Source organism: Phaseolus vulgaris, chromosome 7 (assembly GCF_000499845.2).
Source record: "Phaseolus vulgaris cultivar G19833 chromosome 7, P. vulgaris v2.0, whole genome shotgun sequence".
Lineage (NCBI taxonomy): Eukaryota > Viridiplantae > Streptophyta > Magnoliopsida > Fabales > Fabaceae > Phaseolus > Phaseolus vulgaris.
Window position 1 is genome coordinate 11,699,687 of NC_023753.2, and position 72,089 is coordinate 11,771,775.

General features: G+C 31.1%; 3 protein-coding genes, 1 long non-coding RNA gene and 1 other non-coding gene across 5 annotated transcripts; 2 read left to right on the forward strand and 3 right to left on the reverse strand.

Moving 5' to 3' along the window:
* Nucleotides 1–307: 307 nt before the first annotated feature.
* Nucleotides 308–959, reverse strand: LOC137828700 (small polypeptide DEVIL 4-like). The gene has a single exon (XM_068635381.1). The coding sequence runs from the start codon at nt 717–719 to the stop codon at nt 579–581; it is 141 nt and encodes a 46-aa protein (XP_068491482.1). The 5' UTR covers nt 720–959; the 3' UTR covers nt 308–578.
* A 13,632-nt stretch (nt 960–14,591) lies between these two features.
* On the reverse strand, nt 14,592–14,663 carry TRNAD-GUC (transfer RNA aspartic acid (anticodon GUC)). The gene has a single exon. It is a non-coding gene; the product is annotated as a tRNA-Asp (tRNA).
* Nucleotides 14,664–17,235: 2,572 nt separating this feature from the next.
* Nucleotides 17,236–19,125, reverse strand: LOC137830230 (uncharacterized). The gene is made up of 5 exons (XM_068637425.1): nt 18,985–19,125; nt 18,730–18,881; nt 18,360–18,405; nt 17,644–17,798; nt 17,236–17,563 (listed from the first exon to the last, which is right to left on the reverse strand). Exons 2-5 carry the CDS (start codon nt 18,860–18,862, stop codon nt 17,520–17,522), a joined length of 378 nt encoding a protein of 125 aa, XP_068493526.1. The 5' UTR covers nt 18,863–18,881; nt 18,985–19,125; the 3' UTR covers nt 17,236–17,519.
* Nucleotides 19,126–31,578: 12,453 nt separating this feature from the next.
* Nucleotides 31,579–36,331, forward strand: LOC137828608 (receptor-like protein 4). The gene is made up of 9 exons (XM_068635250.1): nt 31,579–31,852; nt 31,940–32,995; nt 33,090–33,240; nt 33,330–33,401; nt 33,758–33,826; nt 33,921–33,989; nt 34,206–34,283; nt 34,678–34,883; nt 35,646–36,331. The coding sequence occupies exons 1-9, from the start codon at nt 31,720–31,722 to the stop codon at nt 35,750–35,752; spliced, it is 1,941 nt and encodes a 646-aa protein (XP_068491351.1). The 5' UTR covers nt 31,579–31,719; the 3' UTR covers nt 35,753–36,331.
* Nucleotides 36,332–40,116: 3,785 nt separating this feature from the next.
* Nucleotides 40,117–41,336, forward strand: LOC137828610 (uncharacterized). The gene is made up of 3 exons (XR_011083917.1): nt 40,117–40,199; nt 40,346–40,408; nt 40,992–41,336. It is a non-coding gene; the product is annotated as an uncharacterized lncRNA (long non-coding RNA).
* Nucleotides 41,337–72,089: the final 30,753 nt, after the last annotated feature.

Consider the following 72,089-nt stretch of genomic DNA (forward strand, 5'->3'; position numbering starts at 1 on the left):
TAGAACCACTCTTCAAAATTGCCATGTCAGAGTGTACTCATAAAAGATCAACATGCCGTACCTATGCTTAAGATACAAATTTTGTTCTAGATTCTGAAAATGCACAAGCTGTTAACTAACTGTTTATATGCTTGATCTTCTTAAAATATATTTCCCCCAAGGAACTGACCAATATGGAGAGAGGAAGAGAACAAAAGAGGTGAAGAACAGTATGAGAAACATTAAATGAATTACCCTGGAGGATATGAGCATGATCCAAGTGAATCAGTGCATCAAAGAAAAGATAATACAAAATGAACTCAACGTATATGATAAAATTGAAGTTGTTATAAATAATTCTCTGTTATTGTGATGTACATAAAGGCAAGCCATATGTATTTATAAGGCCAGCAAGCCATACAAAAAATTGTTAACACTCTTCCACAATAACCAGCCGTCAGCTATATATACACTCCAGCATATGAATGAAAAGAAGAAGAAGAAGAAAAGAATGAAAAGAAGAGAAAGAAGCAATCTTGTTTTCCACAGTGATGGAATCAAGGTTGGATTTGAAGATTTGAAGACCTGAAGTAGGAGTACTAGTCATGCCAGCAGAGGAGCATGACCACACACCTTCTAATTATGTATAGCCTTGCCCTTTGCTCCCTGAGGGCTCCTCCAAGGCCTCTGCTTGAGAGCCTTCTCTTTGAACCTCCCATGCTAGGACTAGCAATCTTCATTTTGTAGAGTTAATTATTGTTCTCTTATCCTTTGTTTTAAGCTGTGTTGGACTTAAAGCTTGAAGCTTTGAAGCTTTGAGGTTGTGTTGTGAGTGAGTTGGATTAGTGAGGGATGAGGGGTTCTTATAGAAGTGGGGAAGGTTGAAGTTGTATCTCAGACTGGTCTAGTAAAGAGGCAGCGATGGGGCATGAAAGGGCGTGCAGTGCCTCCAAACCCACCAGACAAACAGCAATTGGGCCCCACCTCACCCTTTGGGAATCCTTACCCCAATAGCCGGGAATTGATAAAAACAAGCCAAGCAATTCAGCCAGCCCTCTCTTTCTTCCATTGCCATGTCACACTCTATAATCCTATGTCTAGCCACCACCCACCAACATAATGGGTCTCCAATTTTTCAACTATGTGGTTGCCCTTTTATTTTAGTTTATAACCTTACCTTAATCTTGTGCATGATGGAGGAGTTTATGGTTGCCCATCAGGACAAAACTCAAAAAGCCTTCTCCTTTTTCTTCTTCTTTTTCTAGTGCCTTTTATTTTATTCTTTCTTTCTATCTTTCCCTCGATCCACATTATCAGGGAAGTGACTGATGGATGAGTAAAGCTTTGTTCAATCCTACATATCAGTTCGTAACAACAACCATTACAAAGGTTTTAGATCATAATGGACTAACTTATTACTACCTTGACTTGATCTTAAAAAGGTGCACATAATTAGGGCCCCAGCTTTCAACATCAAACTTTGCATTCCCATGGCTAAAAAACATGCTTATCCAATGCCACAAAATCTATAAATTATTGAACCCCTTGGGTGATCACAGAATGTCATGAACCTAACCTCATCCTAACCAATAGTATACTAGATTTGGCTTCATTTTTCTAAAAATCAATTCAGATTTTCTATGATGAAAACCAGTGGCATTCAAAATTCTGGACTAAACAGTATAGCTGTACACTTTTTTATATTCATATTCAAAATTCTGTCACTTAATTATGAGATTAATTGCACATAATTGACAGTGCAGCTACCCACCTTCAAATGCTCTAAGTCCGCCACTGGTGGAAACAAACCAGCACAAAATTTTTCCAGTTTTTCTTGGTTGCATGACTTTCAGTAGTGACTGTGGCAATAAAATATATCTTAGACTCTATTCTCATTTCAATCAATGTCTACAAAATGACGATCTTTATCCTTACATTAAAAAAAATCAATTTCACTGACTAAAACAAAAGGCTCAATAACTATGATAATTACAGATGAAGACATGCTCCTATACATTGGTTTGGAACAAAAATGCAAGAATTACTAGTCAGAAGATTTAAAAATTTGGCCTTCATTTATATCACATACTCTAATCTAATTATTTGGCATCTCTTAGGAACTATTAGATAGGGGATTTGTTGAGTTTAGTTTAAAATGTGTAGGCAAAAGCTGCATGATGGATATCCAAGCCAACTGAATATCAGAATATGTTACAGGACTCTGACAGCTTTGGAGGAGACAGCAAGAATATAGAAACAGTAATGATATATTTGCATGAGCAAAGGATTTGTATCACAAGATTCGTACACATGATGATAGGCCAGAATTTTCTGCCCCTTCACACTGTATTTTTGTTTCACCTTACAGAAGAAATCCAAATAATACTTGTTGGTATCTCTTTCCCCCAGAAAGGATATAAAAATAAGCTAAAGTAACTTTTGCACAGGCCTGAAAGTATTGTTGCTAATGAGATGAAACAAAAGGGAGAAAGTTTTTTTTTTCTTTCTTGTGCAGCATCGTAGATGCCCAATAAAAGTAGGGAAGGACGTAGGTTTCAAGTTTTTGACTAAGATTCCATAAGAAGGGGCATAAATTTTTATTGAAGTAAGCCAGTTAAGTGAGTAACTAAATTAGTCATAGATTGCAAAGGATGATCATCCCACTTGCTCTACTACCTCGTGCTCTTCCCAAAAGCTAACCCTTTTCCAACTACTTGTTCACATAGTAATCTCTGCTACTATTTTATTCCTTCTTTTCTTTGCTCTTCATGCAATTTTAAGCATTTTATATTGAATCATAATGACCTTGTCAGCAATTTGTTGCTTCTACCAACTTCTTCTCACCTCAGTTTTCGATCCAGCAAATGAGTTTAGATTAATCGGTTCAATTTCACACATTTTATCTATGTGTGAAAACTTAATTGAATTTAATATAATTTTTATTTTATTTAATTAGATTAAATTGACATTTATAATTTGTTTAATAATCAACCAGATTATAATTCAATTAAGTTAGGTCAAGTTATCAAATTCAGTAATTTTAATTATAAAAAATTTATTCCTTCAAAATAAAATTTAATGTTCTTTAGTATTGGCAACATGTTAAGAATACTTATGATATACAAATAATTAATATTAATATGATAAAACATAAAAAAAAATTGTAAAAGTATTAGATGTTGTGAATTAGGTTAACTAAAAAATTTAATACAACTCGCTCAATCTAATCTAAAAAAAAGTGTTTTTGAATTGAGCTCAACCATACTATTATACCTTATGTTACACTCCTATATTTTTTTTATCTGCATTCATTTACTATATTTCTTTTTATTTTAGTTCTTTCTACTTTTCATATATTTCTTTATATTTTCTCTCAAATACATTATAAGAAATTAATTATTTGAGCGAATTTTAAACTATTTATCAGGCCTCGAAACTATTTATTTTATTGAGTTGTTAAAGTTTTAAAAACCGTCATAAATTTTCATTTTATAACGTTTTGTGAATCTTAAACTAATCCAAATACTTACTTTTTTTAGTTTGAAAAAATATTTTAGAAACTTACTTTTAAAAAATTAAGAAGTTTAGGAATAAATTGATTCATTTTCATATTTGTTATTCATAATTGAACCTTTATTTTCTTTTTTATATTCCTTGTTCATAGAAATGAATGTATTATATTCCTACTGCTATATATTGTCACAACACATTGAATAGAAATTATCTATTAAATTAAACTTGTTAGGGAGAGAAACACTGTTTTTTTTTAAGTAAAATCTGATGTTTCTTCCTCTCACGCGTTTTGAGCAATAACTACAGAGTTTTCTTATCAATTTTCCCCTAATAAATTACTATTGTATTCCCGCCTTATCACTTTACCGTAAAATTTGCACAAATCTCCATCAAAATTTTGCAAAAACTTTATCTGATCTGTCTCAAAGGTTGGTAGATCTTCTCTCAATTATCATCGTCTATTCTCTCAATTTATTTGAATCAATCAGTTCTCGTATTTCAACTCATCCCTAAATTCCTAACATTTTTTTAAATTGTACTTCTCCTAACATATTTTATCTTTTTTTTCGTATTTTTAATTTGTTTCTTTATGTTTTTAATTTTTATAAATTTAGATAATATAATTAAATATTTATTTATATGATAATTCAATATATTTTGAATAATTTAAAATATTAATGTAATCAAATATATTTAAGTGATTTTTTTAAGAAAATAGTTAAAGATTTAGTTAATGAAATTATTTATACTAATTGAATGCAATTTTGAAATTTAAAAGCAATGATACTAAAATATCTTACCATTGAACACTATCAGAAAAAAAAAATATTTATATGTGAGAATCAATGTCATAAAGTGGTTTTCTAAGGTGTCTTATTTACCTTCTATATGCTGGTGAGATGACTGTACAATTGGTGTTTCATATTCATTGTGATTATGTTTCTCTTCATCATCCTCACTTTCATTATCGAATGTTTGTGAAAACATGGTTAGTTGATAATAATTCATAGATGGTATTAGATTGTACCACTACAAGAAAATCATTAAATAAAAACTAATTTTAGAGGCTAAAAATAGTTAATTACTACATTGACTAAATTAGATATTATTTTAGAGACTAAAAAAATTATTAATATCTAAAATAGTTTATATTATTAATAAATAGTTTCTAGATTAGTATCTAATTAGTTACTAAGGTTTTAACTACTAACTTTAGAATCTAAAAGAGTTTGTAGCTAAAACAATGATAGCTAATTATATACAAATTTTGAAACTATTTATTAATAATAGAAACTATTTATTAATAATATAAACTATTTTAGATACCAATAAATTTTTTTGTATCTAAAATAATATCTAATTTAGTTAATATAGTAACTAATTATTTGTTGTCTCTAAAATTAATTTATATTGAATGATTTTCTTGTAGTGTACTCAAAGAGCGGGGTGGTTGAAGAAGTTAGAAATATATTATTTGATGAAGTTGACAAAAAATTTGATTGAGTCTAAAAGATCTTATTTGTGGAAGGAATTTGATGTTGAGATGATAATTTATCAGGCATGGTGTGAATGTTATACCCATGTATCGAAAATTAGAGGTGGTTGAAAATTAAAATCAACAACATATTGTGATTGAAATTGTTGAGTAGTAGAAAAATATCTAAAATGTTGATATTGTTGTTAGGGTTGCGTTAGTTCAGGATTCTCTGACCTGTCATATTATTGGAAAAGTAATAACTAGTTGGGTGTGAATAGAAAATTACATTATGAAATGTAATAGAAGAAGAACTTATTATATTGTCCTCTAACATGAATATTTGTTGAGGTATTATGTATCGGATAGGACGATGGACGTACCATTGCATATATTGTGTAGTGTCATGCAAATGGTCATCTTCGTTGAACTGATTTCCTTTAATCAGACAATTATGTCGATCATTACATATAGCTATCCACTTTTATGATATAATGGTAACATACTTTAATTAATTAACATAAACAATTGAATGATACTTTAAATTTTTTGAAATTGCATTTAATTAACATAAACAATTTTATTAATTAATTAAATTAACTAAATATTTACCTTTTTTTAAAAAATCATTTAAATATATTTCACTATATTAATATTTTAAATTATCCAAAAATACATTCAATTAGCATATAAATAAATAAATACATTATCTAAATTTATAAAAATTAAAAAAATCAAATAAACAAAAAAAAATGTAATTGAAAACACAATTTCAAAAAAATTAATCGTGCTAATAAGCCTGATTTAAAAAAATACAAAAAATACAAAAACATCCAATTTAAGAAAAACAAAAAATAATTTAAAAAGTATGCTTAGTAGCTAGACTTTACAAAAAAAAATAGAAAATATATGTATATGTACAACTTTGGATGAAAAAAAAAGTATTATCTAAATTGAAGTCATGTTTTGCGGCTTATTTCAAAGTCCTATTTTGCAAGTATCATTCACCCAATTGTGTAATTTTTTAAAAACTAACCATTTTTTGTAATTTATGAGAAATATTACATACTTGAGTAAAAAAGCCTAAATTCCTCTATGAAGGTGAACATGCCAAGTTTTTTCTTCTAACCTATAACGCACTCAAGCACCTCTCCCAACACAAGATTATTGAAATTCAAAAGAGCATCACTTTGCTAAGATGTCATCGCTCATAAGAAATCCAAAACCGTGGTCGTTTAATTTGAACAATGAGGTTTTCTAGGTAACTTCATTTTCTTGGAGAAATGGTCATTTGAAAATATTTAAATGTGCTCATTGGACCCAGATATAAAAAAATTATAATTAACTTTCAAATTCTATTTACTATATTGACTTGAGCCATGGGTGCAGTACTTTATAATTGAAAGCAATATAGAAAGGGAAAACAGTGGGAACTTAACAGCATTAGAGACAGAGGTGATAACATTAATGTCTGAAATGTTCTATGATCAAAGTGGTCCAGCCACAACATATGTTGAAGCTAAAAAAAAATTGGTCGATTGTACTGAACAAGGAGGTCAGAGTTACACGTGAAGTTCTCGTGATTCACAATACCATTGCCTGCGGTATAATCAACATATATAGTAATTTAATAGTCACGTCTACTTTCAGTCATTAAGACACTACCCCATTTCTATTCTCTTCTTCATGCTTGTTTCGTACGGAACAAACTCATCACATGTTTCTTCACCACAACACCATCTGTCAAGGATTTTACTTTTTCATGCATTTTCATTTGTTACTGCTTTCCGATAATCACTGTAAAGAGAAAAATAACCCAATAAATAGTGTAAGTAATTCAATAGAATTTATAAAAAAAAAAGTTTAAGATAAGAAGGAAGTGGATTGAAAATGAAGTTGAAGACAAAATAAGTGTATGCTGAATATTTTTCCATCTGTTATGTGAACATCACTCACAGTGTGGTTTACTAGTTAAGTAACAAGTACTGTTTTACTTGTGTACGGATACAATATTACACAACATGGTTCATAGCTGGTGATGTAACAATGACAGGTAAATTGACTCAGTAACCAAGATGCATATGCAACTTTATAATTCAAGCCACAGCTAATTGATGAGGATTCTTACAAACACATTGAGATGAGAGTCATTTTTAGGCATAGATAAATAACTGTTGTTTCTCACATCCAGTGATAAGTGTGTTACCTCAACTACTCATAAAAAAAATGATTCAATTATGGAGGAGGAAGAGTACGAGGAGGTGCAAGACCCTATACTTGATTATTAAAGTGCTAAACTTTGGAAGATCCAAAGTTGGATCATATCTTGAAGTAAAATGGTGATCCATTGAAAAGAAGTTACCTCAAGAACCAATGAAATGAGAAATATAAAGTGAGAGAAGTTAGAAGGTCTTTTCGTGCTCTCTAAAGTCTAAAGGCAACATTGAGTTTTCATTCATGATGGGATAACAGCTGGCCAAAAGGAAATAGAAAAGGTGTCATTCTAAGATGATTTCATGTTAATTATCACCATTTCCATTATTCAACACCTTCTCAACATATCTTAGAAAAAGCAGGTCCACACGTGCGGTCAAAAGATTCCTCTCTCACATCTCCATCACCCTTGGTTTATTTTTTTCTTTTCTCATCAAAAGTTCTTCTATCTCATCAAGATAAATAATTTTGATATCCAAAATATAGACAAAACTTCTCACGTGTCTACCCTAATTATTTATAATCTTCATTCCTCCGTGGGGATCCATCTGCTCCACAAACACTTTTTCTGCATTCATCGAGGGACACGTTTATAATATCATTCAAAAGGTTCTTATATAATCTCTCTGTGAGGTCTATGTGCGTGTTTCGATGACAGTTGAGAGTTCAAAAGTATTTTTATTCTTGTCAGTGTGCAAATGTTAAAATAAAGTCTATATCAGATAAAAATAAACAAATTGAACACATACAAGTAAAAATACTCGCAAATAATGTCTAAAGTTTTTTTTACTCCATATGATGTTAAATTTACTTATGTAATTTAATTTTCATTAATATAAAATATGAATTTTACGACGCTCTATAAAGACGGTTCGTAAAGCACTAGGAGTTGCTTTATCAACCGCCCTCAAACATGTCACCCCCCTTATGCTCGCACAACCAATCCTAAGGTTGTGGTCACCTGCCTCCCTCCTACAACCGCATGCTACCATCGAAGGAGAACGTTGCTGCCAATTTTGTTCCGTCTTACCACCGCTCATCTCATCCGCACAACTTTTTTCCGCAGGTTAGGGTTCTGCCCAGTTAGGGTTTTAATACTCTTTATTGTTTTTAATAAATTTGTGAATACAACGTGTTGGTTGGTTGGTTCTGAGTCCGAGGGTGTTCGACCTTCAACAATTTTGATTTAGATAATATTTGCGTTGATGAATGTAATGTAATAGACACAAAATGGGTCTTGAGATACAAGATGGACGAACAAGGTAAGACAATATTGTAAAATTCATTAAAAATATATAAAAAAAATGATTTTTGATCCAAAATTTTTTGTGGTAACTTGATTCAGTGTATATTTGATGAAGGAGTTCTCATAACTCTGAAAATAATGATAGATTTTGAGTTGCGAAGAATTAGTAGTGGAAAACTTCAAACGGCCATAACTTTTGATAAAGAAGTCGGATGGAGATGCGTAAAAAATGAAAGTTGTTCGAAATGAGGCAACGAGTCTAGCTGCTAATACCCGAAGCAAATTAACCCAACCAAAATTCCAAAAATCCATCATTTACTATCATTTTTTTTTATTTTTTAGTATTACTTGGGTATTTTTTAGGTACTTTAAGGTTTTAGTTCTCATACTTACACTTATCAAAAAATTCTGAAATTTTACATGATGCTTTCTAGTATAAATTAGAGATTTATCAAACCATTATGATTACATTACATTCACAAATTTATTTATTATTCATATATTACATTACATAATCTTATTTGTGTGTTCTAACTTGAAATCTTATTATTCAGTGTTCATTGTGGATATAACATGTTGAGTGGGTTGAGAAAGACAAGTGCAAATGCAAAGAAACTCACTTGGATGTACCTTAAGGTAACCATGTATAACACTTTGGAATTACATCAAATTTTTCCATATATTTATAGAACTTTTTGTACACTTTTATATATTTAAATTATGATATTACATGTATTATTATTCTGGAAATTTGATATTTTATGCAAGATTAGATTAGAGTAAAAATATAATAAAACTTAAAAAAAACACTTATAACGACTGTTCTTCGTTAGAACCGTCTTTAAAAAGCACTTATAACGACAGTTCTAGTGGGGTACCGTCGTTATAAGTGTATTTTTAAAAAAAAAAAAATTGTTATTTGGTAAAACAATGAAGATTCTGAAATCGTCGTTATAAATAGTTGATTTATAACGGCACTTGCAATAACGACGATTCAAGAACCATCTTTATATGACATTTTTAACCGTCGTTAATGTGTTGTTTTGTACTAGTGTTTATTCTCAACTTTTATCCAAATATAATTTAAAAGCTTAATAAAGCATTTCTCTCGACAAGATAAAAGGAAAAGAAATTTCCAACTCAATTATAAATGCTAAACAAAAGTTGGTTTCAGAACAAAGACAATTCCTATACATGCATAAGCATTGCTTTCGATCAGCTTAATAACACTCACATAACATACCTTGCTGATAAAAAAAAACTCACATAACATACCTTTCTCAATCCTGTTGTCTCAGTTCAGCTGGCATGCTGATAAGATACTACTCATTTGCTTGGATTTGAAGATACATTGACAGAGTTTGAGAGGATTATTTGAATTTGAAGATGAATTTGAAGTACTGAATTTGAAAATATTTGAGGTGAAACTGTAGAAATTAAGGTTGTTTGAATTAAGTGAAGATGATGAAAAATGAAGTAAAAGTTTATGAAAAAAATTTAGTGATGAGATAGGTGTTATTGATAAAATATTTTTTTTAAATAGATTAAAATGTAAGATTATAAATTTACTTTTGTCGTTAAAATTAAAATAAAATAAAATATGATTAAATTGTTTTATATATAAAAAATTAAATTTGATGTAAAAATATTTTATAATTTTTTATACATATATTTTACATAAATAAAATTCCTAAATTATTAAAAAAATTAAATAAATATAAATTATAAGTATTTAATGTCATAAAAATATGAAATAAATAAAATTTGTAACATTCCTATATTTATCCATATTTAATAAAATAAAAAATACATGCAATATCTAATTAAAATATAAACATATACACAAATATATCCCTCTTCATAGTTATTTTATAATATATACACAATTTTTTAAGAACAAAATATTCAAAATAAAGACATCTCATCCTCTGACTTCTCACTGAAGAACTTTATCACCTGCAAAATCATATGTTCCTGTGTAAATTAACACAATCATCACAGATTAAAGAAAACAAACACAAAACAAAAACAAAGTACAGGGTAAGCTATTTTTAAGAATTCTAATATAAAGTTAACTTTTAATAATAAACATAATCCGTCAAATTCTCATAGTTTGGACAAAATCATCAAGTGTCTAAGAACATTCATCATCCACATTACTCGAGTCAGATTTCTACTAACTCACTTACTCAGACACTTGGCTTTACTTCTGGAAGACTCATGAATTGAAATTAACATCCAGTGACCTGCACCTGTCATACTACTCGTTGTGAACATCCTTAGACTCTCACCAAATAAATAATTTTATTTATAGGATTTCATTATATTAGTAGAGTCAGAATAGTCTCATTCACAGGATACTCACAAATTAATGCACCATAAACTAATAACAATCTCAACATGGTATTTCCTTTCCTGAAAATACTACATCTTGATCATACTTTCACCTCCTTGCATACTTCATTTAATACATCAATACACAATTCAATCACATTATATTTTAAATTTTCTAAACAATCCAAAAATATCTCAAAATTCACTTAAACGCATAACTAAGTTCCTTTAATCATATTTTTAAATAAAATTTAAAATTTTCTCTAAAAAATAATAAGCAATAATAAACTAGGTTTTCAAAAGAAAAAATAAATATTTTAATTCTTTTTACTTGCTTGAGCGAAGATTTGCTCACTTGAGCGAGAATGAGTCTCGCCCAAGTGAAAATTCTCTTACTTGAGCAAAATTTAACCTGAGAGCATCCAAATTTCATCTCAGGCCTCACCTGAGAGAGATTCCTTCTCGATTGGGTGAAAACGGACCCGTGAGCATCCTATCTTTTCATTCTATTCTCACTCAAGCGAGAATTATCTCGCCTAAGCGAGATATGCACAAAAATCTTCATAATTCTTCCTAATTTCATCATTCAGAGTCAAACAAAAACAATTTCAATAACTCATTCACTTCAAGAGTAACTTACACTATATCAACTATACAAATCAACCAAATTTTCATATTCAAACAAATACATCTACCATAAATCATCCATATCAAAATCAACATATTCACATATTCATGATTTGGAACTAGTGACCACGTCACCCCCGCATCCAGATCTTCTGAACTAGGGTTCTATTTGAAATTAAAACTAGCTTCTCTTACTTTAACTTGGGAAAATGCTCATTAAAAGCTCCAAATCCTATAATTGTTCAAGAGTAGCTTAACCTACACCACAAAGTCCTGATAAAAAAATTTAACTACACCACTAGAATCTTAAGCTAATAGAGACTAATTCTGAAGATAAAAGCATCGCATGCAATCTTAAACTAAAGGCAAACCTAATCAGATCAAAACTAACTCAAAGGAAAATGAGCCAAAATGAACTTACTTTATCTGATATTTGATTGGGCAGTCTTGTAATCTGCACTGCTAGAAGTCTATTGACGAACTCTGATCGTCAAACTGAGGAGCGAGGAGGTCAAAATCTTAGAGAAAGAAAAAGATAAGGAAAAATGAGTTTTTTTTTTTACAGAGATGATGGTTCTTTTAAAATGAAACCTAAATAACTAAATTTCTATTTTTTGTACTCTTTTCACTTTAATAATAAATATTCAGGTATCATTTTAATTGTACCACTTCTACTCTAAGACTAATTTTTTCGATCCTTACAAAATTCCTAAATTATTTAAAATACTAAATAAATACAAATCTTAAATTATTTAATGTCCTATTTAAATAAGAATCTATAATAAAAAATATTATTAAATTATTTAAAATCTTAAATAAATACAAATCTAAACTATTTAATTTTATTTTTTAAAAATCTGAAATGAATAAAATTCCTAAATTATTCAAAATCCTAAAAAATATATAAATCCTAAATTTTTTTAATTTCTTATTTAAATAAAAAAAATGAAATAAAAAAAATTCATAAATTATTCAAAATCCTAAATAAATAAAAATCCTAAATTATTTAATCTCCTATTTAGATAAGATTATGAAATAAATAAAATTTTAGAATTATTCAAAATATTAAATAAATACAAGTCTAAATTATTTAATGTCCTATTTAAAAATCTAAAACAAATAAAATTATTAAATTATTCAAAATATTAAATAAATTCAAACCCTAAACTATTTAATGTTGTATTTAAAAAATATGAAATAAATAAATTTTTTAAATCATTCAAAATCTTAAATAAATACAAATACAAATATAAATTAAATAATTTCGTGTTTAAAAAAACAGTGTCCACATACGATTAAATTTTAAAAGCACATACATATTCTATTATGTGAGCCATATAATCGATTATCCTTGAGTTTTACACACATAATCAATGTTGAGTAAAAGATTATTGATTATCTTAAAAAAAAAAAAATACCGATTATGGACACATGATAATCGATTATCATCTACAAACACATGTGAAATCAATTATGTTTGGTTTCTATGTCTTTCGTTATCGATTATGAACTTGTGTCGGGTAACCAATTAATGAGGTTGAAATTTCAAAACGCATTCATGCATCGTCCACCATGAAAGCTTACCTCAAAATACCAAACGAGTACCACACCCCAACACCCTCCCTCATCAATATCCTCACACAATTACAACTCTCAGACCAAGAACTCACACACATAAATGAAGAAGCAAAAGCATGTTGTCATGCATAGGTAAAGTGAGGGTATTTGGGTATTTTGTCACATGCATACGTGACTCTTGTCGTCTTTCTTTGTAAGTGAGTGAGACTGTGAATAGTAACCTCTCTGCAATTACTCGCTCTCATTTTGGTTCAAATAAGTGGATCCAAACACATGTGTTTCTTGTTTTTCCATCTTCGTAAACAATCCATCAATAAAACCAAACATAACGTATAAGAAAATCATTAAATATCAACTAATTTATAAATAAAAAAATTAATCACTATATAAACTAAGTTACATACTATCAACTAAAAAATTATTGATATCTAAAGTAATTTGTATTATTAATAAAAAATTATAAAATAATTTTAAATTAATATATAATATTATATACCAAAATTTTAGTTACTAATTATTTTAGATTTTAAATTAATCTTTAATCAAATTAATAAATATTTTAGAATGAAAATTAGTTAATAGCTAAAATCTTCGTATCTAATATTATATATCAATTTAAAATTATTTTATTATTTTTTATTAATATAAATTACTTTAAATATTAATATCTTTTAATTTATAAAATAATATTTAATTTAATCAATATAAGAACTAATTTTTGTTATTTCATTTAAATAATTTTATTGTAATAAAAAATTTAGTATATCAACTTCTGCAGGAAAAAGTATAAAAAGTATTAAAAGTTCTCATCCTATTCTTCTATCCTGCATCCAATAGCTCAAGGCCTCTATTGAGCCCCAAAATAATCTTTTAGGTTTCTTAATTAAAGGTTTAACAGGAACTACTAATGGGCCAACCCAGAATTAATCTACCAAAGTATAAAACTATATCCTCAGAAGAATGTTGGATAATACTAAGTAACTCTAGTTACTTAAAGCTAGTTAAGTTTCTCTTTTTTAGTTACCCTTACTTAAGTACCTGTATAGAACTAATTGGAAGTTAGCAGAGAATCCATAGGTTATTCAAGTGATTCTGTTTGATGTGGTCACACATCATAAAATTCAAAGATCAAAAAGAGAAGTTCTATCCCATAGAAGTAATTCATATTAATTGAAAATGATAGAAGCAGCTACAATGATGACGATACTGAATCAGTGCATTGTATATAAAATTTATAACAAGCTAATTACTTCTAACATGCTGACAGATAACAATTTACAAATACAATGAGAATGCGATCATTCCATCACTAAGAAACACATTCACAAATTTTGTAAGGCTAAAACTTTTAAATGCAATCTTCGTGTTGCGAAGGCCTCTATTACACATCTACTTTATGCAATGTTCATATGAAATTCAATTAAGAAAATGACTGATTAGTTTTGAGAAGGAGAATGAAAGGTTATGAATACTGTTTGACAAATGACACTCAGCACTTTAAGAGAGATTATACCAACAACTTCAAAGATATTGAATGTGAGAAAGAATAAACAAGATAATTACAGGATAGTATGAGAAAAGCATGCCTGGGCAATTTTAGTTAATAAAAACTAAGAAGATTAACAACGCCGTTGCCGGGGATCGAACCCGGGTCACCCGCGTGACAGGCGGGAATACTTACCACTATACTACAACGACTTAGTTGTTAATATAGCTCGTTAAAAGTTTAAGACTAAATAAATAATTGACCCCAGAATAAATATAAAATCCACGTGATGGTAACAACTGTGTTTGAACTGAAGAACACAAGGATAGAAAAATAATTAATAAATATCATGTTGATAACACGGATTTTAATGTAACCTTTTTTTTTGAAATTTGTGTGAATGCAACTTTTAATTTAATGAATAATAAAGAAATACATTAAAAAAAGTGAGCAGGAAAATATATTTTAATATTTCCAGCTTCTAAAATCTGGACATAAGGAATGTGCGGGGCTTTTGAATTTTTACGTTCTCTCTAACGAGTCCAGATTTAACAACAAATTGCAATTCTTGTCAAAGATGCTTATTACATGAGAGGAGTTACTACATTTGTGGCTTGTGTTGCCAATTTATACTTAATTTTCTTTAATAAAATATTTTTAAAAAAACTCTAAACAATTAATAATTTTATATTTTTTAATTTAGACTTAATTATAAATTTATGTAAAATACTGTTTACTTGCAGAAACAACTAAAAAAACTAAGTAACTCCAAGTTTCATATCAATGTGCTCCATAAATCTTCATATCAAATGAACAACTTCAATTGTAAGTTTATTTTTTATCTATTTTATTTTAAATCTATTTTTTCTTACACATATTGACTATATTTCATGAATAACTAAGACAGCTCCATATTTTACTACAATAATAAACATTCCAGTTTAGGAAGTCTGGCTATTTTTATACAGAAAATTTACATAAGACACAGAAGAGCCTAACTTATCGACTGCAGCAGGGATTACCACCCGGAATCAATAGTTCTTGTCAGATACTCTCAAGTATGAACTTCAAATTCAATATTATAACAAGGATGGAATTGTACTTGAAGATCACAACTCCACTGCCAGGGGTTCCATACCAACTCACATCCACCTAAACGTTGTTGCATGTTACTTTAGTCCCCTACGATCCAGTTAAAGCTGACTTGGGAGACAACTCACACCAAAAACTAAATCTTACAAAATAAGGTGCCTTGGCTTCTGTTGTTGTGGATGGATGATGGAAGACAGTGTGGTGGTAGTGAAGGGTCATGGAACAAACAAAAGATTACTAGGAAAAGCCAGGTAAACAACACAACAGTAGCATAAAGAGATATACACCACTCACAGCATTTGGAACTCAGCTATTTTCTTCTCCTTTCACCTTCAACCCTCACCCCAATGCCGCATTTGCTCCCTCAAGTACTGTCTAATATTCTTTTTCTTCCTATCTTTCCCACACTAAGAATTAACTACCCCTTTTCCCTGAATTTGGTTGGGGCTACTGCTCAAATAACCTAACCATATCAGCCTGGTGGTCATTACACCATAACATGTTTTAATAAAATGGTTATAATCGGATACACAGACACACAAAACCGGCTTATATAAAGGGATATGAATATATAATTGGCTTTAAAAATATTGGACCAGTTATTCGGTCAAACTCTCCCAACTTTCTCCACTCTTCTCTCAGCTATCAAGAGTAGCAAGATCTATCTCTGCTATTTTCACCTGTCTCAGCTATGAAGAGTGGCAAGAAGATGTTTCTAGCTCTGCTATCCTTATAGTTAGCATATAGTTGCTGAAAAAGATAATTTGATATGAAAGACTGTTTTAATCAACAGATATTTTTTATGACCCTACAAAACATGGACACTGCACAAACAAATCCTAGACTCTAAATGAAAAGAACAAATTGTAGAATCCTGAGTACTTTTACTCAAAATAATCTGATTTAATTTGATTTTGTTTGGGGTCCTAAGATAAAAAAATGCACTCATACATCCTATAAAGTGTGTAAAGAAGACTCCTTTGTCTACATCGAGAGAGTAAGTTCTAGGAAGCGGTGATAAATGAATCTTTATAAAGCATTTCAGTTATAAAGCATAAATTAAACATAAGTTATTACGTTACTAAAGCATATCATACAATTATAGAAAAATAGGTATGAAAAGTGGTTTATGAGTGTAGTTACCCTGGACTTGTTTTACGTATAAACCACTATTCTAAAGATCCAGTAATTACAGACTTTTAGATGAAGCATGACAAGTACATGGATTCAGAACAGGATAAACGCTGCTTCTCAAAACATCTTGCAAACTGAACAAGAACTTTCTAATGGAAAGTCATTATCATCTGAACAAGTACTCATCAAATGCATTGATTTGATTGCCTAAACTGTTCTAAGAATCGACATACAGCACACAATATGTCACTAAATTACTAATTCCAGAAATACATCAGAAAAACCAAAATGACAGTACAGTTCATACAAAGTCAAACAAACAAAAAATAAAGTAAAAATTGCTCAATATTAACCTTGAAGCGTTACTCCTTTCCAAATCTTGTAGGGCAAGAGCTAAGTCTGGTGTGCAGGTGCAGGACAGTGTATGAAACTCGAACTTTGAACAAGGTGATGTTCATTTATAATGAAAAATATTTACATGATCTTCAAATTTTTTGAGGCATAGTTTGTTATTCCTTTTACAACATAGACACAAACACATAACAAAACAGGAAAATATTTCAAAATTAATCTCCAGAATCAATAAGAATTGCAAACGCGCAAGTGTTGACAACAATTTCATAAACGCTTACACGAGCCAAAATCAAATGAACTACTTTTGTTACCGTACTAACATCTTCCAAATACAAAAGTTCCAGAAAACAAAGTAAATCAGTCTCTCAACAGCAAGATAACCTACAAATTATTTCTAGGTGGTATTGAACAGTACAAACAATTGATTGCTTTGGGTAACATGTTCACAGAACCACCCACCTCCTCCAAACCTATGGAGGTGTTGTCTTTCAAACTTGTAGGCCAATAGAAAATATAGCTTCTGGAGATGTACCTGGAATAAATGGTAAAAGAAATGAGAAAGAGATCCAAAAATAGAACAGAAAGAGGTTTATGGAGGAGAGTCCAGTTCACCATTGTCTTTACTGTCATCAACATTGGTTGGTTGCTCTTGGCTAAGAGCAGCAAAAGAGAACTTCTCAAATGGTCCACCCTGACGTCCTAAACCTGCTCGAAACAGAAGATACTCGACAGGCTCTGTAGGCTTAGCTCCAACAGAAAGCCAATACCTATAAAACATAACGGGAATTGATGCTATCAAACAAATAGAGATGGTTGTCATTCATGCAATCAGAAACAATTTATTTTCTTCCTCAAAGACAATTGATATAGGTAATTTAATCCTAATCTTTGAATTATAGAAATATACGAAATGAAACTTCAATATATCTCATTATACTGCCAATGGCCTTCTGCACAATTGCACAAACCCATTACCACCATAAAAACTTCTACCTAGTAATTTAGCAAAAGTATATATATAAAGAAAAAAAAAATATTATAAAGACAATTTTATTGTATTAAGGAAAAGTCAGGAGAGTAGAAAACAAAAAATTGAAAATTTGGATCTACAATTATTTTGGTCGGGGCAACAAAAACTATGTGCCTTGAATTTTAGTATTTCACACGTGTTTCATCTATCTAGAAGCCTACACTCTACGAGAATTAAGATGAACCCGGTAAGGTTCTGCCAAGCAAATAATGAAAGCATGTTCCTGGCAGTAACATTATTTTCCCTCACTGATATATACTGACAACTAGATAACCTAGCATTAGAGAAAGTTACTTACTTCACTCTTTCAAGTTTGAGACGCATTTGTTCTTCATCATCCTTGCCTGCACAAAAGTAATACATCGAAGAAAAATTAGTACCAACTTCAACCATCCTCCCTCATATTTCTAATTCCAAACAGATAAACATTAGACATAACAGTAACAAACACACACTACATTTGCAGCAGGTTTTCGTATTATATAAATGTACAACAATGGCTTAACCTTAATTTTAGTTTCTTTTAGGAAAGAAAATGTTTACCTTGTACTGAAGAGCAAATTGGAATTTTGAATGGTATAACCCTGTAAATGTTTCTTTTGAAAAAGGAAATTTTCAACCTCACTGGACAGAACCATTTTACAATACGTTAAGAATAAGAGAATAACCTGAGAGAGGATTGTAGAAGCCTACAACTTCAAGATGTTTGCCATCTCTTGGTGTTTTGCTGTCAGAAACAACGACGCGATAGAATGGGTGGTTCCTGCAGCCGAGCCTTGCCAATCGAATCTTCACCACCATCTTTGAGCTTGGTTGATTCCTGCAACAGTGTTTGTTTGGAGAAACAATCAAACCAAATATTTGTATCCAACAGTGGAACAAGAATCATCGTGAAGCAATTCAAACATTGAATAAAAAGTTACCAAGAAAAACTAAGACTTTCTCCTGTCAATAAACTGAATGAGTTTGGGTGGTAATTTGTAGAGAAGACTGGGATAAGGATAACGGAAATGGATGAGGTTCAACGCATGCAAACAAAAAAGTGAGATAGAGTGGGTTTTGTCATCCAATAAACCCATCCAACGGTTAAGAAAAGTCCAGTGCTAGTACCACTTCGATTTCACGCCCCGCCCACATGCTTTTTGGGCTCCACAACACACGTATTGGGCTTTTCTTTTCCCACCCCTTTTACTCGTTAGACCTTTCTTCGACTTTTATTACAAAACCATTTGAACTACCTCTATAGGGGATGTAAAAAAAACCTAGATAAGTTGAAAACCTTTTTTTCTATATCCACTTAAAAACTAATAATATTATTATTTTAATAATTTTTTATATCATTTAATTATAAATTTAAATATATATATATATATTTTATTTTTTTATTTTTTTATTTTTTTTGTTAAAAAGACTGTGATAGGTTGACACGGTTGTTTACTTTCTAGACAACTCTATATATTATTATTTTATTGTTATAAAATATTTTATTAAAAGAATCACTTCTTAAATTGATGTATTTAATGAAAATTTTCCTTATTAAAACAATTAGATCAAGAATGATAGTTTAAACATATATTCTTTTGGTAATGGTTACTTGAGTGTGAACATATATTTTTCGTAATGGTTACATATATTTTATTTGAGTAAAATTATTCTTTTTTTCAATCATAAACTACTGAGTTAATTTTTATATATTGATTAAATTTGGAGAATTGTTCAAATTTAGAGTAATGGCTTATAAAAATAAAACCCTAGCCATTAACCATCACTAAATAAACTTAAAGTCATCAAACTTTTTTTTTTCTTTTAAAATTCCACTCATGCATGCCTATTAGAGGAAGAAGTAGAAATTAAAGGAAAGAGATGTTTACTTAATATAAAGCTCCCAAAATGTTCTCTACACTCTTTTGAAATTAGCTAATAATGATGAAAGGAGAAAGGAAATTGAGTTTCTTAGGAGACAAACAAAAGGGGGAGTTTCTTCATGCACCCTTAAAATTTTAGGTATCGTGAATGAGTTGGTTTGGCATTGTTCTTCTTCATTCATCTGAGGTGCTGATGGAGGGTCATTTTAGCTATGTAAAGCAAGGTGGAGGAGTGGGTTGCACTGTCGAAGTATTGGCAGGCTTTTAGAGGTAAGAATTAAGTTTTTTTAAAAGCATAGGTGGTTATGGAGTTTTTGTGGTTACTGGAAATCGGGCTCCAGGATTGTACTACAGATTGATCAATCCGAAAGTGAAAATGTGATTTCTGGATTCACCGCTCTGTAATTAAATTATTTTGTTTTCTGGGTAAGGGGGTGTTCCGAATGAAATTTGTAATAAATTGTTGACTTACGGATTGTTGAATCCGGAAACCTAATTTATGTTATGGATTGATGGATCTGAAAGTTATTTTGACTTACGCATGTTTTGAATTACATATTGGTGGATCCAGAATGATTTATTTGACTTATGGATTGGTGGATCCATAATGAATATTTTGACTTATGGATTGATGGATTCATAATGCAATGGTTTAGTTTTTTTTTTATAATTTGTTTGCATTTGATGGTAAAATGTTAATTTGTAGAAGTATGGGCGATAGCGAAGAATTCGAACAAGAATTACGTGATGGGGTTGATGTGTGGAATAGTCTACATGATGATGATATTGAGAAGTCATTATCCAACAAAGTAATAGACAATAGATCAAAGGGATATGAATGTACAAATGCGTTTACACAAATGAGGTAAATTTGAAGTTTGTAAATTATGTTTAGGTTGTTTGTTGTTTTGTAAATTAAATAATCTGTTATGATAACTTTTGTAGAGATTTCGTACTCGGGATGGGCTCTTGATGTGGGTTAGAAAAGTTACATTTCACTTTGGTTTTATTATTGTGATATTAAGATCAGATACTTCAACTGGCTAACGAGGAAGGAAGACATTTGTATTATTAGTTTGTAAGAGATGAGGTAAATACAAGCGATATAAGAAGGATTTACAGGTTATTAAGAGTGGAAGTAGGAAATGTGATTGTCCTTTTAGATTATGAGGGTATCCGGTAAAGAGTGTTGAAGGATGGATATTGAAATTACTTTATAGGTCTCATAATCATGAGTTGGCAAATATGTTGGTTGGTCATCCATATGCTGGTAGGTTCATATGTAGTGAAAAGTCAATGCTTATGGACATGACAGACAATGCAGTGAAACCCATAAATATTATTCTAACAATGAAAGAGCATAATGAGAAAAATGTGACCACAATAAAACAAGTTTACAATGCACACTATATTTGTACAGAAAATCAGAACGAGGTGATAGAATTGAAATGCAACAATTAATGATGTTACTTGATTGAGATATGTATGTCCATTGGTTTAGGTTTGAGGAAATGACGAATGTTGTGCAAGATTTATTTTGGACACACATTGATTCAGTGAAAGTTATTGAATGCCTTTAACATTGTATTGATGATGGACACTATGTACAAAACTAATAGGTATAAGATGCCCTTAGTTGAAGTTGTTGGTGTTATCTCAACGGGATTGACCTCCAGTACTGCATTTAAGTTACTCGCATCAGAACATCCTCATAAACTTGTATAGGCCCTTGAGAAACTGAGAAGTTGTTTTTTAGAGTTGATTCATACTCAAAGGTTGTGGTCAGTGATAGAGATATTGCTCTAAAGAATGCAATAAATGTTGTGTTTCCCAAAGCTGCTCATTTGTTATGTCGTTTCCACATTGATAAAAATATTAAAGCAAAATGTAACATGATTGTTCATCCAAAAGAGGAATGGGATCAAGTGATGGAATCTTGGGGAGCTATTGTTGATTGTCAAAATGTAGAGTCCTATCAACATCGTGTGGAGACATTTAATGTTGTTTATTCACCATTACCTATATTTACTGAATATGTGATTAATACCTAGTTAAATCCACATAAAGAAAAGTTTGTTAAGGCTTGGACGGATAAAGTTGTGCACTTAGGCAACACGACAAGTAACAAGGTTGAGTCTGCACATTGGCATTTAAAAAGGATCTTTAAGACGACAATGGGGGACTTATGCTTTTGTTGGGATTCCATGAATAAGATGATCATCTTGCAACATAATGCAATTAAATCTTCATTTGAAAAAAAATAGTTTGCATGTGGTGAGTCTTGTCTTTAATGTAACAAGATATAATAAATTGGTTGACTTTGTATCGAAATATGCTTTGCAGTATATTACAGAAGAGAGTTTCGAGTTGAATATGTTGGTTTAGATAAATCTCGTTGTGGTGCACCACTAGATTTGCTCATGGTCTTTCTTTTGCTTGTGAATTGACTTCCTTTGGTGTATGTAGTATACCATTTCAGTCAGTGCATTTTATTTTGACACAATTAAGCTTTTTAGATATTTCAAGCGGTGATACTTCAACAGAGTTGTCCATCCAACAAGAGTGGACATTCATCATAAATTGGTTCAATGAGGTTCACATGATTGGTAAGGTTAACATCAAATCCAAATTACGTGAGATTGTCTATCCAGATGAGACATCTTTGTATCCACAAAATGAGAAATTCAAAACAAAAGGTGCACAAAAAAGACGTCAGAGTAAATTTGATAGATCAACGAAGCGAATTCCTTCTTACTTTGAACATGTTGATGCGATTGTTTCACAACATGATAGTTCTTCTACTTTAAAATGTAGCTAGGGATTCATTTCAGAGACTCTTCTGACCAAATCAAACCCAACGTTAAATCAATTTACTGTGAGAATTCATCCTTACATTGTTGATGTTAAGGTTGACGATCATTGACGACCATTGTCCATCCAACAAGAGTGGACAGTCATCATGAATCGGTTCAATAAGGTTGACATGGCTGGTAAGGTTAACATCAAATCCAAATTACGTGAGATTGCCTATCCAGATGAGACATCTTTGTATCCACAAAATGAGAAAGTCAAAACAAAATGGGCACAAAAAGGATGTTGGAGATAATTTGCTAGATCAATGAAGCAAATTCCTTCTTACATTAAACCTATAAAGCTCACATATAACCAAAAAGGTGTGGTTAGTGTTTTCGATACACCGCCGACACAGACACACGGCGGATGCGTGCACGATGCTGTGTCAGACACTTTTTAATGGGCCAGAAACAACCCTCTTTTTGGACACGCCGAAGGAGACGCGTTCCCCTCCTTGGACACGCTGGAAAAGCCAGAAAAGACGCGATCTAGTGTTTAAAGACCTCTTCCACACTAAATCTCAAACAAAACCAGACAAAATCTCAAACAAAATCTCAAACGAATCATTTAAATAAAAAATTATACAAAAATCTTAAGAAAATCCAGAAAGAAAAGAGGAAATTAGGAATAAATAATATCATTTTCCTTAAAATGATTTATAATATGAAAAATACACTCTATAAATCTGAGTTAGAACGCATAACATAAAATTCTAGTGTGGTGGAGAGCATTGTTGCTGAATGTAGAAGAAGAAGAAAGGAAGAAGAGAAGAAGAAGAAGAAGAAGAAAGGAAGAAAAAGAAGAAAGAAGAGAACCTGCTGGAGAGAGGTAAGTAACGTAAAGTGTTTTTAGGTTTTTAATTTTATTATTACTAGTTTATAATTATCAGTTTCTCTGCCTAATGAATCCCTTTCTGAGTGTTCCAATTCCAATGTTGAAATTATTTTATTTGGCATTAAATTCATACATGTCATAGAGGAAACTTTTTCTTTTGTAATAAATTACTACTTTTTCATTTTGTAGTACTTGCTTACTCTTTCATATAATTTACATACAATACAATGTTAATTTGAATTTAATTTTTTTATTAAATTTTTAATATTTTCAAATAATTTAAATATATTTTATTATATAAATATATAATTGTAATTCTTGATTTTTTTTATATAACAAAATATATATTACATTTTAATTTATACATAGTCATGTCCCGTGTCCTATAATTTTCAATTTAGTTGTATCTCCGTGTCCGTGGTCGTATCTGTGTCTGAGCTTCTTAGCTTTGAACATGTTGATGCGATTGTTTCACAATATGATAGTTCTTCTACTTTGAAATGTAGTTATGGATTCATTTCAGAGATACCTCTGATCAAATCAAACTCAATGCTAAATCAATTTCCTGTGGGAATTCATCCTTACATTGTTGATGTTAAGGTTTACGACCATTGTGGCTATCGTGCGCTTGCTGCATTATTGGGTACGGGAGAGGAGTCTTGGGCTATTGTGTGTATGAATTTGTCAATGACGTCAAGAATATATTTATTTGTTTGGCGGTGATGAACGATATGAATATTTAAAAAATTCACTTTTAGTTGACCACATGGTAATTCTATTCATTTTGAATGATGTTATTTATTGTAAAATAATGTATTGCTTGGATTAACTTGTTACATTTTCTTCTATATGCAAATTAGTATAAATAAGTGGATTAGAATTCCGGATATGGAATATGTTATTACGAATCGATATAATGTGATTTTTGTGTGTTTATCTCTTAAATAATCACTCATTATTTTCCCATTAAGGTCGCAACCAATAGATTTTAATCATCATCGCATCATCTGTATTGGACATGTTTATGGAAATCATTTTGTTTAGGTTTTTGAACTTCATTGTTAATGAATTTTATGAATCATTGGAAAACATAATTAATGACATTACTTATAATTTTTAACAAGTTCAGTTGCAAGAAGGTTGCCCGATTCCACCAACAGATATTTTGTGGTTTACTCATTCTTATCCAATCACCAAAACTTGCTTTTCATATTATAGTAGTCGAATGCAAGTTTTTACACAAATTAAGTCTATTAGATGATATTTTTAGTTATTAGTTGTAATCGCATTGATAAATGAATATGTTAACATTGTGGCTATTATAAATGCGGAAGAAGAAATTGTCTGATTTCATAACCAAAGTGTTCCTTTATAACTAAGTGTTTCTTCATGAATTTATAAAATATAGCAACAACTAAAATGATTATCATCATCGTCTGTCGTCGTCTGCGGACATACACAAACATGTCCTCTATGGCTAATCGGGCTAGCATCAGGATTGTTTGTATCCCTACCCATGCAGGTGTATCCTCAATGACATGACCATCGTCTACAATCAACTCCAAGGTGGATACAATTATTCTACAAAGACCCTACAATGATATAACAAATTATATTAATTACAAATCAGCTTGTATTATTTAAATAAACAAGTAATAAGTTCTTACCACTACGGGATGCTCAGAGATAGTATTGTTCCCGTCCTGATATCGTGCATAAGGGGTAATCACTGGAGGTCGATCATCCTCAGCCATCTGAATATAGACTGAAACCACTCCATATAAGCAAGAACACAGGCTCCAACATCAATTGCTAAGGCGACATCCTGTACGAGATTGTCATTAAAATCTAACTATCGTCGGTCGATCTTCGATGTGGAGGGATCGTCATGATGGACGGTGGTTAGGTGACGAGGGATACAGTGTATATATCCAAAATGTTTGAGTACACATTCAGGAAAATGCATATGCCTGCAAGCCCTCGACCGAATGTACCCTGAAAATAATGCAATCCACTCGAAAGGACGCACCGGTTTGTGCTCTATATAAGGCATCCATCAAACAACACCTCTAGAGATGTTATCTAATTGTATCTGAACAGATGCAAGTGTGGACAACCTACTCTCAACCACATATTTCATGCACCGCGACTCATCCTCAACATAGTCATCCCGAAGTTGTATTTGTCCAACAGTCGAAAAGTTATGGTGTATACACGATGCCATAACGTGGCATACCCAGCTAACTATCATGTATTCACATAGTTACCATCTCCCAACTACTCATACATGTGGGTCAAAGCAGTTGTTGCCCACAAGTATCCCCCCATGTGCCTCAAATCTACAAATAATCCCCAGTATGATACATTAATCGACGTAGCACTCTTATCTGCAAAGATGTTGCAACCTACTAGGTGTAGCAAATATGCTTGTGCAGTCGCGGTCCACTGTCTCTTGGTACATGCGTCCTCATACACCTCTCTCAACTAGCTTAGACATACATGTTCACCCTGATAATGACGAGTCTCAGCAGGTGCTAGTGCCTGATCTACTTGAAGTGAATCAACAAGCAAATCGGTCGTCGCAACTGCATCTAAGCTTAGGTCGGTCGCTGCAACTACATCTAAGTTTGGGTACGTGTAAAATTGTTCGATAACAAGGAGGTACAACAAATTCGACACATCATCTAATGTGATAGTCAAATCACCTACAAGCAGATGAAAAGAATTTGTCTCTGTGTGCCACCTCTCTAAAAAGGAACACAACAATCCTTTGTCTACCATGTATAGCTTGTCCCAACAAGCCTAGCTAAACCTAAATTCATTGCATGTACTAGGATGAGAAACACCCATCTTATTCATTTTTCGGTCATGTGATACCAATTTTAACTCCCCTCAATCCTAATTTAACCAACCAAAATCATATAAAATTAACAGTGAACAAGTATCATATTACAACATATTTACTTACCACTCCATTCCATAATTGCATGGCCACATGGTCTTCATAACCTGTCAACAGTGACCCATCCACTGGACCTTCGGGATAACATTCACCTCCTACTTAAGGTGCGCCTTCATCCTCCACCTCCATTTGGGGTTCGGCTTCTTCCGATTCCACATGTTATGCATCTTCATGTTCAACATGTTCTTCATATTCATTAACATGTCTTTTTCTTCTAACATCTAGACAACTCTTGATGAGCATGTGGTCTACACAAAAGTAGAAGGGATTAGAATGAAAGTACAAACCCATATGTAAACAATCACAACAGGTCATGATTTCAGTGAAGAACTGGGATTTCATACCCGCTAGATAGACGATCACCTTGTGAACCTCCTCTCCTAGTCCTCACCATTTATGTTCAATTACATCATTTAAGTTGAACCAAATTACAAACAATGCAGACAATCTCACCCACCCTAAACTAATGACTTAGTATCACAAACAAGCAGTCATGATCCACATATATTAAACCTCACAACATTGTGCATTTCACACACACACACACACACACACACACACACACACATATATATATATATATATATAAATCTGAATATGCATTACAAATTCTGAAATCTAGATGACTACTACGGATCTGCCAATCTGGAAGCTTATCGGACTCCCTAATCTGAAAGATTTACGAATGCCTCAATCTGTGATTTATACGGATTCAGTATTCCAGAATACTAAAAACAAAGTGTGGATTCTTTGTCTTGTAAACCTAGCAGACTGCACTGTCTGGAACCACAACATATGAATTGTGGAAATGAAAATCCACAAAAAAAAAATGGAACTACAGATCCGAAAACGAAATTTTTTTTACTTATCTTCTTCTCCGAACACAGAACCACCAAGTCATCAAGACACCACCAACTACCACCAACAGAAACCCCTTATTGTGCCAAGAGATGGAGCAACACCGTCGTTAAAAGACAATGGAATCTGTCTGTGTGCAAAGGAAGAAGAAAGAGTAGAGTGTGGATGTTATGTGCATTTTAGGGTTTTTAAAAAATATTAAAGATAAATTTATCTTTGTATAACATTATGGGGGTGGAGGAAGAAAAACGTAGAGGTGTAGGAAGCAACTCCCCACAAAAATGTGGAGAATGAAGTAAAGAATGAAGGAAGAAGATATATTTTTGGTTGAATTAGAAAGGAATCTTCTGATTTTCTAGTTGCACGCCCTTTTACCAAACTCACCCTATCATTTTTCTTTTAGAAAAAAACCCATGCTCAAATTCATATATGCTATGTGTACTGTTCTAATATCTTCTCACCTCACAAATCTGTAAACTCAATTAATACCGTCCATGAAAATATAAATAAACAAATATATTACACACATGAAATACATTATTAATTAAATTAAAGATTAAACGTATAATATCTTTAAATATTACTTTTAAATGATTTCAAACACTTATTTTAAGACTTTAAACAAATTTCTTTCATAATATGAAATATTTTAATTTGTTTATGAATATTTACACTGACTAAAAATAATGATAAGTTGTAAGCTGTGACATAAATTTGTAATAATATTTTAATTTAGAAAAATATTGATAAGACAACACATTTGAAAACATGATTTAACATTTAATATTTGTGACTATTTGTAATAAACTCCTAAATTAATGTATACATATATATCATTTAATGTGTCAAGTGATTATAAAAATCCTTTTCTAATTTGTGGGCTAAATTAATGAAATTTTATTTTTAAATGCAATGTTTAAAATTTTCAATTATTAATTATTGACATTTCATTTTTATGTTTATTAATTAATTAATATATATATATATATATTTACAAAAAAAAAACTTTAATTTTGAGGAAAATATTGTTACCTCTAACTTCTTATCTTCTATAAAATAAGAATTCAAATTGTAATTTTAGGTCTAGTTTAGGCATAAATAAATGGTTTTATGTTATAAACAATTTGTTTTTAACTTTCATAAAGTTTTTATTAGTGTGATGTTATAAAATAAAACATGAAAAGTTAAAATTTAATTTTATTAAAATTATAAGAAAAGTAAATGCCAGAGCTGCATGTGTTGTTGGCGTGCAGGTGGTGGTGGGTTGACTCTAATTAGTGGGTACCACGTTTCTTCCCATAAAAATTAACGTTTGGCATATCCAACCCCACTACTCACCTACTCGCATCTACTACTAATATATTTATTTATTTAAAATGTAAATTTATAAAATTATAACATATTAGATTAAGATTAAAATGAGTCATCAAATCAATATATTATGATTATACTAATTATAATATATAAATAAACTATTCTTAAATTCTTGAGATTTAGTTTCATGTCATCTCAAAAATATTCCCGTGATGGTTGTTTAGTTACTTAAATGGAGGGATATTAAATTTAATCTTGCTCTTACTTATTAATCTAAAATTATCACTTTCTCTTTATTTATTTTTACTCATTTAAAAAAAGTATTTATTTGGTTTTAATATTTTCCGTTAAAAATAAAAGGAACGTGCAAAAGTTTAAGAATCCTTATTTTTTACTTTTTGAGGTCCAATAAAATAAAAGCTTTGACGCATTAATCAATCAATTCACTGATTTGGTAAAAGACAAAACTTTATACATATAGTTTTAAAAATGGCTATACTAATCATTGTTCCGAAGCTTCTTCTAAGATAAAGGAGTTTCCTAAACTTATCTAAGAATAACTTTTTATATATATATATATATATATACTTTATATATATATATATATATATTATTATCCAGTCACAAATAATATGATTTTAAGTAGTTTTCACAAATCAATATATTAACTCATATAGACAGTTTTATATATAATGTAATTTTATCCATAATGTTCACTATAATCATGAAAATTATGTCAATAATTTGTAAACTTAAAAAAAAAACAAAAGGATTAAAATGTTCTCTTTTATGTATTTAAAAATTAGGTATTACATAAATTAATTTTAACGTGCATTGATTAACTATTAAGTAACTCTGGAATTAATCTCGTAATTTGGAAATCCAACCTGGGTGAATAGATTGTTGTTAAACTTGTTTCGTATACTTACTTATAATTTATTGTAACTTTTTTTATTTTTCCATTCGCGGAAATTTAAAATTATTATTAAATATATCAAACAAATTTTTTAATGTATTTTTAAATAATAATTGGAGTATTAACAGATGCAAAAGAACTGTGATACCAACTAATTATAAAACGTTATATCATTTTTAAGGTGATAGACTGTTATAAGACTAAAAAATATTTTTTTTGTAATATTGTTTTGAGATGTCCTATCTAGTGTTATATAATATAATTAATCGATAGTTACTCACAGTTAAATTATTTACAAGTACTGAATAAAGTGATAATTAAAAATATTTTTACCATGAAAAGTTATAGTTTAATTTTTCTTGTTTGGATTAGATGATTTAATTATCAGATATAAAAAATTATTTAAATATCAAATAATTGTTAATAATTTAAAATATTAATGTTATTATTTTTGTAGTCAATTTTAATTAATGTTATCTTTTCAAAGTTTGCTAATATTTTTTTATTTGATATTATTAAAAAATTAATTAAGGTTAATCGTGATTGCTTTTAATTGATATAGATTATAATTATTAAGAATAAAAGCAACTAAAATTTCTAAAAAAAATTATTGATTATAACTAATTATTAATTTTTTTTTTATCGATATTCACTAAGTAAATATTAACAAAAGAAGATATTTTTAAAAAGTGGTTGGTCGGATGGTCCTTTTCGGTATAGTTAACTCAAACAACGAAATCTTAAAACATTTAATTAGTAATATATGTAAAATATGATTAAAATATAATTGAATCCTTTTTAAACCATATGCGGGCCTGTGATATGAAAGACATCCAAATTATACAAATAACTTTTCAACTCCAATATCTTGAAATTGGAACTCGTAAAAATATTTTGTCATAGTCTTGTAAGAACAAGTTTTTTCACTTAAAATAAAAAGGCTCAACAAACTATTTACAAAGAAACAAAGAATAATATTGGTCTTGAAGATAAAAGAATAGTTCACCACAAATTTCAATCAAACGACATTTGTAAAAATATAGTTCTTTCTAGTATTGGAAAAAAATATTTTAACTAATTGAGCAAGAAATAATAATATATAGTAAAAATAAAAATAAATCTTATTAACATCAATAAAAATAAATTTTAATCAATAGTAGTACTTTCAAATATTTTGTTCTTAGTTAATCTAACTGCATTCCAATCAAGGTAAACTTGGAGAAAGAATACAAAGAAAAGATAGGTAAATTTAAAAATATAAAAATAATTCAAATTCTAGCTTTTTAAATGAAATTTAAAATTATTCAAAAAAAAATTACAAGTTATAATTTTTTATTACAAAACATTTTTAATCTAGTATAAAAATAAATTATCCTTTTATAAATTTTATCCAAATATAAAATCTACGAATAAGTTTTTATTCATAACAAATTTAAGGTAGATAGTTATTTACACAGTGATATGTTTTTTAATTACTTACCAATTTTATAATTAATAAAATATATTTTTTGGTAAGCGCTTACTAAACAGTATTTATTAGAGTAAATAGAATGATACAATAATCCACCTCGTTCTGTATGGACTTATTTTGGTCCAAATTTAAACTTATCTAAACCATGAGTAGTTTTTTAGGTAAACTTTTGACAAATAAGTCACATTTTAAGCTTTTCTTACAATCCGTCAGGTTCACCATATTTAGTAAAGTGACATGAAGAACTACGGAAATGATATTTTGATTTTTTTTTAAAATAAAATAATATCTGACAATCCTTTATAATAATATAATAATAGATATTAATAAGGTAAGATAAAAAAGAATTAAAATATTAATAGATTGGATTATGAAGTGATTTTATGAAAAAACAAAAGGAGTGAAAGATTGAGAAGGGAAAGAAGGGTGATTTGGCACCAAAAATTGCATTGCAGAGCTACTCTCTCCTTCAATTCAACCAACCATATTCTCCCGCTAATCTCGGCATCTCTCACTATCTTCTCTCAGCCTTTATCATCATTATCACATCCCTCACTTCCACCTTCATTCATTCACTTTCACACCATGACTTCACTTTTCTTCATCTCTTTCTTTTTCTCTTTCTTTCTCTTCTTCTTCACCATCCCTATCACCACCTCTGCACCTCCACCACCACCACCACCACCACCACCTCCTCCTCCTCCTCCATACCCCTACGGTAAGTCACTCCCAACTTCAACTTCAACTTCAACTTCCTTCCTCCCACATTTCCTCATTCACTAACACTCCTTCACTCATTCCACAGGTTTCTCCTACCATATTAACTGTGGTACTTCCGCCAACTCCACTGACTCCTTCAACACCACATGGCTCTCCGACCGTTTCTTCTCAGCCGGCTCCTCTGCCCTCGTCTCCCAACCTCTCAACTTCCCCCTCCCCTCCGAAAAAACCCTCCGCTTCTTCCCTTCCTCCTCCTACGGCAAGAAAAACTGCTACACCTTCCCCTCCCTCCCCTCCTCCTCTCGCTACCTTCTCCGCACCTTCACCGTCTACGACAACTATGACGCCAAGTCTCGACCTCCCTCCTTCGACGTCTCCCTCTCCTCCACCGTCATCTTCAGCTGGCGCTCCCCCTGGCCCGAGTCCACCGCTGCCAAGGGCGCCTACTCCGACCTCTTCGCCTCCCTCTCCAACACTTCCTCCTCCCTCGATCTCTGCTTCTATGGCTTTGCCACCGACGCCCCCCTCGTCTCCTCCCTCGAGCTCATCCAGGTCCACCCTGCCGCCTACGGCGCCTCTGACAACACCATCCTCGTCAACTACGGCCGCATTTCCTGCGGCGCCCCCCACCACTGGGGCGCCGCCTTCTCCAACGACACCGACCGCTTCGCTCGCTCCTGGCAGCCGGACTCTGCCTTCAGAACAATTCCCCAATATTCCAACGACGTAAGCTTCCTCTCCACGGCGAACTCAATCTCCGGCGCCGACGAGGAGCCTAATTACTTCCCCATGAAGGTGTACCAGTCGGCGGTGACCACGGAGGGGACGCTGGAGTACGAATTGGGAGTGGACGCAAAGATGGACTATGCCGTGTGGCTGCATTTCGCAGAGATCGATTCCAGCGTGAAAAAAGCAGGGGAGAGGGTCTTCGACGTGTTCATCAACGGCGATAATGTGACCAGGCTTGACATATACAAACAAGTTGGTGGTTTCTCTGCGTTGACTTTGAATTACACCCTTAAGAACTTGAGCTCCAACGTGTTCACATTGAAGCTCGTGCCGGCTGTGGGTGCCCCTCTCATTAGTGGCGTTGAGAATTACGCGTTGGTCCCTCTCGATCCCTCCACTCTCCCTCTCCAAGGTCTCACTCTTCTATAATTTTATTTCATTCATAGCTTCATACTAATATAATAGAAAGTTTCGAACTGTAATGTGTAATTGTGATGTGTTTGCAGCGACTGCAATGAAGGCGTTAAAAGAGTCGCTTCGTGTTCCTGATAGAATGGGTTGGAATGGTGATCCCTGTGCCCCTACTACTTGGGATGCTTGGGAGGGTGTTACCTGCCGCATGACTACCGATAAAACTGCTCTCGTCATAAGTGAGATGTAATGTAACTCTTCTTTCCACTCTTTTTCAATTTATTTACTCTGCCAATTCATGTACCAATCAATCTTAATGCCTGTTTCGGTTTCAGAGATCTTAGCACTCAGGGCTTGAAAGGGTACATAAGCGACCAGATTAGTCTTTTGTCCAACTTGGTAAGCCTGTAAGTATCACGGTCTCTACTTTCAACCCAATTTTTTCCTATATGTTAAACCATTAGATAGACTCATGAAGTGGTGGTGGAGGTAGCACCTTCGGCCACTGCAAGTATTTCGATTTTCCATACCTGGCCTTTTTTTCTAAGTTTGCTGTTTGTCCTTCTTATCGATTGTTTTCCTTACATTTTTTATGCGGTTCTGTCTTGTATCCACATTCATTATTTATTAAGTGTTGCTCTCTGTTTCAATGTTGGCAAAGATTTTGTATGCCTTTGCCTTATGCCTCTTCTGTTGCATGCAGCACGTGTTTTGCCAGATTAGTCTTGCTCATTTTCATACTGGTGGTAATTTAATTTTACAGGAATTTGAGTTCTAATTCCTTGGCGGGTGGAATACCACCTGGACTAGGTCAAAAATCTCTTATACAAGTGTAAGATCAGTTATTATCCGAGTTAGCTACAAATTCTGGCAGACGAGTAATAATGCTACATCTCCTTACAAATTCTCCTCCTACTTTACTTTAGGGATTTGTCTAACAACCAGTTAACGGGAACCATACCTGAGGGTTTGGCATCTTCGAATTTGAAGCTCGTGTAAGTATCCACTACATCAATTCATGTGATCGTCTCTATAGGATCGATAACCTTATTCTTTTATTTCTTTTCCTGTTTGGTAAGACGTATAGTCCCTCCTTTATTTTTAGCACTTATTTTCCCTCAAGTTCAATCTCATTTTCTGTCAGAATTGGGGTGCTACAATGCTTCTGCTTTATAAAAAATGTCATTTTCTAATCTATTTAATCATGTCAGGCTATTGAATGGTAACCGATTGGAAGGACGAGTTCCAGAGCAACTTTATTCGGTTGGTGTGCATGGTGGAGCTATTGAGTATGCCACTTTAATTTGCTAGCTCTGCTCTATCTGTTTCTGCATAATGTTGTGTTCAGATTGAAATGTTGAATAACTTCGCTTGTATATATAATTATCCTTATTTGGCTTATTTTTGTCTCTTGTCTTACTGTTTTCCCTATCTCCCAATGTGTGTGTGAGCTTAAATTAAACTGTTACACTATGCCCATTCAAGATGACGAACATTATGTCAATCAATTCAGTTATCATCAGCTTTGAGTGCTAGACTCAGCTTAAATTACTAGTAGCTATTTAACTTTCTAAGGTTGCAAAAAATGCAAAAAAAACTCGTATCACACATCTGTAATCGATTGTATAATCCAATGAGAAATAATCTCTTTTCAATATTCAATGTGATTTGTTTTTTATTCAGTCTCTCTGGCAACAAGGGATTGTGCGGTGTACCATCTCTTCCGTCATGTCCTATCTTTTGGGAGCATGGCAGATTATCCACTTGGGGCAAACTTGCAATAGGCCTGTCGTGTGTTTTTGTTTTGTGTGTGGCACTGCTGCTGGCATATATCTACATCAGGAGGAAAAGGAACGATTATGATTTTGCTCTCCCTCATGAATTAATGTGTAAGTATAATTTCAATAAGATTCTGCGTCTCGTGCATTTTTATTTATAATATTCCTAGTGACGTCTATTGGTTTTCTGGGTCTTTATTTGCTTTCTCGGAGTAGTAGTTAGTTGCTCTTTTCAGTAACTCGGACTCTTATATGAATGGAAAATTATGCTTTGACAACCCATGAAGTTGTACACAGATTAATTTTTGTGCAGTATTTATATTAGTTTTCTTGCTCTTGCAAACTCTTACTGGTTGAAATTTCAATGAAATCTAACTGCTCCAGTCATGATCATTGAAAGCATCCTTCATAAATCTTATTTTATTTCAGCTGTCATGTGTATTATTCAAGTTTTACTTATGTTCATTATTTCAAAAGTGGCAAAATAATGTACATTCTTGTTTATATAATGATTTAAGTTGACGTACGAGATCTTCATTAATCTTTATTTTTTTCCTATGAATAACCTCCATTGCCGGTTTAATCTGGGGTTGAATCAAAGATAAATGAAGTAGAAATCATTTAAATCCAATCTAACTGCTTTTTTAGCGGCCTTGTACATGCACCAGCTGTAATATTTTGTTTTCTTTCATAAAATGGATCCTCTTATTGAATTTCCCATCTGGCGAGTGTTGGGTTCGAGCTGCTTAAATTCCACCAAATGATGAGATATTCGGTTTTATGTGGACTTCTAAGTTTAAAGAGTTCTATTTATCAACTTTGAATATTTGAATTCTGTGCTTATTATCGACTGTTCTATGACTTCTTCTGCAGCATTAGCTGCCAAGAGAAACCGCTATCAGAGGCAGAAATCATTGATGCTTCTTGAGCTAGAGAGTCAACATGCCAAGGGACTGCCTTCACTTTTTACTCCACTATAACTTCTTTTTCAACTGATATGGAAGATTTATTTCATAGGTTTCGGCTAAACATACACAGTTATTGCTTAGAGAAAGTAATTAAATGTAACAGGTTAGCAGCATCCTCCCTCAGCCATAGTCAAGGTCACTTAGAAAGAAAGAGAAAAAAAAAATGGTTTATGGGGTTGGTCTGCTTTTCTTCTACAACTTTGTCATGTGGAGGATTGTGCAAGATACCTATTGCCATGCACAGTGAAAATAGTTTCCTGAATAATCAGAGAAAGGAATATCCCTGGTTGTATCTCTAGCCATCTGCACCTTTTGATGAACACACATACCTGACAGAAATAAATAACCCCATCAATGTATACAATTTGAGCCACAACATGGCCTCCAGTTTTCATGTTCTGCTCGATTCATACACAACCCTGTATACTGATTTATGTAGCAAAACATCAGTAAGTTTTGTTGTACATTGTATTGTGTCGAAATTTTTTCACGGATTTACCAAGTAGAGGATGGTACAGAAAATTCCGTATCTTTTAGGCACAAAAATACTTGTATTTGATTATGGAAGAATAGAAACAGCTTTAGTTGAAATCTTTTATTTCATCATTTGGAAACTTCCATAAAGTGAGAGGAAAAAAAGCTTAGTACTCAATTTTATCTTCCATAAAAAACTAGACAAAAAAGACAATAAAGCAATAACTTCGTTTGTAAACGGACAAATTATCCTCGTGTTTTTTTGTACACTTACTTTTTTTAAACAAATTTATTTTTTTAATAAATAATCTGCAAAATCATCTCATTTCTCATTATTTTTCAACTGATTTTTTCTTTTAAAACGTCCTTACACTAATTATTGTTTTAACAAAAGTACTCTTTATAAGGTGATTTTTCTACCTTTAAAAAATATTTTTTTCTTATTTCCATAAAAGTTAATAGAGTAGTCATTTTTCTTATTTTGATAATAAATTAATGGAGTGCATTGATTTTTACTTGACGAAGTATTTGCTTTCAGTCTTTGGTGAAAGAGTATAACTAACTACTTCCTTTGAAAATTATATTACCTCAGGACTAGTATATTTTCATCATCTTATTAATTTTATTTCCTTTTTTACAGGCCTTTGTTCTAATTGTCTATTATTTGTTTTTACAAAACACCCTTAAATATTTTAGTTCATAAATAATAAATATCGTCAACTATCTTTTTTTTTTCTCATGCGAAGACTTGAGAAGATGAATAGTACATTATTATTGTTATTATCTCTCTATAATTAATTATTTAGGTGAGAATAATTAAATAAAAAAATTTGATATCAATAGTCTTTTCAAAACATTTTATAAATTATTAATATTAACTAATTTTAGTAACTTTCTTAAAATGTGAATTAGTTATTTATGTCTTATAAATTGGAGATGCGGCTAAAATTATACAATTTTACATTAGTTAAGAGTATTAATTTTACGTGCGTGTGTGGGTGTGGGTGCGTGTGTATGTGAATTTGAATCAACAGTTTCTAAGTTATCATCTTTCAATCTCTTTTTCTTGTATATACTTTTTCAATTATATTCATGTACCAAAACTGCATCATTTCAAACACCAATATTTTCAAAAGGCACGGACATGTATTCATCCTAGAAAAAAGTTTGACTATATTACGAATAAAATAAAATAGAAACTTGCAATCTAAGCAACATAATCATCTTGAGGTTGTTGTTCCACAAATAACATATACAGGTAGACAATGACAATTGTTATTATGAGAGTCACGTGTTTTATATGTAAACAAATGATACAAAGATATTTATTGTTCACACGTATATCCTCTCCTTCTCTTCCCCACAAAATCATTGATATCCTCTCACATTTTTGGTTGTGAACAATACATCTATAGAAACAAACAAATCCTAAGTTTTCTGAGCATCGATTTAGATGAATGTCAATTCAAGGTTTCACTCCTTTTGACTCATTATTCTAGGATTTCTTTTACTTGTGAATTTAAGACAAAGAAATATATGTATTTGTCAAGGAGGGGACCTTATTTTTGCGTTAGTAATTTATATAAATGTAACCATATTATTCTACAAGACCTATCAAATAATAGTCATAATCAAGAAATTGCTCCTCACTAAACCAATTACTATTTTATTATCCTTTATTAATTTATTTACTCATTAGTCCCTTTAATTAACAAGTCAAGTGTCTCTCACATGAGAACCAAAATCTTACATTCTCCCATTTGGCTCATGTGACATTGTATACTTTTATGAACCAATAAACAAACGTAACATGTATTAAGGGATTAAAACATTCTTTTTATTGAGTACATCATAATTTCCTAATTAAGAATATGAACTAATTTGAGTTATGGCAGTTGTACATCGTTTAATTGACATACTCCCTTCCAAGTAGCACAAACTAGACTTCTAACTAATATAGACATGATTAAGAGCTTATAATTGATCCAATGTCTTTAGTGAAGACATTATCTATTTACATTACTCAAAACAATTATTCATGTAATCATAGAGAACAAACAATAATACACATGTTCATAACACATTCTATGAATATTTTGGTGGTAAACCCTTTTGTTAAAGGGCCAACTATCATCAATGTTATGCTAAATATGTTCTATTGACACTCTTTGTTTACGAACTCCATATGTTTAACACCTTTATATTACTTGTTATTCTTATAGAATTTTTTTGTGTGGAGTTATCATAATACATTTTCAAGGGTCTAGTAATACTATTGACAATTTCAAGTCTTGAAATGTCGATAATTCCAAGCCCTAAAATAAAGTTCCGCAACCAATTATCTTGACTTGTAGTCTCAAAACTAACTACAAATTCATCTTCCACGGTGAATGCACTAACGATAGACTACTTTACATTTGTCCACCATATTGCTCCTCCCTCTAAAAGAAACGCATAGCAAAACGTGGATTTTCTTGTATCTGCACGTTTAACAAATATGAAGCCTGAATATCCAATTACTTCAATAGAATCATACTTCCTATATATAAGCATGTGATCCTTTGTTCCCTATAAACATCTTAGAACTTTCTTTGTAGTTTTCCAATGTTTCATTCTTAGATTACTTTGATATCGTCCTAACATTCCAATAGATTACAGGTTTGAACATTCATAATACTCCCAACAACAAATGTATACGAAATTACATTTATTTATTTTTATTTCAAATCATTCTTAAGACATTTTAAGTTGATATATATATATATATAAAATATCAATTTTTTTTAAGTTATGACATAAGTAATTAGTCATAGTATTTAAAGAATATAAATATAGAAAAAAAATTAATGTAAGAAAATTTTAATTTTTTCAATTAAATTAACTATATTTTAATCTTATTGAAATATTTTATTAGAACTTGTAATAAGAAACGGGAGATAGTACTAGTTTTTTTTATTCAATTTTTTAATCAAACATGTAATTAACTAAAAAGTTTTTCTTCCAACTTAGAGTTAAGTTCAAAATAAAAAAAAGTTTTAAAATAAAAAATTATAAATAAAATAAAGGAACTGAATATTAATTTATTAAAACAAAAAGAAAGTTGATATTTATTTAAAAATTATATGAAATTTAAGTGTTATTTTATTAGGAAACTCGTAGGAAATATCAGTAGTCCAAAGGGCAACAACCACTCCCGTGATTGAAATTAAGGTATTGTAAATGTATAAAAAAATAATGCGAGTCCTATTTTGACATTAAAAGATAAGTAATTGTTTTATGGTATTAGGTTGTACTCATTTCATAAAAAGATAAAAAGATATTATTTGCATTTGTTAAGAGAGTTGCTCCTATTATTTTTCTCATTTTTTTTCATTCTCATTATACCACTCTCATTTCATGGTTAGTATCTCATATACTCAATATAATTATATATTTTATTGTGTGCCTTAGAAAATATATTAAATTTCTTACATATACAATGAATTTCAAAAGTTAAGTATTTTTTTTAGGTTTTAATACTTTAAGTTCATCATATGGAGAAATAGTTCCTGGTTTCTTTTTTGAGGTGACTGTAAGGATCTAGAAAATAACCTTAGAGTAGAAGTGATATATTTTAAATGATACCTGAATATTTTATTATTAAAATGAAAATGACATATAAATAGAAAATTCAGTTATTCAGGTTTCATTTTAAAATAACCACCCAAGTTTCCCTTTTCCTTTCTCTCCCTTCTCTCTAAGATTTTGACCTCCTCGTTCATCTGTTTGACGATCAGAGTACGCCATTAGACTCCTGGCAGCAAAGACTACAAGACTGCCCGATCAAAATCTCTGATAGAGTAAGTTTATTTTCGTACCATTTTCCTTTCCTCTCCTTCTCTCTATGATTCTGACATCCTCAGTTATCAGATTTGACGATCGGAGTCTGCCATTGAACTCCTGCCAATGAACTCTACAAGATTGCCCGATCAAAATCCTAAATAGAGTAAGTTCATTTTTGGAGTCAAATTTGGAACTTGATAGGTTGTCTACGTGAGTTTTACATGTGACTCTTTTAGCTTTAGGGTTAATCTCTGTTAACTCAAGGTCCTAGTTATATAGTTAGATTTTGATTAGGACTCTGTGGTGCAGGTTAATTACCTTTAAGCTTTTGGGTAGATTTGGAGCTCTTAGTGAGCATCAACTAAAGTTCAGGTAAGGGAAGCTAGTCTTATTATTTTCAATAAAACCTAGGTTAGAAGATTCTGGATGTGGAGGTGACGTGGTCACCAATTCTAATTGTTTTTGCTTGCAGGATTGTCTCTCTTGAAGAGTAAAGTAATATATTGACTGGAATGGTTGATTTTGAATCTGTTATGGGAATAATTTGTTGAAACTGTTTGTGATTGAGAATTGAAAGTGTTTGAATGATAATATAAATGAGTTGAACTATTCTTTTTGAATATTTTGGTTGAATTACTTAAGTGAGATGTTTGATGAGAAGTGTTGTGTGATTTCAGATGATGATTGATTTAAAGAGCATATATTTGGAATTAATTATGTGTTTTAAGTAAAGTTTGAGATATATTTGGATTGTTTAGAAAGTTTATATATATGAAGTGATTGAGTGGTGCATTGATATGTTAAATGATGTATGTAATGAGGTTAAAGTGTGATCAAGACGTAGTATTTTCAGGAAAGGAAATACCATGTTGAGATTGTTATTAGGGTGTATTGATTTGTGAGTGTCCTGTGAATGAGACGATCCTGACTCTACTGATATAATGGAATCAAATAGATGAAGTTATTCAGTTGGTGAGAGTCGAAGGAGGTCCATTTGGCTGATTCTGAGGTTTGAAAGAACTGATCAGAGCATATCAAATGGATTTATCCTGTCATATGAAGATGATGAGATGATGAGATATTGAGATAATTATGTGCATGGCTGTGTGGGTTTCACAGCAGTAGTATGACAGGTGCAGGTCTCTGGATGCTAATTTCAATACACGAGTCTTCCGGAAGTAGAGTCAAGTATCTATGTGTTGTGAGTCAGTAAAAGTCTGACATATGAAAGATGAATTTTATGAATGTAATAGACACTTGATGGTTTGAGAAATCATATGAGAATGGATGAATTATGCTTATTAGTTTGAAATTTAAATTATATCAAAACTTTTTATATAGATAGCTTACCCTGTTATTTGTTTGTGTTTGTTTCTTTATCTGTGATGATCGTGTTTTACATGGGAGCAGATGAGATTTCAGGTGATAGAGCTCTGAGATAGTTTTATTTGAATGTTTTGTTTTGTTGTTAAAACTTTTGATGTATATATATTAAATCCCTATGAAGAGGGATATTTCTTTTGAGATACACATATGAGAAATTAGTATATGTTATTTGTAATTAGATATTGCTTGTTTTACTTTTATTACATTATATATGGGTAAAATTAAGGATGTTACCGTGACTATTGAAAATTAGAGGATATTTTGAGTGTTATTTAGTATAACAAGGTAAACAATTTTTATAAAAAAATTGACATTATTTATGAGAAGATGTACTTTTTGGGTAAATTTTTAAAATAAATTAAAATTATCACTACGTCATGAAATAAAAATCAATTTTAGAGATAAAAAAATAATTAGTTGCTATAGTAACTAAATTAGAGATCATCTTAGAAACTAAAAAAAAATTATTTTCTAAATTAATTTTTATTATTGTTAAATGGTTTTTAAATTGGTATTTAATTAGTTACCAATGTTTTAAAAATTAGATACCAATTTAGAAATCATTTAACAATAATATAAACTAATTTAGAAACCAAAATATTTTTTAGTCTCTAGAATGGTCTATGATTTAGTTACTATAGTAACTAACTATTTTTTGTCTCTAAAATTAGTTGCTATTTGATGATTTTCTTGTAATGTATAAACTTTTAGGAGAGTAATTGGGTTCATTAAAATTATAAAATTTATTTAAAAAATAATAATTCAATTTTTTTTTATATTCTCAAATTCATTTAGTATTGGATTCATTAAAATTATATATTTCTAAAATTTATTTGAAACCCATTTAAAATCTTTTATATTCCCAAATTCATTTATTTTCTGTTTGCATTATCTCACAACTCAATTTTATTTGGAACAACATTTTATTAAAACATAAGTATTAATTGTTGGCTTTATTGTTGAAGTTTAGGAGTCATAATCGAATATTATTTTTGATAAATGTCGACGAATATTACTTTCAAACTAAAGTGGGTCGTCTTTTTGTTAACATTCAACTAACTATCTATGACTATTTTTGGTCAACGTTGATAAGGGAAAAATTTAAATTGATATTGATTGCAAAGTTGAAAAAAAAAACTGAATCTTATTTAGAAATTAGTTTATAAATTTTATTAATAATATAAATTATTTTAGATATTTTTTTAATTTTTAAAATAATATTTAATTTAGTTAATATATTAATTATTTTTTATCTTTAAAATTAATTTTTATTTAATAATTTTTTAATGATAAATAAAAATAAATTAAATGGAAATGATTTTTATTATCATTAAAATCTATTTATATTTAAAGTGGTTTTTATTATTAATAAAAAATTATAAAATAATTTTTAAATTGTATTTAAATTAGTTATTAGGATTTTAATTAATAAAATTTATAAAGTAATTTTTAAATTAGTATCTTTATTAATTATTTTGGTTTCTAAAATTAGTTATAATTTAATGATTTTTTTAATGAAAAAATAATATTTGTAAAGAATGTGAAGTAGTATTATTAAAACATAACTTGCAAGCCTCATTCTCCCCCAATATAATATCCTATGGTAATAAATGAAATGCGAAAACAATATTCAATCAAATGGAAATGCAAATAAATGATGGTTGGCACAATTTAAGAATTTTTAAAACAATGTCCTTCCTTTGGTTCATTCCTTGTACAGAAAAGCACCAAACCAAATGAACCATAATTTGTGTCTGTAAGTTGTTGGACAAACTCTGAATACTGTAATTAATTGTATTCAATGTACTTTATACTTACCATATACTCATGCATATTTGTGATAGTGTCATGTTACATAATATACAAGTTTAAGGTAACTTTTTTTCATCTTTCAAAATTAAAAAAAATATATTTATATAAAAAAATGTTTTAGCCTTTTTGTTATAATTTTCTCTAATTTATTATTGGTGTAAAATATGTAAAAATAAGGAGGAGAATAAGCAACATTAAAGAATAATTCCTTTTATCTTAATTTTTTAAACAGACGAATAAAAAGAAACAATTATTTCTTTACAAAAGTGACATGTTAAAAACAAAGAGAGTTTTGAGTAATTCATTTTATATATATATATATATTAAAAACAAAGAGAGATTCGAGTAATTCATTATATATATATATATATATATATATATATATATATATATATATATAAAAGAGGGTGTAAACTTCATTATCATAAATCGATTTTATGGAGTTGAGTTAGGTTTAAAGTTCACTTCGTAATATGGTATCAGAACTATTTAGTGTTGGTCTTAGCAGATTACTCACTATCGGGCCGTTATCAGACCACTCATAATATGTTATCCCACGCACGAGCTGTCATGCTCGGCGTGAGGGGTGTGTTGAAAATCCTACATTGACTAGAGATTGAAGTATTTCATTGTATACAAGTGGGTGCAAACCTCACATCCATAAGCCGGTTTTATGGAGTTGAAGTTGAGTTAGACTTAAAGTTCACTTTGTAATATGAAACACGAATAAATTTATAATAAGATATTAGACACATGAATTTTATGAAAAAATAAAATGATCATTGGTAAAAATATATTTTATAAATCTTCTATAAAAATGGTAAGAAATGAGTTATTTTCAAATGAATTTTTAAAAGTTTTATAAAATATTTACAGAAAAAAATTCACCAAATATGAAATATTACAGTAATGATATTTGCTTAGAAGACAAGAGTAGCTTCTAGAATGATGGATAGAATCATCACTTTCTTTTTCAAATTTAGTTTTTGTTAAACAATTATTAAAAGTGATAATTGCCTCTTTTTCATTATTAATTTAAGTAAATAAACTACTCTAATAGTTAATACCAAGTTTAAGTTTATTTATTTAATTAACAAATGAGATGGAACATTTATTTGTTTAACTCGTTTATATTACAAATGGGAAGAATCTAATATTGTAGTAATTTACTGAAGTAGTCAAGTCGTAGATGAAACTAATTTTCAAACTTTTTTTTACTCTACCATATTTCCAAAATCTATATTTCAAACTTTACTTTGATTTTTAACAATTTGGAAACAAAATACCTTAACTTAAATCACTCGTATTCTTCTTGGATAAGATCACTTCTTTTTGCTAACCACTCACATATTTATACTCAAATATCCTTTTATATTTATATTTTTTTTTCTAAAAGATTATTTGCTTTGAGTTACTTGTATTAAGATTTATTATTTTATTTTACAGATTTGTTTTAGATTACATATTTATTTTAGTTGATTTTTAAATAAAATTATTCTATATTTATATAAGACGAATATATTCCAATTTATTTATTGATAATTGTATTTTAAATTTTTTTTTATCGGTAAAATTTGTCTAAATCTAGTTGACATCCTATTTACCACTATACTTATAATTTTTAGAATTTTAGTTTTCAAAATGTTTAATAACTAAATTTCAAACCTAAGTTTTGAAAATTTTCAAAACTTCATATTTTCTTTCTACGAATTAATATTTTAAAAAATATGTCTTTGATAATTTTTTTAGGGTTATATATGTTTTTTCGTTTTTTTCCAAACTTTAGACCAAATACTTGTAATATGAAAATAATTATAATGGATTATTTTGTATGCGAAATGATTGTTAGTTTTTTTCAAAGATTAATAGTTTTTTTTTTCAAAATTCGTTGTTATTTTGATTGCAAACTGATGACTATATGTCTTTGATAAATTTGTCTTTGATTAATATTTAAAAAAATATGTCTTTGATAAAAATTTTAAGGTTATATATGTTTTTTCGTCCCTGTATTATAACAAAAAATTGGTTTTGTTTTTGGTCAAAACTTTAGACCAAATACTTGTAATATGGAAATAATTATAATTGATTATTTTGTATGCGAAATGATCGATAGTTTTTTTCAAAGATTAATAGTTTTTTTCTTGTTCAAAATTTATTGTTATTTTGATAGCAAACTAATGACTACTTCAACTACTTTTAATTGGTTAATGAAATGTAATTTCAAATTGAACCAATTTTATATATAAAATATTTATTCCAATCATTTTCATATTACAAATACTTAGATGATACAAAATTTGAATCAGACAAAAAACCAATTTTATATTATATTACAAGGATGAAAAACATATTTAACATTTTTTTAATAAGGAGAAAAATGGAAAGAAACGAATAAGGAAAAGAAAAAATAAATCTTCCTTATCTTTATGATCCATAGTGATGACCTTATTTTTTTTTTTTTACATGTTACCTCTCTTTTGTTAAACATTTTTTTTAAGGAGTTACGTGACTCTTATACAACTTTATGGATTTTTCTAAGATATAATAAGAAAATTGAATACATCATGAGCCAATCATATAAGACTTCATGAAATTATCTTCAACTTAAAACTCAAAAGTGATGGATGTATTAATTTTTTTTCTTATATATTACTTAATCTTTATTTCTAATCATTATTATGAGATTTTAAACTTATAATTGAATTTCTAAACAATCTCATCCATTTTCAAATGAGTTTTCCAAAATATTTCAACTTTCTAAAAAGTCCATTCCAAATTTAATGGTAGCATAAAAAAAAAAAAACACGTTAGCCCATTTAGTGAAGGGTGTTTCTTCACACAGTTATTAAATTTCTTCTTGCACCCCATCAATTATAAAAAACTATTTTCTCTGTTTAAGAATGACTTCCAAATTATATTTTTTGAAACTTTTCCGGAACATACTTTTCAAAATTCATGAAAAGTTCTAAAAATCATTTGTCTCAATAGTATTTTTGAAATAAATTTTATGGAACTTATATAATATGTTGTGGGATGTGTTTTTCTAAATGTGTTCCAAAAAAGAACTTTCCAGAAAGAAGATGAATCAGATGGAATAATTTGGTCAGTGGACCTTCTACATGTTATTCTATTTTAATTTTGTATTAGGTTACGCCATTCTACTCTACTTTTGGTCCATCTACGCCACTGCTACTTCTAGCCGCCAAACTCATTAAGCCCAACTATCCATGGATTCATTTTCGCAATTACTTTGTGTTACAGAAAAAAGTTAGATAAGAATTGGGTTTGCATATCCAAAATCCGTACAAATTTTTATTACATAAATTACTGAGGTAAAATTCAATTTTCCTCATTGCCATCAGCATAGCAATGTTTGATATATTTTTAACATGTCAAATACGATTTGGTGGAGTTTCCAAACACGCGGTGGAAGACTAAACGCGCGTTTTGAAAGGGCCTTGTTTGCGTAATAGCCTCCATCTAAAAGCGTATCTACAACGACGTTTTCGTTTTGAAAGTACTAGACTGGAAGAATTTATGCATAGTTTTGACCAAGACAAAGCCACAAATAGTGAGTGACACAAGTGTTGAAATTGACCTTAACCAGCATGTGCTCAAATTGACTTTAACAAACCCTATGACTCAAACGCATTAATTCCAACTAAAGACTGCAAACTAAATCACTTTTAAACTCTTTTTCTCTACCACCAATGCTTTGACTGAAAACGCGGATTCACACTCAATAATTCTACTACTAAATTCTATAATCAGACATGTGCCATTCAAAACCATCACTGTGCCACTTATACGTGCTTAGCTTCTTTTTGCTTACAACACATTCTCTTTAATATATACCACATCAAAATATTTTATATACTTAAGTTAAATTTATAAAATATTGAGTCATAATCTTTTAATATATATTTAGATTATAAATTTTATCAAGTGGAATTAAACTTAAAATTCATTTTTTAATAATTATTATATATAAAAAAATATTTTTAGATATTCCATGCCGTTACAATGAATCTAGTGTGAAAGAGTTACATGATGTTTGCACTCGTTTCTTGGTAGCAGCTCTTGTAGAATAATTTTTCACCTGGCTTAATTATTGCAGTCACATATTCATGTGAACAGTGTTCTAAAACCTGAAGTGGTGATTGAACAAAATATACTTGTTGAAAGTTTTAGTTGTTTGGACAAGAGATTTAGTCATTTGGGTGCAAGCTGTGTTTTTGAGGATGCAATTAGCACCGGATTAGACGGTATTAATGTAAGTTGGTCCTATATTATATAGTTGTTCCTTTATACATTTCAGTTGACCTTTTATTTTATTCAGTTAAGTGTCAAAAACATCATTACCCAAAATGAAAATATATGGTTGACGTGAATAGAGTGAGAAAGAACTGGTTTATATTATTGAATACATTGGATGAAGTATTGATAGGTCTTTGAAGGTGGATTTATTGGAAAGATCACAAATATAAGAAATTGATAACATCTCTAATTAAAAACTTTAAGATAATAAATTTATGTATTTTCTTTTTTAATTAAGAATTTAGTCACTAAAACAAACTTGACTATGATATAGTGCTGTCATGGGCCTATCCTGTGGAGTTAGGGAGGCCCATGACTTGAATCTTTATTTGAGAGGAGATAAAACTCAACACTAACTAAAGTTCTTAAATTAATGTGTTTATATATTTTTTTACTCAAATTTTCTTATTATTCAACTTTCTTAACTTTCTAATTTTGTTTTAATGTATAACTTAAATTCAACAAAGGTGTCAAAAAACTACTTCTCCCTCTTGTGTAAATCATTCAACACAAAACACTATGCCATGTCATGTCGGCAACTTCTAATCTCTCTTTCACATATTTCACTCCTCCTTCCATTCACTACCACAACATTTATTTACTCATTTGTAATTTTTTTTAATTTTTTATATCACTTGCATTAATAAGGAAAAAAAATATCAAACTGATAAGATTTTTCATCTCGCATGTCGTATTTAATAAGTTTTACATGTCATTTTAAATTTTAATATTAAGATAAAAACGTCTTAAGAAAAGTATGATAAGGGTAGAAGTATTCAAAGTAAAAATTAATATTGCTTTGATTTTATAAAATCTTATTGTTGACTTCATAAAAATAATAAGCAAATGTATGTTTCTATCCTCTATGATTTTTATGTGATATATAATATAATTATGGTAGTCTATTAGGTTGTGTTGGAGTATAGGGTTGGGTGGGTTTAAATCCCTCCTTTGTTGAGATGAGTGGGGAATAATATATAGCTTCATACTTTTTAATATATTTTATTATTTGGTCAAGTTTATTGAGACACATGAAATTGTGTATATATTAACTATTTTTTTAATAAAATTCATTTAAAAATCTATCGCTTTCAAAACTTTAATAAAAATAATAATATATAAGATGCATGAGTGAAGGTTTTGGTGTGACCTGTGAGAGAAAGTGACGCAAAAGGAGGGAAATTTCCTTAGATGAAGTTCAACGTAGCAAAACCATATAAACTGGAATGTATAAAGTATCTTACGAGGTAAAGCACGAAAATGGTGAAATTTGCTTCTGAACGTATTTTAAAACAATATATGCAAATAGTAATTCGTGTTTGTAATTACACCTTTACAAAAAAAAGTGGAAAATTTAAGTACGATTTTTTTTCCTTATAATTTAATCTAAAAGTCGTGTTTTTGAAATGATTTTAGGATTTTATCTATTTTTGTCTTTAGAAAAATACTTGATTATAAATATGATTTTAGTGTAAATTAATAATTATTTTTGTGTGTGATTTTCAATCTTCTCATCATTATCAAAATTTAGTCCACTTAATTAAAAAACACACTAAAATTATAAAGAAAAGTCCACAATTATATTGTCCATTCAAAGTTCTAGAAACAAAACTCCTTTCTTAAGAACCCATTGACTTCTCGGTTTTCTTGGTCTTTTTTCTTGGATTGGACTTTCGGTCTACTGTTCCTTTGATTCAGGATTGGGCTTAGATGTTTGATAAACTCACTTATCTGGATTGGGTCCACTGGTCTCTCGACCTTTGATCTCGATCTCCTCCCTCAGGTGAGTGTGTGTACCTACAAGACGCTCCGATGCCAAAGTCAGAAACAATTTTATAAAGTTATCAAGATAAATTCACCTTCCTTACCTCTTGGGTTGACCATTTATTTATAATGGTCTATTATTGGACTTAGAAGTTACTTGAGCCTTTTCCTTTTGTACCTAATATTAATTACCTAATAATTCATTGAAACTTTTACTTCATAGTAGAGAATTTTGTTTGATGTGTTAGTTGCTTCGCTTCTATTTTATGAAAAATAAATAAATAAATTAAGCTAATAAATATTACATGAAATTAAATGTAAAATGTTTAGTGAAACTAAAACATATGTTTAAAACCTAATGTGCTAGTTTTTTTCTCCACTTTCTTCTTTGCATAAATAAATAATACAAGAACATTATTAAATATCAACTAATTCAGAGACAAAAAATAATTAGTTATTATATTGATTAAGTTAGATATCATTATTTAAAATAGTTTCTATTATTAATACAAATTTATAAAGTAGTTTATAAATTGCTATCTAACATTAACTACTAAGGTTTTTGGTACTAATTATTTTAGATTCTAAATTAGTCTTTAATTATAAATTAGTGATTAATTTAAAATCTAAAATAGTTAGTAGCTAAAATCTTCGAGGTAATGTTAGATATCAATTAGAAACTACTTTATAATTTTTTGTTAATAATATAAATCACTTTAGATACCAATAATTGTTTAGTTTATAAAATAGTATCTAACTTATTCATCATAATAAATAATTATTTTTGGCTTCTAAAATTAGTTGTTATTTAATGATTTTTTTTAGTGAAACAATATTTTTCTTCGATCAGTGTGATTGGTTATACGTGATGGGCATTTTTGTCCTATTGGGTTGTATTACTGTCTTCATTGGAGTTAGTTGCCTAAATATCCCTTTTGTTTTTGAAATTAATATCGTGATTTTTTTTGGGAATCTCAATCACGACAATGCATGATGGTATCTATTGGATTGTTGTTGCTTATCCTTGATATTGAAATAATCTTATTTAAATGTATTAAATTTTTTAATATTAAAATTAACTATTAAAATTAATTTAATCTAATAAATGAGTGTTAATTATATGTTTAAAATTGAAATTTAAAATTTAGGAATAATAAAAATGATAGGGACTAAACTGACTTAGTTTTAAGTCCTTAGTTTGTTTATAATTTTAGAGACTAAATTATAGATAATTTATAAATATTTAGAAAAATTGTAGGGAAAAAAGAAGTTTAGATTGATTGAGGAGTAAGATCTATTGTAATATGTTTGGGGTAATATTTTATGTTTTTATTATTCTAATTTGATTTACATTAAATATTATGCATGCACGCATTGAGCTAACCTTAGTTTTCGTTTGAGATTTATTTCAAATGGTTAAACATTAATAATTTATATTGAATTTTGAATTGTCTGATTAGATAATTTGTGAAAATTATTTTTCATAATTTGATAATACGTACACATTGTAAGTCAATGCTGAAAATTGATAATTTTTTTGTTCAAACCATTTCGTGTTTTTCGCCGGGTGCATATTTAAATATGGTGCTTTGTAACCACTTTCATTTTGTGTACTTTAGAAACCAAATGTTGTTGAAATTTTATCAAATTTAAGATAATAGATTTTGTCTCTACGTGTTACGAAATTATGGAAAATATTTTCCGAATGGGTAAGGCCTCACATGTAATTACAAAAGTGATAATTTAATATTGCATGGTTGATGATGATGGAGTTTGTAAGGTACATAGTTATGGAGAGAAGTTAGATGAATGCACGTCATGTTAGAGAAAAGTATGAAAAAAGAGTTGATGAGTTCTTGCAATTTGCTTGCCAAAATGGAAAACCTCTCAATAGGACATTAAATTTTCCTTACATTCGTTGTCTTAATCATATATGTTGAGATTTAGGGGAAATGCGTGATCACCTTTTCGTCTTTGTTATAATTAAGATTTATACAACATGAACTTGACACGTAAAAATATTAAACATTCCTACTGTGTTAGGAACAACAATATTTTTTAAAGAAATGATGATTGTCATGTGTTGATACAACAACTTTTGTCTATGATTATTCACGACATCTTACGTGCTTATGTTAGAGGTGTTATAAAATGATTGTGTTTGTTCTTCAATGTCATTTGTAAGAAAGTAATAGATTCTTAAATGTTTGAGGAGTTGAAAAATGAAGCAATCACAATCTTGTGTTAATTGGAAATGTATTTCGGGCCTTCATTTTTTGATATCATGGTGCATTTGATAGTTCATTTGGTGAGAGAGATTTAATTGTGTGACCCAATTTATTTGAGATGGATGTACCCTATTAAGAGATAAATGAAGATCTTAAAAGGATATGTCAAGAATCAGTATGTCCATAAGCTTCAATTATCGAGCGGGACATTGCGGAAGAAGCCATTTAGTTATATTTGGGGTATATGCCAAATTGTGAACCAATTAATAGGAATTCCAAAGACTCAACATGATGGAAAATGTTAAGGTAAGAGTCCTGAAAATGTGAAGATTACAAATGTAATTCGAAAAGAGTGCACAAAACATATTTGTGCATATCAAACAATATTGATGAGGTTATCCCCTATATTCGCAACATAAAATGAATTATATTTTACCTTTATGAGTATTGTGTAATAACATGAGTGAATTTGGATCTCTAATGATCAATCTTCATTGTTCTAAGAAGACATCCAACAACTAAGAGAACAATAGATAACTTTCCTCCTTCATGATAGATAATATAGTTTATTTGTTTAGAAAATTGTTAGTTAGATTACACAATTTTTCACTACAAGAAAATCATGAAATAGAAACCAATTTTAGAGACAAAAAATAATTAGTTGCCATAGTGACTAAATTAAAGACCATTTAGGGAGTAAATAAATTTTTGGTTTTTAAATTAGTTTCTATTATTGTTAAATAGTTTTTAAATTGATATCTAATTAGCTACCAAGGTTTTAACTACCAATCATTTAGTTTCTAAATTTGGTAGCAAAAACTTTGGTTGTTAATTAGATAGCAATTTAGAAACTATTTAACAATAATAGAAACTAATTTAGAAATCAATTTTTTTTTTTTAGTTTCTAAAATGGTTTCTAATTTAATTACTATTGCAACTAATTATTTTGGTCTTTAAAAAATGGTTTATATTTGATGATTTTCTTCTAGTGTTTATAGAACTTTTTGTTCAAATGTCTAGCTTATATTGTATGTAATGATTATTGGAAATACTTTTGATTTGAAGCCAAAACCGATTTAATTGTTTTAAAATGTTTAAAATTTACGTTCACCCAACACAAATTGTTATAAGTTTTAAACATTTTTTTTTTCTATTTCATATTTATGTCTGTTGCATTAATATTTGACATAAATGTAAAGTTTTTACATAAAGGATTAAGTTAGATGTAAATTATCACTCATATCCATAACGAACTCTTAATTAATGTAAAAAAAATCATAACTATCCAACATAAAAAACTTATTTTTGTTAGTTGTAAATAAATTATTTGATTATGTGTGATGCTCCTATGACTTAATTATCCTATATTAAAAAAAAATGAATAATAAGTATTGACATAAATATTATATGCATAACATTATATACTTACTTCATGATCAGTATCTAATATTTTTTGAAATGATATATGTATTTCATTGAATATGTATTATGTATTTTTAAGCAAATAACTATTTTTCTATAACTCATTTTGTTTTAAACTAAACCATCATGGCAAATGTTAAATATTTCAATCCATTGATATTTTGGTCAATATTGTATTTTAGTCCTCGTATGTTTTTATGAAGTTCACTAGGTTTAATAGATTTATTGGAATAGTTTGTTGAAGACAGAATTTTCTCATCACTCAATTAATTTTATGGTTGTGATCAATTAAAACAAGTGAAGTATAAGTGGTTTGTCATATGAAAAATTCAAAACTCCAAAATGACTAAACATGGTGTTGGTATAACGAGAAAACTTAACTATTTATTTAATTCTCTAATTAAAAGTTATAGTTCCAATTGTAATAAGACAACAACCAACACAATTAATTAGTATATATAATAATTATGTGGCACACTTGGAAAGGGTAGAGTGGGACCGAAGTATATAATAATAGAAAAAAAATGGCAGAGTGGCCAACACCATAACCCTAGCTCATAAACTTTGTACCATGCTAAAGCTAATCCAATCTAATCATCATCTCTTTCTGTGAACAAATGGCAAGTTGCTGTGACCCATTCATTATTCCTTGCTTTACAACACCAAATGATCAATACTACTTCTAGGTTTTCTTTTCATTGCTTTATTCCACAACAGGGAATAAAATCCTCCACCATCTCCCACTCCTACACAAAAATGTCACAACAAGTTCAAGGGAAATTACGAAAACTATTTATCAATTCATATTTATTTTCACTGCATAATAATCTATTGGTTTCATATAGTCAAGCCAAATTTACACTGAGAGATTAACTAGATTTAAATGATAATTATATAATAGTTTCCGTGACTACTACTTCTATTTTTTAATACATATGTTTAAAAAAATACTATAATTAGTAGAAATATAGAATATCATTAAGCTATCATTATTGTCTCATTAAACTGTATGAAATAAACATATTTTAGTTTATTTGAATTGAATATAAAGGAAAACAACAATGTAGAACACGTAATTAATGACACACATACACTCTCCCAATATTTTTTACATTACTAATAGAATTAGTGACAAATATGACAGAAAGAGTAACATGTTCAACATAAAACAACTTTATAGATTAAAAATGTTTAGAAATAAAAAAAAAAGGTTTTTACTCATTTTTTATCGTAAAGAAGGGATATAATAAAATAAAGATTAAGGAATGTCGACACCCTTATGTAAAATATGTTGAGATTAATATGTTCCATCCTTTAAAAAACAATTTCATAATTAAAAAATATTTATGTTTATTTTTAAGTATACATCAAAATAGAGAATTTACAAAAACACACGATTAATTTGTCTATAGGACAATCCAAATACTACTCCAAAAAAGATATTGCAAAAAAAAAAGTAGAGAATTGTCTCCGTTATATTTACAATAAAAAAATCTCAAAATCAAACCAAAAAAAAATTGATTCAAGCTGTTGCACAATTTCATGTTAGACTCAATTTTTACGGAGTACTCCAAAAGAATCTAATACACTATAAAAAAATTATGAAATAAAAATTAGATTTAGAGACAAAAAATAATTAGTTGCTATAGTGACTAAATTAAAGATTAAAAACAATTTTGGTTTCTAAATTAGTTTCTATTATCGTTAAATGATTTTTAAATTGGTATCTAATTAACAACCAAAGATTTTGCTACCAAATTTAGAATCTAAATAATTGGTAGTTAAAACTTTGGTAGCTAATTAAATACCAATTTAGAAACTATTTAACAATAATAAAAACTAATTTAGAATTTTTTTTTTAGTTTTTAAAATGATCTCTAATTTAGTCACTATAGCAACTCATTATTTTTGGTTTCTAAAATTGGTTTCCATTTCATGATTTCCTTGTAGTGATATCATGACATTCCAAAAAAACTTGATATATAGAAACTTAGCATTGTCGAATTTAAGGAACCCTGTCTGAAAAGAAATTCCCCACCACTATAAAAGAAACTTCCCACCAATAAAAAGTTATGTTGACCCTTTGCATGACTACGACAAAAATGGTAAAATTTTGAAGGCAATTAGCTCCTCCCAAAAGAGACAATTCTTGGTCAAACATTCCACTGTGAGAACCCATGTACCTGCACAAACAAAAAACCACGAATCTCCCAGCTCGTGGTAACATCAAAGGTGTAGAATGTAAGAGAACAAAAGAAATTTATTTTATTATGCTCTTCAAGCACATTATGGGATTGATACACCAATCAAAATAAGAAAATAAAGCAAAATTTTCTTTCTCCATAATTCATGACCAAGTTTTCAATTGGGTAAGTGTAAATTTTTTGATTGGGTCAACAATAGCATATTATTCTGGTGTCTCCAAATTTCCTCTAAAATGGTTACCCACATACAATCCTAGGCTTTATTATCAATCTCAAAATTGAAAATTGTTTCAAATGTTGCTTTGGTTCACGGTATAGTAAGTGACTTCTCCAATCCAACTATAGTATATGTTCCAAACTGTCGTAGCAGTCTTACAAGTGAGGAATATATGACTTACATTTTCATCTCCCTTTTCGCACATACTATAGGCTACCTGATCTAGCTATATCCCTCTTCTGCATAAATTAACTTTTGTAGCCACCTTGTTATTTATCACTCTCCAAACTAACACTTGTGCTGAGGCGAGAGCTTTCATCCCTTAGAACTTTCATATAAGACCCGACCTTTCCTAATTGCATATGTTATAAGCCATTTGTACTGTGCAAGTTTGTGTCTTATGTTCCTTCCATAACCATTTATCTTCCTCATCCCTACAAAGATATATCCTCTATATGTCGTGCATCAAGATACCTATTTGTTCGTTTTTCCATTCAAACCTTCTTCTCCAATCTAGTGATCATATCCAACAATTGTTTTTCCAGAATCCAAATTGATTTAACCTTTCCTCCTTACAACTAGATATTCCATATAATCTATGGTATTTAACCTTGAGAGGTATATTTCCAACCCATATATCGTCCTAGAAGTTGATATTTTTTTCCATCTCCTACTCTCCACTCAATTTTGTCTTCAAAATAGTTTTCTCAATCCTCCAACGCAACTAATCTTCTTATATCCCTCTACCATAAAGATTCAGACTTAATCACCAATGTGTTCCTTAAATTCCTCTATCTACACTTTGACTCTATTATTTCCTTCCAAAAACCTTCTTTTTCCATTCCATATAATATATAAAATCTCATCTCATTGAATCATATGTTTTTCATAATCTACCTCTAAAAAATATCACTTTGTTTTTCCTCTTAATCTCCTCCAAGGTTTCATTTGCCACAAACACACTATCTAGTAATATCTCTCCTCTAAAAAAGTTTATTATCTATAATCTATAACCTTGTGCACCTTTCTTAGTCTATGTGAAATATTCTTTAATAAAATCTTGTATATCTTACTAGAGATATAGGACGAAATTCATTTAAATCTTGAGGACAAAATGTTTTGGGAACAAGAGTTAAAAAGGAAGTATGTGCTCTAGCAGGCCACCATCAACTGTTTGGTATTGTATTAACCACATCAACTTTAATATCCTCCCAAAATCCTCTGAAGAAACCAAAATTATACCTATCTAGACCTGGACTTTTCCTACTTTCGCAGTTCCAAACTACAACATTTGTTTCTTATTCCTCTATATTTGCAATCAACATCTCATTATCTGCATTAGTAGATTAAAATCCTATTTTGTCAAGCTTAATGAATAATCAACATCTCATTCTCCATCTAATGATGTGATGATTTTTTATTTATTTATTTTGCCATGAATAATCCTCTATCTATATATCTTTCATCATAAAAGCCAAATCTCATAGAGTAGAACTGTATGATTTACGCAAACAATTAAGATAAGCATGAAATAGGGCAATTAATTATTAATTAGAGAGTTAATTAACTTCGCATCGCAGAGGTCACTATGCACGTGTTTGACCCCAAAAACTGTTTCCACGTACAAATAATATCAACTGAAAGACTTTTACAAACCATCCCATACGGCTTCGTTGATTATTTACAACTACCACCATCCGAATTTTTATTTATATAATTGTATTTTAAATTCAAATAAAGAATCCATATTTCTTAACACTTTTATTTATTCTACTTTTCATTTTTTTGTGTGGTTTGAGATGCGCCGTGTCGACGGAATTTAAATAGCACAAGTTGGAGACTATTAGATGCACGCAAAAATCCAAATGGATATTTGTTTCCCACCACAGTTCAACTCAACAACGACCATTTATTCATTACCTTTTTACTTATTTAATTTCAATCAAATCATGTAGTTATATGTTATGTTTATTTTGACCCAATTGAATTCTAAACTTAACATATCCTGTTTATGGTTTGTCTATATTTATATTGGTAGATTATTTCATAAATTATTCTATCGAATTCATAACCCTAAAATACTATTATTTTTTGAAGTATCCCATACCAATGCGCAGAGAATACGTTTTGTACTGTTAGATTTAGGCTCGGTGCTTCTAGTTTTGGAACCGGGTTTTATGACAAATTATTATTGCATAATCGATTATACAAAGGGTCTAGGATATCTTAAATTATTTATTTATTTTGTTTTTGTTGCAAAAAAAATGTTTGAGAATAATCAAGCCCTTTTGAAAACATTTGCTTAAATTTACAAAGACTTTTTTTAAATAAACTACTTTTATGTACCTATTTGTAGCTTATGATTATTTTTAGGTTTAATATTTTAGTTCATCTCATTATTAATGTGTTGGTTTGAATTTTCTCGTATTACTTTTTAAGTTCTCAATTAGTTTTCTTTATTTAATATAGTAACTGATTTTCTTTTACAATTATAATAAAAATAATTCTCGAAATCTCTATTTTTTTTTATCAATAATAAAAAAGAAAAAAAAAATCTAATACAAGAATTTCTCACAAAATTACTCATTCTGTATTATTCTCGCTCAAATACACTTAACTAGACTTTGATGAAATTCAGTACATCAGTGATGGATTCGTTTTTAACACCACATCAATGGATGATGTTTTTTTATTGACAACGTGAATCGACAACATTATCTCTCCCTACGTCCTCTTTGTTAATTACTCTGGGTCTTATGGGTGGTGCTCATGCTTGGTTATGGGTTTTGCTCATTTTGAACCTTTGCATGTATAAATGTTTTCACGTGCACGTTGTAAGAAGTAGAATAAGAACTTTGTTATGGTTATGTGTTTCTCTCTTCATCTTCTTTGGGACTATCATGAAACTTTCACACCAATAATGGAGATGGAACCTAATACGTCCATTACCGTTGTGGCCACCCTAAGAAACTCCATCCATCCTGACAAACTCATCTATCTTGTCCTGAGTTGCTTTTGACAATCTCAATTAGTTAGTTTCTTATCTACATTTTTCTTTCATTTATTAATCACATATTCTTTCTTTGATTGTGTGTATAGGTCGACATTTATATAATTCACGAAGGTTACACGCACTCAACAACTAATATCAAAATTTTCAGTACAATAATTTTTAGTTTCCGCTAACATCTATCATGTCAACTGTTAAATTTTTTTTGTCTAAAATAGAAATAAGCAACGATATTTAGTTGTTGACTAAAACAAAAATTCATCCAATAGTGTTTTTGCCATATAGCTAGAAATTTTGGAGAAACTGAATTTGGAATGTGAGAAATAGATTATTTGCTATGATGAACAGAGGGGACACCATTCTTTTTCTCTAACTTCCCTTTGATCTCAAAGAAACAAATTTGTGGATGATTTTTAGAAGATGGGGAAGGGTGAGTGATGTTTTCATATCCAGAAGAATGAACATTAAGAAGCAAATGTTCGGTTTTGTTAGATTTTAAGGAGTGCAAAATATTAGGGAGTTGGAGAACCAGTTGAACACGAATCGAAAGTTGGAAACTAAATGCTAATAAACCGAAATACAATAGGACAGCAGAAACAAGAAAGGAACGAAATGAAAAGCTGAAAGAGAAGGAAATAGTGTTAGACAAAGTGGTTAAAAAAGTGTGGAGGGCAAAAGGAACAAACTCTTACGCAAATATTGTCAAGAATGGTGATAGAAACAGAGCATAATCACAGAACAGGGCAAGTCTGCATGCTATACACTTTAATGTGGAAGAAACACCAAGAGAATGGCTAAAAAATGTTATATTGGGAGGGTCTCATATTTAAGCAAACTATCATGCCTGAATGAAAGCTTTATTCTCAACTACATAAAGGTTAAATTTCTGGGTGGATTCCATGTCTTAATGATGGGAGAAAACGAAACGAAGGTTAAAGAAACTATAGAGGAAAACAAAGAGTGGTACAAAGATTTGTTTGACACCATTATTCCATGGGAAGATCAATTTGTAGCGGTGGATAAACTGATTTGGGTGAGATGCAGGGGCTTACCATTGAAGTTATTGAATACATAGTGCTTCAAACACATTGTTGCGTTACTGGGAACCTTGATTGAGGTAGATGAAGCAACGATGGCACTGGATGAGCTAGAGTATGCAAGGTTTAAAGTTAGAGTATCGGTGGGATGTGAGGCAAAGATAACCAGCTATATGAGAATCAACGAAGTCCGGTATCAGATATCAGTGGAGGAAGAATGCACAGTTCCTGAACACAAAATTTTCCAATGCCATTGGAGCAAAACATCTGAAGGAGCCGAAACAAATGTAGATTCATTTGCGTCGCATGCCTCCGTGCGTTCGGGGAGTGGGGCTTTCGAAGATGCAAGAAAGATTGTTAAGGAGGAACAAACGGTGGAAATGAGCAATGCACCGCCACTGTTCGTACAGGATCGTCGGCGATCTGAACCATCAGTACCGCTACACTATTGTGAACCTTTTTCGGCAAAATCCCTAGGGTCTATATCTGCACCTAATATCTGCCTACTCACAAGAAAGGAAAACATAGGGTCTGTAACACCAACGGCTATAAGCAGGGTTGACAAGGCAAAGAAAATTGGGCTTTCAGAAACGACCCAATGTGTTTCAAATCAGACACCCCTTGCGGATGAGGAAGGGAGGTGCATATTAGAAAATTACATTGAGATTGATTCTAAATCTGGCCCAAATGTTTGTAGGGTGGAGGATTCAATATGGTTTGGAACGCTTGAAAGGCCGCTTAATGCAAAAAGGCTTTAGTAGATCAAGGCAATTCAGTTGACATTTTATACTAGAAAAATTTTAAAAAAATGAGGATTCCAGAATCAGAGATCCATACTTATATTGACTAGATAGTAGGGTTTTCGAGAGAGCAAGTGGATACTCAATGGTACATTGATTTGCACACAAAGTTCGATGAAGGTAGATATCTCTGCAAAACCATTAAAATCAGGTATCTTTTGGTTAATGTTAATACTTCATATAACATCTTGGTCGAACAGTTGTCCATCAACCGCCTTAGAGCAATAATGTCAACTCTACACCGTGCCATGATGTTTCCATTTGCATTTGGTGACACAATCCTCGTTCATGTCTATCAAAAGGTAGCCCGAGAGTGTTATGTTGCAAGGTTGAAATTCGAACCAACCAATATTATAAGTTATAGAGAATCATTGTGCGGGCGATCAAGAGAATACAAAATAGGACGTTCTCCAAGGTCTAGAGGGTCGACTAGAGATCAATCTCGGGAAAGAAGATCTCCCATAAAAGAAAATATGGTCACATTGGTCGACCTCGAACCTTGACTGAATGACACTCATATTGAGTCGGGTGAGGATCTCCACCCACTACCCCTACGTGGTGAAGAAAATACAACTCACATAGGGAGTTCATTACAACAAACCGACAAGAAATTAATGAGTCAAACACTTGTTGAAAATGCTGATTTATTCGCTTGGACAACCTCTGATATGTCAAAGATAAGTTCGAATGTCATTACACATCACCTTTTGGTTTATAAAGAAGTAAGATCGGTCGCCCAGAAGAGGAGAAAAATGGGTTAAGAGAAGCGCAATGCAGCGCGCAAGGAGGCCGACAAACTTGTCAAAGCCAACTTCATAAAAAAAACACACTACACCACATGGTTGACAAATGTGGTTATGGTCAAAAAATCTAATGGTAAGTGGAGGGTGTGCACGGATTATACCAACCTCAACAAAGCTTGTCCAAACGATTCTTATCCTCTACGAAACATCGACCGTCTAATTGATGGGGCAACTGGTCCTTATATTTTAAGTTTCTTAGATGGATATTCTGGGTACAATCAAATCCAAATGCATCAAAAGGACAAAAAGAAAACAACTTTTATGACTGACTGTGACAACTTCTATTATGAAGTCATGCTGTTCGACCTATAGAACGCTGGTGCAACTTATCAGATATTGATGGATCAAATTTTTAAAGGGATGCTCGATCCAAATGTTGAAGTTTATGTTGACGACATAATAGTCAAATCTAATTCATGTTTTGATGACTTTTTACGGCAAGTTCATCGCTTTGTCAGAAGTAATAATTGTCCCTAAGGACGAATATCGACCCCACAAGGAACAGTGAATTATCAAGTACAATAATCGCTAAATATAGAACAATACAATTAAAAGTGTATTGAAAGTAGTTGTGTTGGCGATGATCAATCAAAAAATAGACAAAGAATTAGTTGTTTCAATTGGAAAAATAGGGATTAGGTTTCATCTCTCTCACTCTCATGTATTTTGATTAGCAAGTCAATATTAAGTGCTTTAATTGAAATTGATGCCCATATAAAAATCATTTATATCGATTCCTCGCATATAAAATCCTTAAGAATGCTCCCTAACTATCGATCCCTCGCATAATTATAAGAACAACTTAGAACGAAGCTCAGACGTTAATAGCAATTAAAATTTCAAGTCTATTCTGTTGAAGCTGGAGGAAGCTTCTTCCCTACCAAGACTTGATGTGTGTTTGATAAAGAAAATGGCTTGAGTGCTTTGAAGATTGTAATAGGTTTTTAGATTCATTTGTAATTAGGCCTGTAAATGTGTATGATTGCCTTTTGCTGTGTAACCTAGCCTAGATGCCTAACCAAGTCTAGATCAAGCACATGATGAATGGTTTTTGAAAAGCCTTTTGAAATGGTTTTAACAGTTTTAAAACAGTACACAAATAAATCTGTTTTATGGAGAAAGAATCTGTTTATTTCTTCTCTGTTAAAAAGGCTTTTGTTAAATAGTTTTTGAAAAGCTTTTTAAAATGGTTTTAACAGTTTTAAAACAGTACACAAATAAATCTGTTTTATGGAGAAAGAATCTGTTTATTTCTTCTCTGTTAAAAAGGCTTTTCTAAATTTCTGTTAAGACTTCAAGGGAAAGCTCAGTTCGTTATTTCAGTTAAACTGAGCTGGCCTGTGTGTTATACTTTAATCTGTTTTACTGTGAAAGAACAGGTTTATTCTTTGGTCTGATGAAAGGTTTTTCACAAGTTAGTTAGGGCACCAAAGGTACCACTCAGACAGTTATTTCTGTTAAGCTGAGTTGGCAGTTTTCACAAATAAATCTGTTAAGATTCAAAACTGAATCTGTTGTTTTCTTAACTGCTTTTCAACTGTTTTTTGAAAAGAAGTTAGAAACTGTTTTCTATATAAACAATGTCTCTCTCACATGAATAAGTGCTGAGGAATTACGCTTTTGACAGAGATCAAACAATTTCCATGTGAGAAGAAGGATTGAAAGAGTTTTTTTGAAAGGTTTTCCAAAGAGATTTTCAAGTGTGCTTGTTCTAGGAAACCTTGAATCTTGGTGAAGGTGCTGGTGCAGTTTCTGCAGCAAATTGAACTACTGGTTTTGAGTTCTTGCATCTTCTTTTCAGGTGTAATCTTTCCTTTATTCTGTTTTGTAAAGGTGTAAGTGTTAGTCACTCCTTGATAGGGTTTCTTGGAGTGCAAGGTGTGCTGAAATAGGGTTTTTCAGCATTGTGTGTGTTGTTCTTGTAGTGTTCAAGAACTGTTGTGTTTGTAAGTGATTGGCACTGTTTTTAGTGAATTCCACCTTGGGGTAAGGTGAGACTGGATGTAGCTCTGTATGAGTGAACCAGTATAAAAACGTGTGTATCTTGCATTCTCATCCCTGCACTCTTTTCTGGTTTTTGCTTAGTTCTGTCAAGAACTAAATCTGTTCTTTTGAAATTGAATCTGTTAATTCTGGGTTAAGCGAAAACTGTTCTTCCTGATTTGTTAAAGTTTTCTGATCATAAACAAGGTTGCTGCATATAATGGTTTAAGTGAATTGTGAACAAACTGACCATTCATTAAAACCTAAGAAAGGATCATACTTCTTGAAATCTTGTGTTGTGTAAATTTTGGTTGATTTCTAAGCATAGCTGTATCCTTCATCCTCACAATATTAAGCTGATCTGGTTCTATCATAATTCTCTATTGATCACAATTTTACATTGAACAAAATTCAAATTGTGCCAAGACTACTCTGAAGAATCAATCTGTTTCATGTAAAAACAATCTGTTCTTTTTGCCTCTGGAATACTGAAAAATTATGTGCTCTTGCGAAAATTTTATAAGCTCAATTCACCCCTCCCCTCTTGAACTTAGACACTAATAGACCCAACAATTGGTATCAAGAGCTAGGGCTTGTATTTTGCTCAAGTGTGTGTATGATGTCTGAGTTTAAAATGCCTTTTGCTGAAGGTGCATCTATTAATAGACCTCCTATGTTTGGTGGTGTTAACTATGCTTTCTGGAAAATCAGGATGAAGATCTTTATGGAATCTATTGACATGGGAATCTGGGATGCAGTGGTCAGTGGACCTTTTATACCTATGCAGGTTGTCAAAGATGAAACAATAAAGAAGCCTTGGTCTGAATGGAGTGAAACTGAGAAGAAAAAGGCCCAATATGACTCCTTAGCCAAGAATATCATCACCTCTGCACTGAATATGGATGAGTTCTTTAGAGTCTCTCAATGTAACTCAGCAAAGGAGATGTGGGATGTACTAGAGGTGACTCATGAAGGAACTGATGATGTGAAACGGGTAAGGAAGCATTCACTCATTCAGGAGTATGAGCTGTTCAGAATGCAATCTGAAGAAAGTATTTCAGATGTGCAGAAACGATTTACACACATTGTAAATCACCTCACTGGCCTTGGTAAAGTCTTTCACAAGGAAGAGCTTAACATTAAGGTATTAAAATGTCTTGATAGGAACTGGCAGCCTAAGGTAACAGCAATCTCAGAATCCAGAGATTTATCCAAGATGTCCACTGCAGCACTTTTTGGAAAGCTGATAGAACATGAAATTGAGCTGAAAAGATTGAAAGAACAAGAAACAGTGGAAAAGAAGGCCAAAGGAATTGCTCTGAAAACTACCATAGAACATGATACAAGTGAGGAAGAAGGTGATCCAGAACATGATGAGACTGTGAGTCTGCTCACCAGGAAATTCAACAGATTTCTTAGAAAGAAAAACCGTGACAGAACTCAGCAGAGAAAGAGGTATTCCAAACAACCTACTGATTCAAATTCTTCCAATTACACGTGCTTTGGATGTGGTAAACCAGGTCATATAAAAGCTGACTGTCCAAGCAATCAAAGTAAAGAAAAATCAGCAAGCAAGAGGAGTGACAAAGGCAAAGGTAGAGGAGCATATATCTCATGGGAAGAAAATGATGTATCCTCATCCAGTGATTCCTCAACTGAAAGTGAAAAAGCAAATCTTTGCTTCATGGTGAATGATGAGGGATCCAACTCTGACTCAGTAAGTAATTTCTCCACTGATTCTGAAAACTATGATCAACTGCTATTAGCCTTTAAGGAAACTCATGATGAAGCAAACAGGTTGGCTGTAATGTGCAACAGATTGAATAAAGCAAATAAGGTACTTGAACCAAAGGTCAAAACTCTTGAAGAAGAACTGCACAAAGCTAAAACTGAATTAATTAGTCTTGAATTGACATGTTTGCATGCATCAATTAAAACTTGTGATAATTGCAAAAAGCTGGAAAAACAGGTTGAGTATTTGTTGAAAACACTTTCAAATTTCACTAAGGGAAGAGAAAATCTTGAAATATTATTAGGTTCACAGAATGCTGTTTTCAATAAAAATGGTTTAGGATTTAATCCTGGAATGAAAGGTAATGTGAAAAAGCTGTCCAGTTTCTTTGTTCCTTCCAAAACAGTTTTTTCCTCTTTCAGTAATTCAAAAACAATGCATACTGCAACATGTTTTTATTGTATGAAATCTGGTCATGTATCTAGAACATGTAGGGCTAGGAAATATCTTGTTCCTAAAGGTTTAGCCAAATGGCTTCCTAAGGAAAGGTGTTAATCATGCTGGACCCTAGACTAAAAGGGTACCATATGTGCTAAATCTGTTTTGTTGCAGAAAAACAGCAGGAGAAACCAGTGGTATCTAGATAGTGGCTGCTCAAAACACATGACTGGTGATGTGACTCAGTTCATAAATCTGAAACTCAAAGCTGAAGGGCATGTCACATATGGAGATAACAATAGAGGAAAAATTCTTGGAAGAGGAGATGTTGGTACTAAAGACTCAACTACAATTGAGAATGTCCTATATGTTGAAGGGCTAAAACATAGTCTTCTAAGCATTAGCCAGCTGTGTGACAAGGGATACAAGGTCAATTTCGAAGCAAATACTTGTACAATTTCAAATGAAAATTCTGGTAAGGTGCTGTTCACTGGAAAAAGGGTAAACAACATTTATCTCCTAGACATTATAAAGAGCTGTTCTGAAAATGAGTGTTTGCTATCTAAAAATGATGAGTCATGGCTGTGGCATAGGAGACTAGCTCACATTCACACAAATCACTTGAACAAGCTAAAATCTAAGGAACTTGTTTCTGGCTTACCAAACATAAAGTTTCAAAATAACAGATTGTGTGATGCCTGTGTAAAGGGAAAATAGATTAGAACTTCTTTTAAATCAAAAGATATGGTTTCTTCAAATAAAGCTTTGGATGTTTTGCATATGGACTTGTTTGGACCATCTAGGACTGCTAGCTTAGCTGGAAATTACTATGCTTTGGTGATTGTTGATGACTTTTCAAGATATACATGGACTTTGTTTCTTGCTTCTAAAAATGATGCATATAAAGCCTTTAAGAAACTTGCAAAGGTTCTGCATAATGAGAATGAAAATAGGATAAAACAGATTCGTAGTGATCATGGGGGAGAATTTCAAAATGCAAAGTTTGATAAATATTGTGAAAAATATGGGATCATACATAGTTATTCTGCTTCTAGGACACCCCAACAAAATGGTGTTGTTGAAAGAAAGAATAGATCACTAGAAGAGTTAGCTAGGACTATGCTAAATGAATCTGGTTTACCTAAATATTTTTGGGTTGATGCTGTATATACTGCTTCTTATGTGCTTAACAGAACATTGATTAGACCAATTCTTAAGAAAACTCCCTATGAATTGTATAAAGGTAGAAAGCCTAGCATTAGTCATCTTAGGGTGTTTGGCTGCAAATGCTTTGTTTTAAATAATGGTAAAGATAATCTGGGGAAGTTTGATCCTAAATCAGATGAAGGAATACATATTGGTTATGCTATAAATGGTCATGCATATAGAGTATATAACAAAAGATTGCTTGCTGTTGAAGAATCTATACATGTTGTGTTTGATGAAACAGATTTTTCTGTGCCCAAATCTGTTGTGGATGAACCTAGTATGGATGATTTAAGAACAATTATGCAACAAAATCAGTCTAGTGAGCTTGATGCTACTAATCCAAATTCTGTCAAAGAATCTACTGTGAATGCAGGACTGCCTAAAGAATGGAAGACTCCAAGGGATCTCACTCTTGACAATGTAATTGGTAAAATTGAGAAAGGAATCTCAACAAGGAATTCACTCAATAACTTCTGCAGAACAGTAGCTTTTGTGTCACAGATTGAGCCTAAAAACTTGGAAGAAGCACTGCAAGACAGCAATTGGATAACAGCAATGCAGGAAGAGCTGAACCAGTTTGAATACAATGAAGTGTGGACTTTGGTTCCAAGGAAGCATGAGATGAACATCATAGGAACCAAGTGGGTGTACAGGAACAAGATGGATGAACATGGAGCTATCACTAGAAATAAAGCAAGACTGGTTGCTAAAGGGTATAACCAAGAAGAAGGTATTGATTTTGGTGAAACCTATGCACCAGTAGCACGTCTTGAAGCTGTCAGACTTCTTCTAGCATTTTCCAGCATACAAGGCTTCAAGCGGTTTCAAATGGATGTCAAGAGTGCATTTCTAAATGGCTACATCAATGAAGAGGTGTTTGTATCTCAGCCTCCAGGGTTTGAAGATCACAAGAATCCAGAACATGTGTTCATGCTTAAGAAAGCCTTATATGGATTAAAGCAAGCACCTAGGCAATGGTATGAAAGGCTAAGTGAATTTCTGCTGTCTCAAGGTTATAGCCTTGGCAATTCAGATAAAACTCTCTTTCTAAAGAAGAAAAGTGAAGATATCATACTTGTGCAAGTCTATGTAGATGATATTATCTTTGGATCCACAAATGAAGAGATGTGTGAAGACTTTGTGAAAATCATGAAAAGTGAGTTTGAGATGTCAATGTTAGGAGAAATGAATTTCTTCCTTGGTCTACAAGTTAAGCAACTGAAGGATGGGATTTTCATAAGCCAAGAAAAATACTGCAAGGAACTGCTCAAGAAGTTTGATATGAACCAATGCAAAGCAATCAGCACTCCTATTTCAACAAGTTGTCAGTTGGATCAAGATTCTGCAGGAAAATCAGTGGATCAAACGAAATATAGGGGTTTAATTGGTTCCTTATTATATCTAACTGCCAGCAGGCCTGACATTATGTTTGCTGTATGTCTATGTGCTAGATATCAATCTGATCCAAAGGAATCACACTACAATGCAGCAAAGAGAATTCTGAAATATTTGCAAGGATCTAAGGATGTTGGATTGTGGTATCCTAACAAGGTATCTCTGAATTTGATTGGTTTTTCATATTCTGATTTTGCAGGTTGTAAAGTTGATAGGAAGAGCACAAGTGGGACTTGTCACATGCTTGGATCAAGTCTAATCTCTTGGCATTGCAAGAAGCAAGCTTGTGTTGCTCTCTCTACAGCAGAAGCAGAATACATAGCTGCTGGAAGTTGTTGTGCTCAAACCTTATGGCTAAGGCAGCAGCTAAGTGATTTTGGTATTCTGTTAAATAACATACCTATAAATTGTGATAATACAAGTGCCATAAATTTGTCTAAGAATCCTGTCATGCATTCTAGAACTAAACATATTGAAATTAGACATCACTTTCTAAGAGAACATATAGCTAATGGAACATGTGATATACAATTCATTGGTACTGAATTTCAACTAGCTGATCTATTCACTAAGCCACTTGCTAAAGACAGGTTTCACTTTCTTTTAAATGAATTGGGTATTATTAGCTTGAATTGTCCTCTACAGTGAAAATTTCAATCTGTTGTTTTATGTTTTAACATGTTTCATTCCCTGTTTCAGAAATCACAACTGTGACTAGGAAAGAGAAAGATTTTTTTTTTCTCTCTCTCACTTTATTGTTGACTGCTTTTACGGTTATTAACCAGCAGGCCTATGCCAATTAGCTTGTGGGTATCCCAACTGATTGGATTGTGTGTAAGTGCAACAGATTTGATTTATCAAATTAAAATCTGGTTCCAATATATTCTTGTGCAAATCAATATCTGAATCTGCTGCACCACAGGAATAAAATCTGAAGCATATCAAATTGATCTTCTTTTTAATCCATAATTGTTGAAATCTGATTTAAGTGATTTTCTTTTACAATTGGTGATTTCTAAAATCTGATTTAAGCTCTATAAAAACCTAGCTCAAATCAGTTCTTTCTCACACTTTCTCATTTGTGCTATAAGCTGTCCAGGTTCACACTTGCTTCACCACAGGTTTCGTTTCTGTTCTGAGTGATAATCTGTGCTGTTTTTTTCTAGAATTGTATGTTAATAAACTGGTGCAGGAAAACACAGATTTAGCATGGCATCCTCATCACACAGAAGGAAGAAATACAAAGAGCAATCCAGCAGCAACCAAGGCATTCTGGAGAAATGGTTTGCTGGAGATTCTGAAGCAATGACAAGGTACATCCATGAGACAAGCAGGAAGCAAGTCAATGCACCCAAAGTGCTGGAATTTTCTTGGCTGAGAGAAGAAAATCTGACTGAAGCAAAAACCTTGCTCAAGCATAAAAAACTGAAGAACTTTCTAGAGATGACTGGAAATGTATATCCAGATTTAGTGAAAGTTTTCTACAGCAACTTGGTTCAAGATGGCAAAAATCTGGTCTCCCATGTGAAAGGTGTGAAGCTGAAGATTACAAGGGAAATATGGAGCAATGTGGGAGGAATCAAATATTCTGGAATGAAGGTAAGCAAAGGGAACACTGCTGGAATCCAGGGATTCAACAAGATGCAGTTTTACAGAAGTTGTGTGAGGAATCCTGCTGAACCAGTGGCTAGATTTCATGCTGGAAATCTCACAATCATTCCAAGACTCCTTGCCTACATCATTGCTTGGCAGCTTACTCCAAGATGAAGTAATCATGCAACTCTCCATGAAGAGGACTTGATTTTGTTATACTGCATCATGAATCAACTCAAGGTAAATTGGGTAAGTACTATGGTGGAGCATATGCTCAAATCCACACCAGACTATCGCTTTCCATATGCAATTTTTGTGTCAAAGCTAATTGATTACTTTGAAGTGGACACTACAAATGAAAGAAATGACACAATTAAGGCAGCAAGTGAGATAGACAACTCCACTCTCCTCAAGATGGGATTTCAAAAGGAAGATGATAGCTGGATATTCAGAAGGAATGCTGCAAACAGAGCTGAAAATGAAGCTGCTGATCCAGAAAATGAAGAAGAAAATGCTGATGGAGTGCAGAACATGGATGCATCACCAGTACACTCTGCTGGACATGAGGATATTGCTGCTACAAGCCAAAATGCAATGGTTGCATATGAGGCACCTGAATACAGAGGTGAACCTCTGACTATGTTTGAAAGACAAGTGCTAAGCAGGCTGGACACACTCACATATGAGCAGAAAGCACACTATGAAATGACCTACGCCAGGTTTCAACACTTGGATGACCAACTTGAAGGAGTTCAAGTGCAGCTAGCTGAGCTTTATTACAACAACAAGTGATCCTATTTCTAAGTCTTTATCTTTTATATGTTGTTGAGCAATTTGAAATTAATCTGTACTGTTTGAAAGATTTAGTTGTTTTGTGGTTTGTAATGAACCTCTATGGTTTATTGGTTTTATTTGGACTGTTATGAATAGTTATTATTGTTTCTGTGGTATTTTGTTCTCCCATTCTGTTTGATGAATCCAAAGGGGGAGAAGAATAGCCTAGTACAGAACAGCCAGGTACAGGTTCTGCAGATGATATTCACAGTGGCTGCTGATATAATTCAGATGTTAAATCTGCAGGTATATCATTTCTAAATCTGTTGTTCTGCTTTAACACCTGTTTTCTGTGTATATGGTTCTGTACAGACTTGGTCATGATCTTTCTTCAAAGCTGTGCAAAGCAAAGGGAATTTGTCTCCATCAAACAGGGGGAGATTGTTGAAGCTGGAGGAAGCTTCTTCCCTACCAAGACTTGATGTGTGTTTGATGAAGAAAATGGCTTGAGTGCTTTGAAGATTGTAATAGGTTTTTAGATTCATTTGTAATTAGGCCTGTAAATGTGTATGATTGCCTTTTGTTGTGTAACCTAGCCTAGATGCCTAACCAAGTCTAGATCAAGCACATGATGAATGGTTTTTGAAAAGCCTTTTGAAATGGTTTTAACAATTTTAAAACAGTACACAAATAAATCTGTTTTATGGAGAAAGAATCTGTTTATTTCTTCTCTGTTAAAAAGGCTTTTGTTAAATAGTTTTTGAAAAGCTTTTTAAAATGGTTTTAACAGTTTTAAAACAGTACACAAATAAATCTGTTTTATGGAGAAAGAATTTGTTTATTTCTTCTCTGTTAAAAAGGCTTTTCTAAATTTCTGTTAAGACTTCAAGGGAAAGCTCAGTTCGTTATTTCAGTTAAACTGAGCTGGCCTGTGTGTTATACTTTAATCTGTTTTACTGTGAAAGAACAAGTTTATTCTTTGGTCTGATGAAAGGTTTTTCACAAGTTAGTTAGGGCACCAAAGGTACCACTCAGACAGTTATTTCTGTTAAGCTGAGTTGGCAGTTTTCACAAATAAATCTGTTAAGATTCAAAACTGAATCTGTTGTTTTCTTAACTGCTTTTCAACTGTTTTTTGAAAAGAAGTTAGAAACTGTTTTCTATATAAACAATGTCTCTCTCACATGAATAAGTGCTGAGGAATTACGCTTTTGACAGAGATCAAACAATTTCCATGTGAGAAGAAGGATTGAAAGAGTTTTTTGAAAGGTTTTCCAAAGAGATTTTCAAGTGTGCTTGTTCTAGGAAACCTTGAATCTTGGTGAAGGTGCTGGTGCAGTTTCTGCAGCAAATTGAACTACTGGTTTTGAGTTCTTGCATCTTCTTTTCAGGTGTAATCTTTCCTTTATTCTGTTTTGTAAAGGTGTAAGTGTTAGTCACTCCTTGATAGGGTTTCTTGGAGTGCAAGGTGTGCTGAAATAGGGTTTTTCAGCATTGTGTGTGTTGTTCTTGTAGTGTTCAAGAACTGTTGTGTTTGTAAGTGATTGGCACTGTTTTTAGTGAATTCCACCTTGGGGTAAGGTGAGACTGGATGTAGCTCTGTATGAGTGAACCAGTATAAAAACGTGTGTATCTTGCATTCTCATCCCTGCACTCTTTTCTGGTTTTTGTTTAGTTCTGTCAAGAACTAAATCTGTTCTTTTGAAATTGAATCTGTTAATTCTGGGTTAAGCGAAAACTGTTCTTCCTGATTTGTTAAAGTTTTCTGATCATAAACAAGGTTGCTGCATATAATGGTTTAAGTGAATTGTGAACAAACTGACCATTCATTAAAACCTAAGAAAGGATCATACTTCTTGAAATCTTGTGTTGTGTAAATTTTGGTTGATTTCTAAGCATAGCTGTATCCTTCATCCTCACAATATTAAG

Excerpts from the sequence above, each read along its gene's own strand:
- LOC137828700 (XM_068635381.1), bottom strand. The coding sequence starts at position 719 with ATGAAGATTGCTAGTCCTAGCATGGGAGGTTCAAAGAGAAGGCTCTCA.
- LOC137830230 (XM_068637425.1), bottom strand. The coding sequence starts at position 18,862 with ATGGTGGTGAAGATTCGATTGGCAAGGCTCGGCTGCAGGAACCACCCA. Across the intron at positions 18,406-18,729 it reads CTTCTACAATCCTCTCTCAG|GCAAGGATGATGAAGAACAA; the intron begins GTTATTCTCTTA and ends ACTTTTGTGCAG. Across the intron at positions 17,564-17,643 it reads TGATGACAGTAAAGACAATG|GTACATCTCCAGAAGCTATA; the intron begins GTGAACTGGACT and ends CATTTATTCCAG.
- LOC137828608 (XM_068635250.1), top strand. The coding sequence starts at position 31,720 with ATGACTTCACTTTTCTTCATCTCTTTCTTTTTCTCTTTCTTTCTCTTC. Across the intron at positions 33,402-33,757 it reads TTGTCCAACTTGGTAAGCCT|GAATTTGAGTTCTAATTCCT; the intron begins GTAAGTATCACG and ends TTAATTTTACAG. Across the intron at positions 34,284-34,677 it reads GTGCATGGTGGAGCTATTGA|TCTCTCTGGCAACAAGGGAT; the intron begins GTATGCCACTTT and ends TTTTTTATTCAG.